Below are 71,755 nucleotides of genomic sequence, written 5' to 3'. Positions count from 1 at the left end.
CGTCCAAGGGCCTGAAAACACATGAATTCACTCTGTTTGCTGCTGCTGGTGTCACGTTTAAAAACAGTTTCAGGATTCAGTTTAAAACAACATCCATACGTTTAAAGGTTCCTGGAGAACAAATCATGTATTGGCGGAGCTCATCAGGGAACCTGTTTAGGTCCTCTGTGTTTGTAATTTAAAGAATACAACAGGAAGTATTTCACCCCCCCCCCCCCCCCCCCCACGCTGTAACTACACCAGCTCATTCCCAACATAAGGCGTGTGAAGAGCGTGTCCCTTTAAGGACATGGCTATGCATTTGTTGTTTCTTGTTTCATTTCACATTTAGTGTCTATTGACTTATTTTGCGCAGAGACGGCAAATCATTATGCACACAAACCTCACAGAGAAAAGAACACGACCAAAGTGCTCGTAGGTTTGTGTAGTGAGGAGGTCGAGGTCGACTTTAACACAGGAGACCAGGATTTTAACTTACATTAACTGACCTCAGTGACAAACACAACTAGTATTAGTGGACTCAGTTTGATCAGGTGCAGTTTCCCCAAAGGATCACGTTGCAGCCATTGCAGCCCGTTTGGTGTTTTGAGGAGATCTACTGGACCAGTTCCAAAAGTTTTTGTACCAGCAGGTAGCCCCGCCTTAAAGCCCCCCCGCCCCTCTTCCTGGTGTATCTTCCTCTAAATGGACCATAATTGACTAAATGAACGTCCTGCTGTGCTGAAGAAGACTGTAAACTAGAGACTGAGAGCAGAAACTGAGCTGATAAATGAGGAGAGAAGTCGGCTCATTTCCTCATTGACTTCCATCCAATTAGACTTATGTTTGGAGCCAGTGGAGTCGCCCCCTGCTGGACATTAGAAAGAATGCAGCTTTAAGGCTCTTCAGCATCACCTTCACTGTGCAGACCCAGAAGCTACGTCCTCTTCTTTATAAAGTCTTATCATTTAAAAACACCAGAGTTGCCCTTTACTAAAGGAGTTCATCAGGGAGCCTGTTTCGGTCCCCTGTGGATGCTGCTTTAACACAGAATCGCTGGCCGCTTCATATCACGTCACTGAGAGTAAACATTTCTCCTTGGTGACCCCTGACCTTTGGTTGTAGCCCTCTCTACACCTGACGGAGACATTGCGTAACGGACTCCGTCATTACTGCCATGGACCATTTTTCATCGTAATCTGATTGGTCGCCCAATAAATGACCAAATAAGAGAACAGATCACCTGAAGGTTCCTGAAGCTCTTTGTCTTTTCAGAGTGTTTGGGGCGTGGGAGGCGGGAAAGGGGAGTAGGGTTGGCTCTTATCTGATCCAGACCACTTTAAGAAGACACCTGAGGTATCTGGGACGATATATTACCACCTAAGTGGCCGTAAACACCCCCCCCCCCCCCCGCTCCTGCTCAGGTTTAGTGTTGGAGGTGGGCAGAGCTGTCAGACAGCTGCAGGCAGGAAGTGAAGACGACAGGCGGGAACGCCTTTTATTTATGGAGCGAGGAGATTTAACGAGGAGGAGCGTCAGGCGGAGACGGTGATCGGGTTCAAAATCGAGAGACGTGAGAGGGAAAGAAAAGCCAACAGGAAGTAAAAACAACTGCTCACATTTACTAAATTTGATTAAGTTTAAGTCTTCCTGCTCAATCAATCACTTAACCTCGAAAAGTACTCAGAGCTTTCTGCTCTGCTGCTCCGCTGGATTCATCCAACATATGAACGCTGGTGGTTTTAGTTTTGTAACATTTTGCCTCTTCACTGATTAAACAATCAAATAAAAACAACAAATGAAGAAGTTTTAACCTTTTAACATTAATATAACTTGCAGAGGATGGACGTTATGTTTGGTTTCCTTTTAAAGAAAAATACTGATGAGATTTTAAAGAAAAGTACAATCATGGTGGTGCTGATTGCTGATTGATCCAGTATTTTGTTTGGCCTCATGGTGCGTTCAGGTGCAGGTCGGCTGTACTTTTCTATGTATCCGACAGACACGTGTCATTTGAAGGAGATCAAATCTAGACATGATTGTGTAAAATATACTGTTGATTGTTTAAGTTCTGATTTTCTGGTGATGAATGAGATGTTTTCAGCTTTTGTTTGGGGTTTGTTTCATCATCATCATCATCATCATCATCATCATCATCATCAGCAGCAGTGTTATTGATTTTCTTAAATTTGTCCACTGGTGTAGTTTTAGGACTGATCCTGTGTAGTTTCAGTGTGATGTCAATGTTAATAGTTTATAATTGGTGTGTTTAAGATCTGATTTTTTTGAAACTATTTTTATGATCTCATTTATGATTTTTATCATATATATTTAGTTACAGCTATTTTTCACTTCTTTTTACTCCTGTGAAGCCCTCCGTGACTCCACCTCACCGCAGCGGATCGGATGATCCAATGATTGTTAGTCAGTTGTTTGCAAACTTGATGTATTTTAAAGTTTCTGAGAAAAGAAAGGCAGCTTCTCACCATTTAAGCTATTTCAACACCTCACTTATTAAGACTTACAGTTATTAAAAACAGACGTCCTAAAGTTAGAATCAGGTTTTTTGCAGAGTATTAAAAGAATTTGCTTCGATGTGTTTGTGCCCAATCAAGAAACATGATTTAAATAAGATATTTAAAATACAGAATATGAGAAAACATTCTTATTATATGTGTTCTTTTTTAAATGGAGGAGCCTGATCAGCAATAGGAGGTCTGATAAAATAAAATGGCATATTGTTTGGTTGGTTTAGTCTCAGGACAGAAGACCCCCCCCCTCCAGAAGCACTGACGGTGTCCGTTGTTTTAAATCTCTCTGATCATCTCCATCACCTGATCTGAGCTCGTTGGTTCTGGCCTGGGAGCTGATCTGAGGTCTGTCCTGTCAGGGGTTCCTCTTTGATCTGCTGCTCTGACCTGCTGGACGAGCTCAGAGGATGTTTATTCCACACCTAAAGTGTTGACAGGTGTCAGGAGGAGGGGGAGGGGCTCAGGTGAGTCTGTGTGTGTGTGTGTGTGTGTGTGTGTGTGTTGGTGATAGACACTCCCTTTGTCTACAGGTGTGTGTGTTGCTGAGGGACACTCATGCATTTCTTCTCATTTATACATCAGTGTGTGTGTGTGTGTGTGTGTGTTGGGGGTATGAGTCCTCCTCTGTGCCCCCGGGCTCTTCCTGTAACAGCATAGGTTTCCACCCCCCCAGACCCCCCCTGCCCCCCCCAGCCTGGGGACTTTCAGGCTTTAACTCAGCAGCTCCCCAGTGAAGACAATTAGCTGCTAAACGCCTCCCTTCTCGCCGCTGTTTGTTTACCCATCAGCCCGCCGTGTCGATGGCGTGTTCGCTCTTTGTCCTCGTCTGTGTTTCACCGTGTAGAGTTTGTGCAGAGTCTCCGACACCACACAGTTTTTATCTGAAGCATCTGAAGCATCTGTGTCAACACTTTTGTTACCACAGTACTTTTTGGGTTTTTTTTTGCCTCAAATGTGCATTTCCTGTTTCCACAATAAAGGTCAGGTTTTTCTCTGCAGATCGATCAAACACTGGACACATATTAATGTTTTTTTTGATCAAATTTATCTCATGGATTTGACACAGTGGTCATTAATGGGAAAACATTTTCACTCACTATCTTTTATTTTATCACATTTTTAGTCTTTTAAGTGTTTTTACTTCCGATGTGCTGATGTGCTTTGGTTTTATTCTTATTTTAACCGTCTTGTCTGGTTTTAAATCCAGATCCAAGCCTCTGTGTAACACCTGGTTTAAAGATTTGAGTCTTTTTAACCAAATTGGAGGGAAATGTATATAAACAAGGTTTTAATCTGACAAGGTGACATCTAATATTTAAAACTAAATGTAAACTAAACGTAACTAAGTTAATAAAATGAGTCCTATAAGAAGGCAGTGAGAAAATGTGGAGTTTTGGAGAACAAAAGAAGGAGAAACATCCTCTCAGGACTCGGACTTCACTCAGTGAGGATGCTCAGACGTCTGTGGGCTTGTCTGCGACGATACCGGCTGCATATTGAAATGTTCATTTTTAGCGCTCAGAGGTGGAGGCCATTTGCACAGAGAGCCGGGTGAAGACCGAGGTCGTGTCGAGACACATGGTCCGCCGGCGTCCCTGTAAACACCCCGCTGAGTGTCTGCGCCGCCTCTGACTGCCGAGGCTTTCACATGAATATATGACTTTATTATCGAGTCATATTTCTGATTTGAGTCCATCTGAGGAGGAGATAAAACCTGCCCGACTCTGCAGAACTTTATGCTCTGGACATGCAGCAGTGGAAAAACTTTAGTGCATCAGAGCAACAAGAGTCAAACAACGACAGAATGGGAGTAAAGGAGTGCTGATCTCTCCCTTTGGGGTACAACGGATCAATACTGTTCCTCCACCTGTAGCTGCTAGTTGTGCTTCTTCCAAGAGACACTCGTCTCCAGCAGCTGACCTTTAGTCGGCCTGTGGGGTTCTGCTCAGGGGGCATTTGTTAATGTGTTCAAGCCAAATTAAATTAAATATTTGAAACATGGGTCCTCTCTGTCCACATCCTGGTGTGTGAGTGACTGGTAGGTAGTAAAAGTGTTGGAACTGGTCCAGTAGATCACCTCAGCCAGCAGCCACCAAACGGGCTGCAATGGCTGCAACGTGATCCTTTGGGACAACTGCACCTGATCACAGTAGGTCCACTAAAAGAGCTTGTTTGATCCACTGACAGGCTCAGAGTGTTATTCTAAGTGTGTGACAGCATCATGGAAAGGATCCCTACAGAGAGAGACCTGGAAGATCCTTTTGGTTTAACCACAAACAGCACACACACCAGACTACATTCACTAAAACAGGGATTTTAGAGACCAGGACACAGGAGCTGCTGCTCTGCTGCTGCCTCCATCAGTCAGTGTGTTTGTGTTATTGTGTGACTTTGGTGTTTTAAAGGGTTAGTTTGGATCAAACACAATAATTGTGTAATGCACAATAACACAAACAAATGAACCAATCAAAGGAGCTGTAGACCAGCAACTCCCACATAAAATCACTATTTTAGTGAATGTAGTCTGGTGTGTGTGCTGTTTGTGGTTAAACCAAAAGGATCTTCCAGGTCTCTCTCTGTAGGGATCCTTTCCATGATGCTGTCACACACTTAGAATAACACTCTGAGCCTGTCGAAGGATCACATTACAGCCTGTTTCATGGCTGCCAGCCGAGGCGATCCACTGGACCAATTCCAACACTTTCACCAAAATGTGCAGAAACAGTGCCCAGGTTTAAAAACACCTCTGACATTTTTTCAAATGAGGACATGAGGGATGAAAAGAGAGAAGGATCGATAAAGGAAATAGGACATTAAAAAGGATAGAGGGATTAAACATAAGGGAAGGACAGGAGTGACAACAGCAGAGAGAAACCTTCAGCTTTTCCTCATAAAAAGGTTTTATTACCACTGACTGACGGTCAGCGCTGTTACTGTCAAACCACACAGCGAAACGCAGTTGGACCACATTCCTGAGACACATGAAGACTTTGTGGTCTTTGACTCTGTCCGCCTGTCTGTCCGTCTGTCTGTCTGTCTGTCTGTCTGTCTGTCTGTCCGTCTGTCTGTCTGTCTGTCTGTCCGTCTGTCTGTCCGCCTGTCTGTCCGTCTGTCTGTACGTCTGTCCGTTTGTCTGTCCGTCTGTCTGTCCGTCTGTCTGTCTGTCTGTCTGTCCGTCTGTCTGTCTGTCCGCCTGTCTGTCTGTCCATCTGTCCGTCTGTCCGTCCGTCGGCTCCTTTGATCTTCAGAGACGTTCTGAGTCGCCTGTCAGGACTCTGAAACAATCGTTGTCGTGCTTCCTGTCACTTTGTCCTGTGAAACAGTGACTGACTCGTGTCTCGTTTGTTATCCGTCACTGTGAGGAAACAGAAGAGAAGTGATGACAGAGCTGAACCTCTGAAGTATTTACTGTCGGTGCAGCAACTACTGCTGAACCCACTGAGCGGATGGTCCGACCTCTAACGGTCTGTACCAGCTCAGAGTGAAGGTGTGTGAGTGGTGGTGAACCAGCCCCCCCCCCTCAGCGTCCATTGGTACCAACCATATCAGCCAGCTGGTCACCTAGGGGGCTAAATAAGGCTCCAGAGTCAGGCTGCATGTCGGGGAGGGAAACACTAGCAGAGCCATTTTCACTTTTTGGTGAAACGATGGTTTAAGTGTAAAATGTAAAACTTCTCCTCATAAAAGTAACACTTTTTGTAATTTTATTACTTAATCATCAAAATTTTAGACTCTTGCTCTTAAAAATTGGACGGCTTCAGTGAACGTATCCTGGAGGGGAATTAGTCTCAGTTAGCACAAACAATTAACTCCAGTTAGCGGAAACATTAGCCTCAGTTAGCACAAACATTAGCCCCAGTTAGCACAAACAATTAACTCCAGTTAGCACAACCATTAGCCCCAGTTAGCACAAACATTAGCCCCAGTTAGCACAAACAATTAACTCCAGTTAGCACAACCATTAGCCCCTATTAGCACAAGCATGAACCTCAGTTAGCACAACCATTAGCCCCAGTTAGCACAACCATTAGCCCAGTTAGCACAACCATTAGCCCAGTTAGCACAACCATTAGCCCCAGTTAGCACAACCATTAGCCCAGTTAGCACAACCATTAGCTCTGGCTCTCCCATCATTGTGTTTACTCACGCGAGTAACGCAAATAAACAAAACTGATCTTGCGATCACAGCAGGGTGAATATTGGCTTCAGAGAGGAAACATCGCTAACAGACGTGAGCAGACAGCTGCTGAAATCCAAAGACTCCCCTCAGTCTGTAATTGGGGGAATTTCTCGTAAATCAAAGCTGCGATTTAAACGAACGGGGACTCCCTTGAATCCCCTGGAGGACCCTGGGGAAGTCTCCGGGCCTCGGATTGAGAGCCGCGGCTGTCAGTCAGCCTGCCGTAGCGCCGGGGGCCTCCAGTCATCTCCTAAACGGTAATTTATGTGCTGTTGTGGAGGACAAATTGCTGCAGGAGCTGCACCATTAGCTAAACTGCATTTCACAGCGGCGTGTTTTCACCTGCCGCACAGCTATGCCAAAAATGTCATAACTCAGAGCGCCGGGACGCCGCCGGCCTGAGACCGGCTTCATGGGGGGGAGGGAGGACGGGGGGGAGGTTTAATGACACACCACACTGTCAGATTAAATATACCCTGCACTGGTTCTTAGACACACACACAGGAACAGGTATTAATGGACGTAAACATACTGAGGACTGCACACACACACACACACACACACACACACACACACACACACACACACACACACACACACACACATATAAATCCAGTGTTTTCAGTGAAATTCTGTAAACTTTCAGCAGCATCATACGTAAAAAAAAACTTAATTCAACAGCCGTTTAACACAAACTGTGACGAAGAAAAACAGCCACAGATATTAATCACAGCACCGATGAAGACAAAAACATGAAGGGAACGAGTCACGGTGTTGCAATAGTGAAGTAATAAATAACTTCATCTCCTTTCTAAAGTAATTACTGTGCACAAGGCGCTACAGATTTATGAGCACACATTAACAGCTTCGTGCTCTGTGACAGTGAGACGCCGATGTGTCGTTGTTTAAGCTAGCGGCCAGAGACCTTCACGTCCTCGTCGTTAGCATTTAAGACTTTAAATGGTTTCATGTTGTGATGTGGATAAACGATGCAGTAGCCATGGTAACTATACTTAACAGCGAGCGGCGAGAGCAGAACAGTCTGTTTCCTGTTGGTCCGTCCTCACCGGGCGCCATTTTCACCTGAACTTTACTTCCTGTTTCCTGTTTCCTTAAAGCTCGTTAATGGAGGAGGAGCAGCTGATCGGTGGAGCTGGATGAGGAGTTAACTGTCCTCATATCCAGAATAACAACCTGCTGCTGTCGGCTGGATCCACAGAAGTGAGTTACATTATGTACGAGGCGTCGCTTTAGTTGTGTTACGTGAAGTAAAGAAGAAGAAGAATGTACAGCGAGCTGGTCGATAATCACGGCTTCATACCAAAGACACCAACAACTTATAAACTGATTTATTGATTTAAAAGTAATTTTACTGATAATAAGCAGAATGACGTAACTGACCAATCAGAATCGAGGATTCAACAAAGCTGTGCGATAAAATAAGTGATTATAAACAGGTACGTCATGTAGGTGTTGTTGTGAAATGGTTGCATCATGTTTATGTATATTTATCATGTTTATGTGTATATTTATCATGTTTATGTGTATTTATCATGTTTATGTGTGTATTTATCATGTTTATGTGTATTTATCGTGTTTATGTGTGTATTTATCGTGTTTATGTGTGTATTTATCATGTTTATGTGTGTATTTATCGTGTTTATGTGTGTATTTATCGTGTTTATGTGTGTATTTATCATGTTTATGTGTATTTATCATGTTTATGTGTGTATTTATCATGTTTATGTATATTTATCATGTTTATGTGTGTATTTATCATGTTTATGTATATTTATCATGTTTATGTGTGTATTTATCATGTTTATGTGTATTTATCATGTTTATGTGTGTATTTATCATGTTTATGTATATTTATCATGTTTATGTGTGTATTTATCATGTTTATGTATATTTATCGTGTTTATGTGTGTATTTATCATGTTTATGTGTGTATTTATCATGTTTATGTGTATTTATCATGTTTATGTATATTTATCGTGTTTATGTGTATTTATCGTGTTTATGTATATTTATCGTGTTTATGTGTGTATTTATCATGTTTATGTGTGTATTTATCATGTTTATGTGTATTTATCATGTTTATGTGTGTATTTATCATGTTTATGTATATTTATCGTGTTTATGTGTATTTATCGTGTTTATGTATATTTATCATGTTTATGTGTATTTATCATGTTTATGTGTGTATTTATCATGTTTATGTATATTTATCATGTTTATGTGTGCATTTATCGTGTTTATGTGTGTATTTATCATGTTTATGTATATTTATCATGTTTATGTGTGTATTTATCGTGTTTATGTGTGTATTTATCATGTTTATGTGTGTATTTATCATGTTTATGTGTGTATGCATCATATTTATTTGTATATTTATCATAGATATATATGTTTACCCTGAAGGATAATATTGAAGTGAGTCAAGTGTAAACGTGAAATCCTGCAAATAGTTTTTTTTATATTTAAAAAATAAAATAAACTTTTATTTTCCATAAACTGTATCGACCTCAGACAGAAACCCTGCAGCTGTTTCATAAACTTTGTTTTTCTTTTAAACTTTATTTTTCTTTCCCAAAAATGAAGCAAAGGACGAAAAACTGCATCAACTCTCTGTACGGATAATTATTATTATTATTATTATTATTATTATTATTATTATTATTATTATATGTTATTATGCTACACTGACACTAAACATGTCACCTTATATTTTATTATTTCTTTCATACTTTTAATTTACTCAAGTCCATCATGGACAACCCCTCTCACCCCCTGCATGAGACTGTGGGGGCCCTCAGCAGCTCCTTCAGCAGCAGGCTGAGGCCCCCACCCTGCAAGAAGGAACGCTACCGCAGGTCATTTCTCCATCAGCCATCAGACTCTTTAACAGCAGCATCACTGGCTGATGTTAACACACTGTTTTTACATCCATGTCTTTCCTTCATTCCTTCATTCCTTCATTCCTTCATACCTGTACATTTACGAACCAAGTGTAAATATCCCATAGTGTTAATATTTATTTCAAATATCCCATTCACAGCCATATATTTATATTTATATTTATTTTGCTATTTTTTCTTCTTTATTGCTATTTTTTCTTCTACTATTGCTTCTTTTCACTCTCCCTGTTCAATTGTTGCTGCTGTAACATGAAAATTTCCCCGTATGGGGGATCAAATAAAGAAAAGTCTAAAGTCTAAGTCTAAGTCTAAGTCTATACTTTATTATATTAATATGTTGTACATGTTTAACTACTTTATATACTGTTATATTTATATATCAACAGAGAAACACGGAGTATCGTGACTTAATCATATTTAAAATTCTTATTATTATTAATAACAATAATTATCATTATTATTATTGTTGATAAAATAATAATAATAATTCAGCACTTTTCAAACACAGATTTAAAAACAGTTCAGGACCAAATCAGATCCTTAAGATAAACAATAGATGAAAATTAAAATAAAGAATAACTAATAGAGATAAGAGCAGAAACACGATAATAATAAAACCAGTAAAACACGTCTTTATCAATCTGAACTTATTTCTGTGTTTTATTTTCTCCTCTACGGATCAATAAAGGAAGATCTGATCTGACGGATCATTAATTGTTTTTTAGTGGATCTCTGTTAGTTTCTTTCAGTTTATGTTGAGGAAATAAAACTATTTATTTCTTCTGGTTTTATCATATTCAGTTCATTAGTTTGTTTAATTACAACCGAATGTTTTTAATATTTTCCAGGAAACTTTTAATAAATTATGAATAAATTACAGGATCAGAGTCTTTTATTTTATTTGTCAGTAACTCTGCTGGTTTGTTTTTCTGCACACGACAAACTAGTTTAGCAGTTTTCTCCTGTGAAACATGGATGAAACATGTGGACGAGCTCCTCCTGCAGCTCATAGCTAATAGCACGGCGTCCTCCGGTGGCCGGACGCTGAATAACACCATCGTTGGTGTCCTTAAATATCAAAGTAAAAGCACTTATTATCAGGAATGGACCCTTCCAAAGTGGAGTTTAAAATGATATTATCAGTTATTATCAGTACATTCCTTAAATACTGTACTTAAATGCTCCTTTGACCCTTTTCTTCACTACATTTATCTGGTTTATGGTTATAAATATGGTTACAAACAAGCTTTTGCTGCATTAACACTTTCAGGGCAGGACTTTTACTTTGTGGTATTAGTACTTTTACTGTGTATTAGTACTTTTACTGTAGCAGGATGTGTTTATTGTACTTTAGGTCATTATTTCTATAATTTTCATTTAATACAAGACAGATTTTTATGCACCTGTGATGTTCTGCCTGTCGTCTCTGGTGTTTTATATTAAGTATTATCGCTATACTGTCCTTCCTATATATATATATATATATATATATATATATATATATGTGTGTGTGTGTGTGTGTGTGTGTCATATAGTCAGAGTGTGTGTGTGTGTGTGTGTGTGTGAAATGTCTGTCAGGTTTGGTTCAGAAGCTTCCAGCAGCAGCAGTGAAGCAGCCAATCAGAGTGTGACAGACGAGCGAGCGTCCGACCATCTGTAGGTGGACTGATGCCGACACAACACACACACACACACACACACACACACACACACACACACACAGACACAACACACACACAACACACACACAGACACACAGACACACACAACACACACACAGACACACAGACACACACAGACACACACACACACACACACACACACACACACACAGACACAACACACACACACACAGACACAACACACACACAACACACACACAGACACACAGACACACACAGACACACACAGACACACACACACACACACACACAAACACACACACACACACACACACACAGACACACAGACACACACAGACACACAGACACACACAGACACACACAGACACACACACACACACACACACACACAGACACACACACACACAGACACAACACACACACACACAGACACAACACACACACAAACACACACACACACACACACAGACACAAACACACACACACACACACAGACACAGACACACACACACACACACACACAGAGACACACACACACACAGACACAACACACACACACACAGACACAACACACACACAAACACACACACACACACACACAGACACAAACACACACACACACACACAGACACACACACACACACACACACACACACACACAGACACACACACAAACACACACACAGACACACACACACACACACACACACACACACACACACACACAGACACACACACACACACACACACACACACACACAGACACACACACACACACACACACACACACACACACACACAGACACACACACACACACACACACACACACACACACACACACTCAGATCCATACACTGTAGATTATAAAAAATGTAGAAGTTACTGTTACATACATTTGGCCATATAATGCACTTTAAAGGGACAGTCCGTATTTATATGTGAAGTGTGGTTGTCCCAGTAGTCTCTAAACAAAGAGCTGCTGTGGACGGGGGCGGCAGGAAAATGGATTTTAGCCTCCTAAAAAAAGACCCACCTAAAAAAACCAACATAAAATAAATAAACAATAATAATAAATACAGTTTATGCTGATTTTAGAATATTTTCACTGCTTTTCACTGATGTCATGCAGACACTTCAGGACCCCTTCAGGAGGCCGTTCTGTCTCTCTTTGCTCTCCTCAGCAAATTTAAACCATTTAACCATCATTTAAACCCACAGAGCAGAGGAGGTTAAAGTTCAGTACAAGTACAAAAGTATTATTATCTAAAGATACTTCACTCTGGAGACTAAAACACTCTGAAAATAAACTGTTTTCACTGACGACAGAATTACTGAATAAAACAAACGCGGCCTTCGACCAGCGAACAGGTGACGCCGCTCATTAAAGGGACGTGAAGAAGTGGCTGATGTTAAATGATCCTAATCAGCAGCACAAAGGAGTCAAACCCGCCTGATGCTGCACACACGTGGGTGAAATCTGTATCCAATCCAACATTAAAAACCCTCCAGATGAGACATTTTGCTTGTTTTCACTCCGTCTGGTCGCTCTGAGTTTCATCAGCCTCCAGTTTATCTTTTATTTTTACTAATTGCTGCATAATACAGCTTTAATCCCCCACATTCATTAACAAAGGCTGAAAATTAAGTGTTGGCGCCACATCTGCTGCCGAGCCCTCAGCGTCTGTAAATACGTGTGAACTCTTTCTTATTACTTTACTATTTCCATTATCTTACATTACTGCTGAGATGAAGCTTCATAATCACCGAGCGGGGAATTAAAGAATTAGCAGCGCTGGAGTGCTGCTGGTGTCTATTTGCGGCAGCTGAGAGGTGTTTTTTTTTTTTTTCTCCACCACAGTCACCTCCAAGAAAAGGTGAAAATTGCACCCTGGGGGGGGGACAGCTTTGAGGGGAGGGGTGCTTTGGAGGAGATTCACCCCAGCGTCTCTTTGTCTCCTTCGTCGTCTTTGGCTCGTCCCCAAAAGTCCACAACTGCACCAGGAGGGCAGGTTTCTGTCTGCTGGGGGGGGTGCACCGGCTGCTCACGATGCCCCCCCCCCCCCCCCCCCTCCCGGTGTGTTCAGACTAACAGTCCACAGGAAGAGGAAAAACAAACTGTTACTTTGAGGGTGAGAAAAGAGCAAACGTGTGTGTGAGAATCTTTGAAAATACCGACGTCTCAGGAAATGTTGTTGGGGGCAGAACATCTGTGCCCCCCCCCCCCGTTGACTGATTGTTAAGGAGACGTCTTTAAATCAGAGGAGACATTTTGACTCGTTTCTCCATCAGAATTTGATTCATTCGGGCCGATAACATTTTTAGTTTACAAGAGCCGCACGATTAAATAATTCAATCAGGGCTAACAGAGCTGCCATTATGAAAACATCGTCTTTCTAAAGCTGAGTTTCCACCAAACAGTTTGGTGACGTCACCTGCTGGTTTATGGACTGGCATTTTGAAGCCTCCACTTTGGCTTTACGGACGTTGCCATCTTGTTTTTTTTGAGCCCTAAAGCCCCCTAAAGAAGACTGTAAACTAGAGACTGAGAGCAGAAACTGTTCACTGAGCTGATAAATCAGGAGAGAAGTCTCCTCATTTCCTCATTGACTTCCATCCAATCAGACTTCTGTTTGGAGCCAGTGGAGTCGCCCCCTGCTGGACACTAGAGAGGAAGCAGCTTTAAGGTCCAGAGGCTACGTCCACTTCTTTATACAGACTGTGTTAAACCTATAAAATCCTGCTGGCAGCTCGAGGCTGTACCAGAATCTGCTTCCCATCACTGTTGGTTTTATACTTTGGTCATTTAAAGGATTCAAACTCAAAAACTCGGTCCACTAGAAGAGCTTGTTTGATCCACTGACAGGCTCAGAGTGTTATTCTCAGTGTGTGACAGCATCATGGAAAGGATCCCTACAGAGAGAGACCTGGAAGATCCTTTTGGTTTAACCACAAACAGCACACACACCAGATTACATTCACTAAAACAGGGATTTTAGAGAACAGAACACGGTAGTTGCTGGTCTGCTGCTGCCTCCATCAGGTAGTTTCTTTGTGTTATTATGCAACTTTGGTGCTTTAAAAGGTGTGTTTGGTGTTTTAGCACATTAGTTTGGAATCAAAGTCACAGCAACTACATCTGCAACTCCTGTGTTCTGTGAGGTAAAATGACTGTTTCTGTCACTGGAGTCTGGTGCCTCGATCACTTCGCTTGTTTGAGATACTTTTCAAAGGAAAAGCAGCAAAACTTTACATCTCATCTCAGTTTGGACTGTTGGTTGAACACAAGTGTAGTGAAGGAGTCACTTTGGGCTCTGGCTCATCTCTAATGAGACTAAACATGGTGGTGGAGAAAACATCACACTGTGGTTTATTACGGTCACCTGACAAAGTGGTGTTCAGACCTGATTAAATGATCACGGACACCATCTCTAACCACACTATAGTACTGAGCCTGTAAATGTAAAGTCAGGTGACCTCTTTGTGTCTAAGTGCAGTGCGTGACGGTGGATAATGGAGGCTGAGAGCCTTGTGAATCTCCTCATTAGCAGATCCACAGTGGCTCATTAGGAGAAGCAGGATGACAGGCTAACCGGCTGTAAACGCCTGCTGTTTGAACCCGCTAATGGCTCTGCTAAGCTCTGATCCATCACTAGGGTACCTGCACACCTTCATTTACCTGCATTCCTCCTGTCAGCGTGCTGGAAGTCACACCGGCAACGGCTGAGCACGTAAATGAGGAGAGAGGAGGCGGTGACAGGTAGAAACACTATGTGTAGAGGTACTGGATACACACATACATAAATATATATATATATATATACACAAACATGTAGGATATTTGTTTATTGCTGTTGTTCACACTGAGGCTGAACAAACCGCAGACGGTAAACAGCATTCACCACCTACAGTTAAGCTTTTGTTGACATTTTTACGTAACTTAAAGAGGATAAATCACTGGTCCAGTAGATCACCTCAGCCAGCAGCCACCAAACCTTTGGGACAACTGCACCTGATCACAGTAGGCCCACTAAAAGAGCTTGTTTGATCCACTGACAGGCTCAGAGTGTTATTCTAAGTGTGTGACAGCATCATGGAAAGGATCCCTACAGAGAGAGACCTGGAAGATCCTTTTGGTTTAACCACAAACAGCACACACACCAGACTACATTCACTAAAACAGGGATTTTAGAGAACAGGACACAGGAGCTGCTGCTCTGCTGCTGCCTCCATCAGTTAGTTTGTTTGTGTTATTGTGTGACTCTGGTGGTTTAGAGGGTGTTTTCAGATGCAAAGTAATGTATTAAAGCACCAAAGTCACAGCAACTAGATCAGAAACTCCTTTGTTCTGTGAGGTAAAATGACCATTTTTGTCAATGGAGTCTGGTGGAGGAGTTACTGACCGAACTTTCCATCCAGTTTCTCCTTTTTCCTCTCGTCTCTGTACATTCATGAATTAGTATCATAAACCCTGCAATAATCACGATAATCACATTTTCAATTCCTGGGGATGTGTCTTTGTGCCAGTTCGCACTGCACCATGTAAAATTCACACCTGCAAACTCGTCATATTGTGTTATTCACATATTTTAGATCTGAACTAAACTCTTTAAAAACACCACAGCCACACTAAAACAAACTGATGGAGGCAGCAGCAGACCAGCAGCTCCTGTGGTCTGTGCAGTAAAATGAGTGTTTCTGTGAATGTAGTCTGGTGTGTGTGCAGAGATATTGATTTAAAGAGACAGACAGACAGACAGACAGACAGACAGACAGACAGACAGACAGACAGACAGACAGACGGACGGACGAGACACGCTAAAGACAAAACGACCTCCGGATGTTTTTTCAGACTCAGATTTATATAAATACTGAATATTGTACAAATACATGGTACCTTTGGGTCTGGAAAGTAAAACAGTATCACACCATGGCCGACACATGTACAGTCAGTCTGAAATCATTGCTCACGGCCCTTTAAAACCGCAGAGCGCCCCCTGGAGGCCGACCAGCACATAACAACAACAACAGAGAAGAAGAGCGTCAGCAGAGACCGAAACAGAACGACGAGCCTGGAATTTATATCCCGACTGAGAAGAACTCAAAGGTTTGGAGATCTGTTTCAAGGGCTTATTGCGCTCATGTGTCGACTCTGAGAGCTGAATTATGGAAGTCTGGGTGCAAGAAGGACGAGATCCCTCACCGGCCTCCCACCAACAAACATACCTGATATTTCTGGAGGTGATTTGGTGGGAACTTTTCACCCCTGAACCATCAGTACGTCCCTTTTTCTAGCTTCTAGCTCGGGAAGTGTGAGCCCTGACTTCTGTCTGAAGGTCTACACCCACAAGAAAACCATACTTTTCTTTAGGAAATTAAAATATTTGAGATTTGCTGCTAATCACAGCTTAAGAGGAGGTGACCTTAAGTTTTTGGAGAACAAGCCATGAAGGTGAGAATCTCACCCTTTGAGTAGAGAGTTAAAAGTGACTACAAACAGCCTTGACCTGGTTATCTGCTCTGGTTTAGTTTAATGTTCACGGTGAATTTCCTCTTCAAGTTCAGCCTGGTTTGGCTCAGTTTGGCTCAGTTTACTTTATAGGACACAGAATTGCATCACAGTCACCCACAAAAAACCACCCAGAGGCTTTTTTCATGATTAAATAACAGTTTTCTTGTAATTATGAGAAAAAAGATACTAATAATTATTAATTACAAAATAAAGCCTCTGTTGTTTCTTGGTGTTTTCTGTGTCTGAGGGACACACTGTAAAAAATAAAGACACACGGCGTATCAGGCCTAAAATACAGATCAATAAATAAAATACAAAGCCGGGGGAGGAGGGTCATATTCTCATATTCTGTTTCTGAGAATAAAGTTGTAAATTAAACAAACATTCTCTGAGATTATAAAGGTTTTTTTTTTTTTTTTTTTGCATCAACTCATCAGAAATGTCATCATCAGGTGTTTCTGGGATAAAAATCTGTTTCTTTCTCGCCAAGGTTAAGTATCGTGACGAGGTCGTCAGTGAAGCCGATCACACCTCTTTAAGTGAAGCCATGAAAAGTTTGTTTTGTAATTTCCTGACTTTCTAATCTCAGAGAATCTTCCAGTTTGTTTCCACTTTAATCTCTTGTAACTTTTCCACTTAAATCTTTGAGTTTATTAACCTGCTCCTGCGGCTGTGTAAGTTATTTCTTTCTTTCTGACCTCTGAAACGCCTTCAGTTTTCCACGTTAGATAAGAAGCTTCGTGGCTTCACTCAAACTTTAAACTGACGTTAGAAGTTATGAAAGTTGGAAAATACTTTAGTTTGTGAACAGTTTTAAAAAATGGATCTTTTCCTCCGACATGGATAAAAAACTAAAGTGTGTTTTGCAGATGGATCTGATGTCTTCGTCCCTCCAGCGTCTCCGCTCTGCTCCTTTTGCACAACCCCAGAGTAAAAAACAAAAAACAGACTTGAGGTCTGCATTCACACCATGCCAGCAGGTACCAGAACGTCCAAAAGGAAAACCAGTTAAAACAGCTCAGGCTTCGTCTCTCCCCGCCGTGAGGTCACACACCGAACAGTCAGGTGAGTTTTCCAGGTCGGCCACACGGGAGCTGAAGGCCTCCGACCTGACGAGGACCTGATTTAAAGTTCAGAGCCGAGCAGTTTGACAGCTGAGAAACGCTCACGGTTTGAATCTGAGCTGATGACGACAGTTTGTGTCCCGTTTCTGAAGAATCAGTGTTCCATATGTCCATTTGTACCGTTTTTCCTGTGTCCCGTCGGCACTACTGCGTCCGTTAAAGAAGAGAAAAGTCTCTCGGTGAGAACTTCGCCCACGACCAGCGCTGCCGTAAAGGATCGGTGCAGTGGTTAAAAGCGTTAAAGGCTCCCGGCGCCCCCGTCCTCTACGCCAGGAGGCACCAGGGCGTCTGGCTCTGGTCGCACTCCAGTTTGGTGTTGATGACGGTGCAGGGGGCGCCGCTGATGGTCAGCTCCTGTCTGGACTCCACCTGGTAGCGGAGGTTACTCAGCCCCCCCTCCGGATCCACCTTAAACTGCTCCTGCAGGGAGGAGGGGACGAGAGCAGGGGGGGGGGCAAACCGTTTTTAAGACGTTAATACTGTCATGTTGTGTAAAACAAAAGAACTGAGGGTCCATCTGGAGTCTGATTTTCTCTCTCCCCCTTCAGGACGACGTGAACAGGACATTTTCTCTCCGACTAATAAACTCTGGACAAAACCAGAGCGACCGATTCACAAGACAAGACACTTGTCAGCGTCTGTAGAGCTTTAAGGTGAAACATCAGGTCTTTATTTCTCCCCCTTAAATATTACCACACAGGCCCTTCAGCTTCTAGCTTCAACACCAAATCCTCCCCCATCGTCATCAGTGGTCCGTACGCTGGTCAGGTGACCGCCAGCAGGCTCAGTGTTTCACCTCCACAGAGTGAACGTGGGCACTGACACGTGAAAACAAACTACACAGCTTTTAGCGCCAGCGTTGATGTTACACATGTAGACTTTTACCCGTCAGGCTCAGTCGGTCCTCCAGCTGTTGTACCAGCTTGTCGACGAATGTTTTCATGCATTTATTGTACTTGTTATTAATTTACTGACAATATACCTTCTTTTATTAAAGGTCCCATATAGTGCAGAACCTTTTACTGTCTCTCCAACATAAATGTGTCTGCAGACTTGCTGTCCACTGTTTTTCCTCACCAACACCAGCTCACGGTGACATAAAGAAGCTGCGAGCGAAGCAGCAGATTGTTTCTGGTCCTCTAAAACGGAGCGTTCAGACAGAGGCTGGACTTGATGTGTTTTTGAACCTTAAACCACGTAAACCTGCTCTTGTAGGACCTCCAGATATCAGTATGAACCAGAGAATGAGCACAACGTGGGGCCTTTAGTATTTGGGGATCTTGAGACACGTCACTTTTTTTTAAATGTAATGTGAAGTGTCATCTCACTGACTTTTTAATCGCGATATTTCATGTTTTTAGTATCATTATGCCGCAGCGGGGTGCTGTAGCGGCACCTCGTGGAGCCGACAGCAGCTCGTCGTGGCCGCTGAGCTCTGACGACCAGACGGAGGCGCAGGCCGGTCGGCCGTCGGCGTCCACGTGACACCGTGTCTGTTACAGTCACACACCTGGACGCCGGCATGTCACCTGAGCGCTGAGGCCGAGCTCATGAAACCTTTTTCTAAAGCTCATTAAATGAAAATACGACTCTTCTCTGAGGAGAGAAGCAGAATCTGGAGATCTGAGAACGATTTAATTCCTTCAGGTTTACAGGACGGGATGCCGTCACGTTGTTATTGTCGTTACTCTTCCTGGTTTATGTCATTTAGACGCCTGCTCCTCTAAACGTTGTGTGTTTCTGAACCTCTCAGTGTAAACGAATGAGTTCCTGTACCTGTTTCTGAGATGCGACCCTCTTCTGGTCCCTCTTCCTCCAGGCCGGGTCGTGGATGTGGAGGAAGGTTTTATATCCTGTAGTGATTCCACTCGGCCTGAAGAGCTGAAACACCCACAGAAACATCCGTCAGGCCGATCCGACAGTAAGAAGCTAAGAACAGGTTTCTGTCTCTCTAACAGGGTTTAAAGCTCCGTTCACTGTTCCCTTGTTTACCTGCAGCTCAGCTTTTCTCAGTCTTCTGTAGAACTCGTCGTCCTCTCTGCCCCAGCCCCAGAACCGGTTCGACATCCCGTTACACTGTTAAAAAACACAAGTGAACCCCTTTAGTGTCCGTGTTCTGTCTGTCTGAGGCACAATCAGTCCTGCACTGACGTTTACAGACTTCTGGCTTGAACACAGGTGACAACAGCGTCACCTGGTGGACGATCTGAGTCACGACCCCCCCGTACAGGGAGAGGACAGATGGGACTGATTCCCAAACACCTTGATTTATTCTGGCTGCTGCAGCTGTAGTTTTATTAAATTACTTAATTTATCCTGATTTTACTGCTGCATAAATAAGCTTTAATTGTTTTAGACTGCAGAGACGTTACACTCTTGATGAAATATCTGACATATTACTGCTTTTTAAATGTCAAAGATGACCCAGGTTTAAACAGACGGGTCTATGCCAACATTTTCTGGTTGGAAGCAGGAGCTCCTCACTCGTCAACCATGATGTTTGTGTTAACGGGGCTTCAGTATTTGCTCTGTGGTGACTCCGGCTCTCCTCTGCGTGTTTGACCGTCGCCAATATCGGCCTGAAGTGCTGCTGTGTGGCTACAGCCGAGTGCTAACAGGAGCCGACGGAGAGAATACAGCATCTGGAAACTAGCTTGTGTCGTGGCTGAACCCTTTAAAGACGAGATAAAATAACCCCGGAGCGAAGCAGATCAGTACCAGGCTGTAATGCTTCTTGGTGAGCAGCAGGATTCCTCCCACGTAGGTCTTGTAGTGGTACAGCGGGTGCAGCTCAGGCGAGGCCACGTGGAAAGGTCCGTCCTCGGGGAAGCCGTAGTCCAGAGCTTCGTTCAGAGGCAGCAGGTCCACGTCGTGCATCGCCAGGTAGTCCGTGTCGTTGCCGCTCTCCAGGTGACCCACATTGATCAGAGACGCTCGGTTAAATCTGAAACAAAAGGGAGGACACGGCGATTTGTTGTCTTGTTTTAAGAATGATCACTGTTAGCTTAAAGCTGAGAAAGAGTCTGTTTAATATGTTTATATTGTTAATATTATATATAATATATAATATATGTTAATATTATTTTTGAAGGATCCGGAGGGGGCAGCAAACATAACACATCAGAAACAGAGAAGGTGTGCATCTTTAGCAGAGCGCTGAGATTTGTGAGAAGCGTGAACTCGAGCGGACGCCATCAGCTCCGGCGGCCACGTCGCAGCCTGACCACAAGGCTCCCGGTGGGATTCAGCCGTGTCACCTGGGGGGCGGATCTCCTCACCTATAGTGATCCACCTGGTTGATGATGATGATCTTGTGGCGGATCTTCTTCTTGTTGAGGAACGTGTGCATGAAGGGAACAAACACCAGCAGCTCCTCGAAGCGCTCTCTGAAGGGGATGATGAGGGCCAGTTTGTGAGGACCCCAGGAGGGGTCGTCCGCCGCGGACGCCTGACTGTCGGCCGGGCAGGGCGGCGGCGGCGGCGGCTGCAGGGAGTAGCGTCTGTCTTCGCTTGTGGTAGCGGACATGTCGCCTGAACAGCTGAGCTGCAGCCAGAGCAGAGAGACGAGCAGCAGCACCATGCAGAGGCCGAACAGCTTGTAGATGGTACATTTACCAGAAAGGAACCTGAAACACAGACGAAAACATCGAGCGGCCACGAGTCAGAACACACGAGAACATCTCCGTCTTTAGTGGAACAACAACCACAACCCAGACTCATCCTGGATTCTAGGGGGATTCCCCAAGTTTGGTTATTCAAGATGTTTAATTAAGAAACTAAATTAATTTCAAATTATTTGAAAAATCCAGAAAAAGTAGCCTGAAAAAGTCATGACTGAAACTGTAATGAGCTTTAATAAATATTTAGGTCACACCTGTGCTCTGGACATAAAATACTTCTGTCGTGATGAAACTAAGAGCAAACACTCATATCTGACGGGCTCTAGAAACAAACCTGAAAACACAGAGGATTGTGGGTGAAATCTTTAAGTCACTAAAATATCATTTAAACGATCCTGAGGTCAGTTTTCTGATTTTCTAACAACGGAGGATTTTTCACGTGGAAGTAAACAAACCAAACATGAAAGCAGAACAAAACACTCCATCGTCACCACTATTAGTGTGTTTTAAAGCAGCGTTCAGTGGTTACACACACACACACACACACACGCACACAGAAACACACACACACACACACACACACACACACACACACACACACACACACACACACACGCACACAGAAACACACACACACACACACTCTTGCACTGTTTGTTTGCTTGTTTGTTAGTTATTACTGACATGCACAAGAATTTCAGTGTACCTGGTTTTAAACTTGTACAAATGGCAATAAACTCTATTCTATTCTTCAGGCAAACTTTACAGCTGTGTTGTGTTTCTGTGTCTTTAGTGTGACGACCAACACTAAGATCTGCAGTGAAAACTCAGTGATTCCTGAGAGACACAAACGGGAAGAACGGGAAAACCATCCTGTTTGGGAGTGTGACCCCGCTGTGTGTCATTTGATCATTTGCAGCCATGTTGGCATCATTTTGTCGACGCTCCCGTTGTTCTGTTTTACCGCTGAGCTCCTCAGAGTTACTGTCCGAACAATGTGACATGAACGCAGCGTGAGAGCGTAGAAACTCTGTTGTTGTTTGATGAAGACAAACCCAAACTGAGAAACAAGCAGTCGACAACAGAAGTTCCCAAACTGTGTCTCAAAGACAGTTTTAGAAATAGAAAGAACAGCTCAGTGTGAACCTCATTACTTAGCTGGTACCAACCAAAATGTTTTTGTAGCACCAAAAGTTTTAGACTGAAACTCCACTGTTTTTAACCCATGATCCTCTGTGTCCTCATCCTGGTGTCTGAGTGACTGGTAGGTAGTAAAAGTGTTGGAACTGGTCCAGTAGATCACCTCAGCCAGCAGACACCAAACGGGCTGCAATGGCTGCAACGTGATCCTTTGGGACAACTGCACCTGATCACAGTAGGTCCACTAAAAGAGCTTGCAACAGCAACTCCTGTTTAAAATGACTGTTTTTGTTAACGATGTCTGGTTTGACAACTTTTTATGTGCAGATTTGAATCAAATAAGATATAGAACAGACTATAATTCTTCCAGGAGACTGATAGTAAAACCTGATATTTGCCATTAAACTTTACAGTTGACACCCGAGCAGCTGAAAATATCTTCACATGAAGTAACAACAGACCAAACTGTGTCAGAAGAGTCTTTCACAGTAGTTTGTCTCAGTTTTATTTCCTGTGAATCAGGAATTGCTCCAAGCCATCAAAAAGAAACGCACGACTTTAGAGCTGCACCATTTATCAGCAGTTATGTTAAAAACCAAACAATCATTTCATTTAACTTTTCAAGCTAAACACCAAACTGATTTCTGCTTCCAGCTCCTTTAATTAGAGGATTTGCTGCTTTTCTCTGTTATGATATTGAAGCAAGTGAACATCTTTTTGGTTTTGAACAAAACGAGACATTTGGAGACATGATTTTGAGATCTGGGAAGCTGAAATTTGTCGTTTTATAGACCAAATGAAACAAATTGGGAATTGACAATAAAAATAATCGTCTTGTGCATCATCTCAGAGAAACCTCTGTAACTTTAGGATCTCCATTAGGACTTAAAATAAGTGGGGAACCCCTTTAAGGACCTCTGGATGTCCCTGCACCACAGTTTGGGAAGCACTGGTTGAAACAGTGAGACATGACATCTACTCACTTCTCCTCTTGACGGGGAACTTTAGACATCTCATTTCTTTAAAGGCCAACAAAGACTGATGAGAAAAGGGTTTCTGTGTGTTTTTATGAGCTCTTATTGTGAACTAACATGTGCAGAGTGAACACAACCAAAGGAAGTTTAAGCTTGACACAAATACCACATTTAAACCAACATTTAAACTTTTTAAAAACAGACAAATCCTTCTCACCTCCTCTCCTCTTTGAAGTAGAGGACTGGCTTTCTCCTGGATGAGTACATCATCTTCACAAGCTGCCTCTTTCCTCTCCAGTTAAATTAAAAACGACGACAGAGGCTCAAACTTCTCAAAAAAGACAGAAACATCCGTGTTGTTCCTCAGAAACCCGTCGGTCTTTCACTCCTCCATCCCTCCTCATGTGTAAGTGTTGACGGAGACCAAACTGGGCTCCATGCTAACTCTCTGTGCTAACTGTCTATGCTAACTCTCTGTGCTAACTGTCTATGCTAACTCCATGCTAACTGTCTATGCTAACTCTCTGTGCTAACTATCTATGCTAACTGTCTTTGCTAACTCTTTGGCCTTCAGCTCGGCACGTTTACACCCTGGAAACATTTGCTCAGTAATTTAAACAGTCTGAATCCATATTTCTAGCCTGCTGTGTGTGTGTGTGTGTGTGTGTGTGTGTGTGTGTGTGTGTGTGTGTGTGTGTGTGTGTGTGTGTGTTAGCTGGCAGCCTCCCTCTCGTTAACCGTTACTGTACACGTAGCATGTAGCGGTTCACTCTCTCCGCCGCTCCGGGTTCAACCCGCTTTTCGCCCCCTTTTCACGTTAATTTATCTGAGACTTCGTCTGCCGCCGGGCGCCCGTTAACCGTTGAAGTTTAGTGAAAAATAAACATTAACGCGACAACAACCGACCGCCGGAATATTTCACCATATTTTCAGGCTGGAAAATACCAAACAGAAGCCGATTGTGCTGCTGTCCGACCCGAATATGAGTCCGATGGGGAACGGCGGAACTTAGTTTTACAGGTTCCTACCATTGTGTGTTTTTTTTTTTTTTAACATTAAAGGGATATTACACACACATATTATGTTTTTAAATACACCCTTAATTTGATTTTCACAGATTGGTAAAAACGGATTACATTTAATTTGGGTTACTTAATCATATTGCAAAATATAAGTAACCAGATGACATATGAAAAAAAATGGGATTATTGTTAAATTATCAAGGATTACTTGGTTGCATCTTTAAAATATGACCACTTTAAAAATAATTAACTAATTAGCTAAGATAAGAAAATAATTAACTACACCTGGAGTTTGTGTCTAGGATACAATAAATTTTATTTCCATTGAAAATGTTTTGATGTTTTGTTTAAAGAGAAAAAAGAAATATTTCTGGCTACGTCCATTTTTTGCTTATGAGGTTCAATATTTTCATTTAAATGTTTGTTTCGCGAAGAATACAAGTATTTAGATTATATTTTCATCTGTAATCCCAAGGATTGTGTAGCTACTTCCAAAATGTCTTTATATTCAGTAACGTCTACATTTCAAAGTAAGTCTATTATTAGCAGTAATATTTTCAGACTGACAGAAATGACTAAAAACCAGTTGTTTCTCAGGAAATGCTGAGATCATTTACTCTGGTGAAAGTAGTAACATCACAGTGTAGAAATACTTTGTTACATGCAAAAGTCGTGCATTTAAACTTCACTCCAGTACAAAAGTATTAGCATTAGCAAAAATACCAGTTACCCTTTAAAAGTGACCTCATGAGAAGAATAAAAGAATAAAAGAAACTCCGTCTCAGTCCTTTAAACCAAATGTGACAAAACTTTATTTCGAGTGCAAGTTTAGACCGATTTCACATGGACAGAATCTCTCTAAAAATAAAATATATTCAAGCTCCCCCTCTCCAGCCTAAACCAACCGATTCTAACCAAGCAAAACATTTCTGAACCCTACCAGCAACAGAAGACTGTTAAACACAAACCACCAGAAAATAAAAAGACGGAATAAAAACAAAGTCTTTACAGCTGAAGTAAGAATAAAACGACGGAGCGTTGCGTCGTCCTCAAAAGCTTCTTTAAGGTCTGACAGCTGCTTTTCATTCCTCAGATTCAGGCTCATTTTTATTTCTCTTCTCGTGTTTTTACTGAACAAACTCGATGTGGAAGCTGAATATTATAAAACTCAACTTTACACGACAGGTTGTTGTTTAATAAGAGTGGAAAACCTTGAGGTAAAGGATCATCTGAGCGGTTTCAGGCGCTGGTGGTGACGCAGCACAGAGGGATTTTTAAACTCAGTGTTTTTCTTCAGCAGATCCTGATTTTTCTTCTGCACAGAGAAGAAGCGCAGAGCAGAAAGTTCTGGTGCAGAAAAACAAACACAGATTAAACAGATCGATGCAGAGGGGCGTCTCTGGCAGCGTCGGAGCAAACTGGCATCTGATTAACAGATAACTTCAGTATTTTTAAATCTTTTGGGCTCTGCGAGGTAAAATTACTGTTTTTGTCAATGGAGTCTGGTGTGTTTAAAGAGGCTGTTGTGGGTACGCTGTGTTGGCCGAGGTGATCTACTGGACCAGTTCCAACACTTTTAGTGCCACCAGGATTTGAACGGAGAGGACTCAGGGTTAGAAACAGTGGAGTTTTCCTTAAATGGACGCCTGAAGATCTAAATCCTCTTTTCTGTCCAGCTCCTAAAAGTCCTCTCTGAACGTTCTGTTTGTGCTTCCATCGAATCTGAAGAGCTGTGATCAAATGATTAGTTGATCAACAGAAAATTAATCTGCAACTATTTGAAAATCGCACCATCAAAATGACGCTCTGGTTCCAGCTCCTCACGCTGTAAACTGATTATCTTTGGGTTTCAGGCGGACGTCTGGACGCGTCACCTCGAGCTCCGGGAAACGTTTTACAGACCAAACCGACAATCGATGAATGCAGGAAATGATCAGCAGATACGCCGACGATGCCTCCACCAGCAAACCAACACCGAGCCAGCATCAGGCTGACGGACACGTACATTCAGTTTGGACACAGTGAAAATGTGGATTCACTCATGTGCAGTAACAAACAGGAAACGCTTGGCTGGAAAAATAAAAGAGGAATCCGACGGGCTCGACAGCCGAGTTTCCACCTGCATGAATATTTTAACCAGCTGAAACTTTTTTTTTTCTTTTAGCATTGCTGCTGAATATTCTGGTGACGTGAAAAAAACCAAACGAGCTGAGAGCTGTAGAGGAGCCAGAAATCAGTGTTCGATATTTAAATAACAGGCGGCGGCGCCGAGAGGAGCTCCGATCCACACTGTGAGGAAGATGCTGCTGCACAGACCCCGTGTGTCTTAGCCTGGTAGCGTTAGCATGGCGTGGGGGGGGGGGCAGAACGAGCAAAGACATAAAGAAGGAACGTTTGGAGAATCTAACGAAGCCGATCGCTTCTCTGCCATCACGTTTTTGTAGCTACGTCCTCGCCGACCTCCCACACGGTGATCTCCCTGCCTGATACTGGGTGAAGACGGTCAGCAGGTTCTTCACGTAAACCAATCAGCTGCTTCTTCATGTACATCATCTCTAGTGGCCAGTAACACATCTTGTACTCATCACAGTGAGTACGGAGGAGGAAAAAGGGCAAATTAATCCAAAACACAAATACAGAGACTCTATGGGCCTGACAGGCAGAGACTGGGGGGGGATCTTAGGACAAGTAATGGAAGTAGGATTGTGTGGTAGAAAACCTGTCTGTGGAATAAATAGTTGTTGCTTTGTCCCTGATAGTCTACTGCAGATGTGAGGGGCTCATTACAAACAGGCTTGGTGAGGAAACTCTTGTAATAATATTAATAATCATAAGAACCATCTACAGATGTCGTTTGAGCCGAATCGTGCAGCTGGATTTCTCTGCATCCCGTCTTCCTCTGACAGCAGCGACCGCCGCCGCCGCAGCTCAGTACTGCATCACTCAGTAGAGATCAAACACACACACACACACACTCTCTCTCTCTCTCACACACACACACACACTCACACACACACACACACACACACACACAGTTACACCAGTTTCTTGGCCTCGAAGAAGCTCTTGAGGTGTCTCATCTGCCAGATGCCGATGGCCACCAGGATGAGGGTCTGAACGATGGACCACCAGAGGACCCGCTGGTTGGTGCTTTCGCTGGTCTGACGGAAACGCTCCTCACGGTACTGAGAGGGGACAGACAGGCAGACAGACAGACAGACAGACAGGCAGACAGACAGACAGACAGACAGGCAGACAGGCAGACAGGCAGACAGACAAGCAGAGTGAATTTACTGTGTTCTTTTGAATTTTAATGTTTAATGTGGCGCTTTCCTGCCAACTTCGATGCTGACGTGTTGGTTTCTTGGTTCTAAAGACAAAGACTGACCCTCTGGTAGTTCTGCTCCTTCTGGATCTGGTCCACCTGCTCCACCAGCTGTCGGACTCTCAGCTGCAGCTCCGTCAGTTTGTCTTTGGCAGCGATCTCGGCGTAGTTGTTGGCGTGTTCGCCCACCTGGATGTCCAGGTGAACCCTCTGCGACACAAGTGAGTGATGAGCCTCAAATGAGTCAAACTAAAGCGCATCAGCTTCAACGTGAGCAAACATACGGCTGAATAACTTGGTGGTTATCTGGTTATGACAAATGTTCCTACTGCCAGTGAACACAGCACCACAAAAAGATCTAACCGCGGCACTAAATGCACCACGAGCGGCGTCTCCTCACCAGCATGCCCCCGGCGAACAGGGAGAACTTGGAGGAGTTGGAGTGCAGACAGATCTGATGCTCTCCAGGTGTGTGTGACGTGAAGGTGAACCGCCCCTCTGAGCCGTACTGCCGAGACAGAATCACCTGCAGAAAACACACAGACCAGGTAAATCGTGCTGCAGCGACAAGCTGATGATGATGATGATGATGATGATGATGATGACGACGTCAGCCTGTTTAAGCTTTCTGTTCACCTTGTCATCAGGATCTTTAACTTCCACAAACATCCCCAGACCCTGAGTGGCCGGCAGGTACTCTTCTTTCTGTTTGTCATACAGCTGAGTCCGATAGTTACCTGAGAGGGGGGAGGGGGAGAGACAGGGGGAGGGAGAGAGAGAGAGAGAGAGAGAGAGAGAGAGAGAGACAGGGAGAGAGAGAGAGAGAGAGAGAGAGAGAGAGAGAGAGAGAGAGAGAGAGAGAGAGAGGGAGGGAGAGAGAGAGAGAGACAGAGAGAGAGAGAGAGAGACAGACAGACAGACAGACAGACAGACAGACGGGTCGTGGTTATTATGTTATCTAATAATGTAAATTGTAGTAATATAGTCTCTCGTGTTGATGTGAAATAAAAACCAGCCTCATTTTTCTTAGATAAGTAAATAGTAAAAATCCTCCTTCAAACCTTTACAGGAGGAAAAGTAGAAAACTAGAAGTGCTCATTCTGCAGAATGACCCATTAAAGAATATTATATTACTGAATTATAATGTTGCAGCTTATTACACTGCTGGGTAGCTTCAGTTTCACTGTGGGATCAATAAAGTTTTATCTTCATCAATAATCTTTTACATGATGATTACATTTTGTATCATTGATCAAAATCTGCAGATTAACTTGTAAATACTGCAGCAGAGTAAAAAGTACGATATAATGAGTGGAGTACACGAGGCTCATACACCTCCCCAACGCCACATTAACTAAATAAGCGCTCGGGTCCTCCAGAGGACATTTCCAGAGCTCTTGTCCACATCTCGTGTTCTTTAAGGGTCACATGATGCCACCAGAGCTGCACCGCTTCTCAAGGTTAAAACGCTCTGAGAAGGAAAGTACGAGGACTTCTGAGCTGAAGTTATTTAGTCACACATGATTTAATGTTGACCAAAGAAACCGGCTCACGTTAGACTGGCTCTTACAGTTCATCAAGAAAAACAGCGGAAGTGTTAAACTGCATTAAGAGTCTCTGTGTTGGTTTGTGTTGTAGGTCTGCATGAATAAACAACAAGACTAAACTCAACTCAAACACCGTGTTTTGTGTTTTGATGCTCAGACAACTTAGCAGCCAACCATTATCAGGTCCCCCCCCCCCGCAGACTTAGAGGAGGTCATCCATGCTTCACTCTTCCAGACTTCACTACTGTGAAGCTCTTTGCTCTGGAATCAGCAGGCTGAATATCCACAGACTGCAGCTTTTAACAGGCACTAAGAGAAGCAGCCACATCACGCTGATCCTCGCTGGCCGTCACTGCTTACCTGAGAGTTTTAGACCCTTACAGTTTTAAGGCCTTGTAAGGTCCTGCTAACTCCCTGTGAGCCCGACTGGAGCCTGAGACCCTCCAGCAGGATCCTACTGATGGTTCCAAGAGCTCCACTCGTCTCTAAAGATGCAAACTGTATCTCCTATTAAATCTGTTCTTAAGATTCATTTTTATCGTTTGGCTTTTTCTTAACTGTTGTGCTTTCATGTGTGTGTACGTCTATATTCTAGCTGTTATATCTTCAGTTTTTCAATCTTCACTTATTGTTATCTGTTAGAACTTGTTTTCTTAAAGGTGCTACGTATATTAAATTATTAATGTTTGTATATTCAAAATATGAATATGTCATATAAAGACTCAATCATCCTCACTAATACAACTAGTGAGGCTGTGATTCTACATTTATGACCGAAGGTGAAAGGAAAAGTTTGCAGGGTCCTTCACAGGTAGGAGGATATAACACACACACACACACACACACACACACACACACACACACACACACACACACACACACTTCCTGTCAGTGTCACCCTCTCTGATTCATCCACGTCTTGCTGTATTTGCACAAGCAGGTGAGCTGTTAGAGGGCAGTCAGGTGCATTAACACCTGGAGTTAAACCACCCTGTTAAATAACTTCAACATGTGAAGCACTAGTTATTAAAGCACTGCTGTGTGTGTGTGTGTGTGTGTGTGTGTGTGTTCATGGGTTTCTTTAATGGCGGGTACATATTACCTTACATTAGTTTAATGGCTGAACGTGTTTCCTGCAGCTAAAACACGACATACGAGAGTCAACATGTAGAAAACGTTACATAAATGTGAACAATGCTGTTGCTTTAAGATTAGATTCAGATTTAACGCTGAAGATAAATGTAAATGTACATTTGGTTGATTATTATCAGAGTGTGTGACTGTGTTTTCTTACTGGCTGTAAATGAACACATCAGCAGCGACGAACCGATTTTCTATGAACACGAAAGACAACTTTAGCTCAGTTAGCCGATTAGCTAACTAGCTAAAGTTGGTGAGCTAGCCGTTAGCATTAGCCGGTGACTTCCTCTCACCGCTGACACTCACCGATGATCATCGTCTCGTCCGGGATCTCCTCTATGAAACATTTCTTCTCCGTCTCTCCGATGTGAAAGTACAAAGAGGAGACGACGCTGTAGAAAACGTTCAGAAGTAAAACTGGCAACACACACGACCGCATCCTGACAGACACCATCTTCCTGCCGGGAGAGAGCTCGACTGGGCATGCGCGGACACAGCAGTGCCACGTAAGCCATCCCACGGCTGTAGCCAATCAGCGTGTCGCAAGAGGCCGCTGGGCCTTGTAGTTCTTATACCTTTGGCCTATTTAGATTAAAGTTATCTCTTTATTTATATTATCTATTTGTATTTCATATTTTTTTGATTTTATTAGCATTTTGTTATATTGACAAAATATTATAGTTTCGCAAAAGTAAATAACTTAACCATTCAGCACTCACAAACACTCTTATTAACTATATAAAACAACTTATTACTATTTTGTTACACCCACTCCCTAAGATGCGGTACTTCACTGCTGTTGTTGTTTGAGGTGGTTCTACTTTTTAAACTACTTCATACACTGCCTGTCATCTTATTTTGAAATAATGCTTCACATACTTTAAAATAGTCACATTAGTCTGTAAGAGTCTCACCTGAAAGACAACCTGGTAACTACACCTGTTAAATAAATGTAGTGCAGCACAGGACTCGAGCAGCTGCAGTAGTAGCAGTAGTACTACTACTACTACTAGTAGTAGTAGAAGTAGTACTAGTAGTAGTAGTAGTACTAGCAGTAGTAGCAGTTTTCTTTGTAATTATTGTATTCAGTGTACATTTTGTTTTTCTGTATATATTATGTTTATTTAATTTTCTATTTCTTTAACTGTGTGCTTTGTCTGTCCCCTTGAGCTGCTGTAACAGCAAACTTTCCCCACTGAGGGATCAATAAACGTTATCTTATCTTATCAGTACTAGTAGTATTGATAATAGTCACAGTAGTAGTACCACATGTCGCCTGGAGGGGGAAACACCTCAACGCGCTCCAGTTGAACTCAGAGACGAAGAAGAGCCACTTCCGCCCAAGCCGTTTCCATGGTAACCAAACATGGCGCCTGGTAAGTCACTTATGCTTTCTGCGGAGAAAAACACTATTCAGGCATTTAATTAGCACAGTTTGTATAATATAGAGTTTCCACAGAGAAATGTGAGTCACAAACATAGAAGAGAACATAGCAACAGGTCCGAACCTCCGCGGCGGCCAGCTAACGCTAATGTTAACGCTGTTAGCCAAATGCTAATGTTAGCTTAGCTTATAGTTAAGATGCCCTCATCAGACATCGACACATGGACTCAACATCATGTTACATGTGCGTTATTTAACAGATTTTAACAACCAAGTCAGCTTTGGCGACCTCTGCACCCCAGCAGCATATTACATGAATATTTAAGTTACTGAGGCAGAGATGATACATCAGATAGTTTCTCACCCCGCACATTATTTTGATGTCATTTCTGTTATTATTGATTTTAATTTTTGTAAATAAGTAGAGCTCAAACCCAAGAGGGCTATGGTGAAATTACTTTCTGAGGAAAACATGTCATTTATTGTGACACCAACCTGCTCCCCTAACTGCTGTGCTTTCTCTTTCTCTCTGCAGGGAGTCAACCAATCGTATCCTTCACAGGAAACTGGTGCAGAGCTGCAGCTGCACATACCTAGTGTGTGTGTGTGTGTGTGTGTGTGTGTGTGTGTGCGTGTGCGTGTGCGTGTGCGTGTGTGTGTGTGTGTGTGTGTGTGTGTCCCTCTATCGTCCTTGACTCTTTCTTCTTCAGCTTTCGTCCACCTCCCTGCAGGTCCTCCTCTACCTGAACTGCTGGTACTTTGCGGCCTTCTACCTGGCAGAGATCCTGATGTTCATCTATAAAGGTGACGTGTTAACAGCTGTTACTCTTTTACAAACCAGAAACCAGCTTCTCCTGGAGAAATGTGGCTGAAAACATGTTTCTCTAATCCCCTACTCATTTTTGATGTTTAAAGGGGCAGTTCACCCCAGAAATCAAAATCACACTTTTCCTCTATTCTGTGGCAGTTTATCGTCTCAGTGGTTTTGGTGTTTTGGAGATATCGGCCGTAGAGATGTCAGACAGCTCATGGAGCTCATGGAATAATATATTTGAACCTCGTTGGGAGCAGTTTCATGTAGGAACTATTTTCTGCCGAACTACACCCGCCAAACCGTCTCACTGCAGATACTCATGGACGCGAAGCTCGTGCTCCTGATGGTGCAGGATAAGAACAGTGATGGTGTCATCATCCCACCTCAGCGGGTTCAGCTCAGTGGACAATAGTTTCTACATGAAACTGATTAGAGGAAAAATATGTGCATTTTACTTTGAGGTGAACTTTGAAGGAATCATTTCTACAGAGAGCTGAATGCAGCCATGTTAGTGTAACAAAGTGAAGTTTCAAACATTAGGAAGTTTTTATTCATTAAAGTGAATAAACAAGGCGCACATGTGAGACAAAGTGCATTCAGTGTACTCAGAGTACGTTCCTACTAATTTTTGGCACATTAGACACGGTGAAGTGTTTTCAGCTCATGATAAAATTACATCTGCAGCACGTACAGCTCCAGATGTCACATCATTTAACATTTCATTCCCTCAAAATCAAACTTTTCTTCTTTGGCGGAGAGATGACTGGCAGCTGAAGGCCGGAGGTCAGAGGTCAGAGGACAGAGGACAGAGGGAGCTCAAAGTGACTTCCTATGTCTTTAACTCACATAAACCTTTTGCACACAATTGTTCTTTGCTCTCGGGTGCAGGGATCCTGCTCCCCTACCCGTCAGATAATCTGGTCCTGGATGTGGTCCTGCTGGTGCTCTTCCTCGGCCTGGAGACTCTCAGGATCTTTTACAGTGAGTGAAATATTCGGCCTGGTAGAAAACACCACACAGAAAGCCGCCTCCCTCCTGTCTAATCAGTAAGCCGAGGATCCACGTTACTGGCACAAATCCACGTGTGATTTGAAGTCAGACGCCGCTTTAGACGGCAGGTTGTTTTTCCGTCGTCCGGTACGTGACGATGAGCTAAGCCGATGTGGCAGCTGCAGCCATCTGACCTCTGTGTGCTCGTGGTTGTTCAGGCTGGAAGGGGAACCTGTGCGAGCGCTCTCTGGCCTCCAGCGCGTCGCTCTTCATCCTGCTCCCCTGTGCGGCGCTGGCCGTTTACTACCTGCTGCTGCAGACCTTCGTCCTGCGGCTGGAGTTCCTCCTCTGCGCCGTCCTGCTCTGCTTCTACGGCTTGGAGTTCCTGCTCGGCCTCCTCTCCATATCGGCCTTCTCCAGGTGACCCGCTCCTGATCCTCTGATGTGGGGGGGGGCTCTCAGTCCAGTTAATATCTTTAATTATTCTTCTACATCAGGAAATATTCACGCTGGTTTTGTTTGTCCCTTTCTGTGTTTGTCCCGTAGGTCCAAAGTGTACTGATGAGATGTCTGTGACGTCACCTGAAACAGAGCAGCAGGACGGATCAACGGGGGCTTCTGACGCCATTTTGTAAATAAAAAAAAAGTCTATTTTCATACATGTGATGTTAAAATGTAAATCAGTTTGACATGAAATGTTTTCTACTGTTGGTTTTATGCTTATTGTTGATGCTCAGAACGTGTCGACTCTGAGATCAGGACATTTTTGTGAATAAATTCTGCTTTATTACTAATGATTATGATGTAAATAAGAAGTTTATTCAAAAAGAAGTGCAGAGAGGCATTGGGGTCTAAAAGGAGTTACAGTCTTACATGGCGTCTAAAGGCACTAATGATGGTGATAAAATGTTCCTGTGTGTGGCTGCAGGCTGTCAGACACATTAAACACGTCTAAACTAACTGCTTTTTTATCTCACAGTAAAAATCATCTTTAAGATGTTCATCTGTCCGTTATCCAGGATCAGGTCACATTCAGCTAATGAATCATATCATGAGGAATTAAGAGTCTAGAATATAACAGTAAGTCATCTCTCCTGGTTTCATAGAGTGTCTCACTTGATCACATTTCGTCGGTCGATTGGTTGCAGGAAAAAAACAAACTCTCCTTTGGAGCTTCTAGTTGTCAAAATTAGGTCAAAGTTTACACGTCTGGATTATGAAATACTGGAGGGCTTTTAATTTGAGACAACAGACACAGGAAGTAACTCAAACCATTTTGTGACGCCCCAGAAAATAGAGATTTAGATTTAAAAGTCAATATCATGAACATGTGATGACTGATCTTTGGTCGGGTGCAGTCTTAAAGTCTTTCACTGGAAACATCCCTGCACAGATGAGCAGCATCGTTTGATGGAGTCTGTCAGATCTCACCGGCCGCTGACACACGACTTCAAAGTCATTTCAGCAAATGAAGACTGATTTTAACTTTCCCCATAAAGACTTCTTCTCCAAACTCATCACTTCTATGGAAGAGCAGGATCCGCCTGAACCTCTCAGAACTGAAGAACGCTGTCGTCTCTGTCAAATACAGGAATAATCTCAAAGATTTATGCTCTGACTCTTCAGATTAGGATTCCCTGAAGCAACAGAGGGAGTCTGATCGGGGGAACATTTAGTTAGTGATGGTGAGATGAAGCTTCATGAAGCATTGAAGCTTTCCATCCAATTGTGTCACACATGGGTCGAAGCTTCATGGTGCTTCATTTGCTCTACTGCGCCATCAAGTGGACAAATAAAGGTAAGACAGCCAGAGTGGTTAAAGTGACACCATGGCTTCACTATGTGAAGCTTCATTCATTCATTCATTCATTCATTCATTCATCTTCTACTGCTTAGTCCCACTGAGGGGTCGCGGGGGGTCATCAACACGAGCCTCGATTCGCGCTTCACAGAAAAAATCTTGGATTACTCGACACGCTCCGAAGCCTCGGCACGGGAGGACACATCACTGCATTTAGTTCTACACACTGGATCAAAGTTTACTATGAGATCCTTCAATTTATGTTCATGAACTACACTTTTAATTCCTCCACAGGACTTATTTTACGCGTATTTGCCTCCAGAATGATTCCCAACAGCTAAAACCTCTGTTGTAAATGTAAAACACACACAGGTACACTTGTTTTGGTCATGTGACTTTGTCGTGTTACCTGTTAAACCAGACTTAAAGCGTCTCCTGCTACCATCAGCATGTGGATACCTTGGCCAATGTTCTGTCTTTTTCTCTGCACTCTATTTTCATCCCGTTCAGTACAATCTAAGCATGTACGTGTAATTCAGTCTTTATATACTGCAGCACTGGTTCTAGTTTTGGGGAGAGAAACTTTTCTCTTCTTTTTCCTTTAAAAACTATCAAACTCAAAACGACATCAGTCATCAATCCAACAGCTGAAGTGTGACGCTGAGAGTTTTGAGGACCACAAGGATGTGATACAGGTCAAACACAAAAACAGAAGAAGAAGAAGAAGAAGAAGAAGAAGAAGAGGAGGAGGAGGAGGAGGAGGATGACATAACGTTACCAGGAGTTGGTGTACCAGGTGATCATGGCCACCACGTAGAGCGATCGGGCCACAGGCCACCAGAAGATCCACATGTTGGTGTTGTGGTTGACCTCATGGAAATGTTGCTCTCTTAACTGAGAGACAGACAGTCAGTCAGTCAGTCAGTCAGACAGACAGACAGACAGACAGACAGACAGACAGACAGACAGACAGACAGACAGACAGACAGACAGACAGACAGACAGATAGACAGACAGACAGACAGACAGACAGACAGACAGACAGCACAGCGTCAACACTCAAACAGTTTATACAACAGTTGTCTTGTTTTAAGTTAGAGACTAGAGATTAGCTAGAAACAGCTGGTTTGAAATGCACATCCCTTTTCCTCAACAGTGAGGGCGACCACAAGATGCTGCTGAAAGGTCCAGAATAAATCTGGTAAGAAAGCCTTGACACACACACACACACACACAGAGACACAGACACACACACACTGACCCTCTGGTAGTCCAGCTCTCTGAGGATCTGTTGGACCTGCTCGGTCAGCTGTCGGACTCTGAGCTGCAGCTCCGTCAGTTTGTCTTCGGCAGCGATCTTTGTGTAGTTGTTGGTGCGTTCGCCCACTCTGATGTCCAGGTGAACTGTCTGCGCAGCAGGAAGGAAAATTATCTTTCTACATCACATTTAATACGTAATAAAAGCATTAAAGAACGACAAAAAAGCAGCAGTCTTGCAGTCGGATGAACAGAAAATGATGTCGTCTCACCAACAGGCCTCCAGGAAACAGGGGGCGCTGTGAGCTGGACCGCAGGCAGATTTGGTATCGACCTGGTACCCATGATCTAAACTCGAAGGTTCCCGCTGAGCCGTACGACCGAGAAAGCACCAACTGGAGGACACACAGAGAGACACTGAAGACAGCAGACACAGCACACACACACATCTGGCTGCTCACTTTAGACCACGTTCACACTAAGCCAGCAGCACCTGAACATGCTGTTTAAACCATCACTTTCTGAGATCCAGCTGTGTATTAAATGAATATACTGTACTCTATTCAGGACAAACCTTATTATCTGGATCTGTAGCAACAACGAATATCCCGAGGTCCTGAGGTGTCGGCAGGTGTTTGTCCCTGTGTTTATCATACAGCTGAATCCGATAGTTACCTGCAAAAACAGAGATGAAAACAGAATGAGACACGTCCAACACATTACTTAAAGGGTAACTCTAGTAATCCTGGCCCTTATTTTTATATATCCTGGTGTCCACCAGACTCAATTAACAAAAACAGTAATTTTACCTCACAGAAAAGGGTCGTTTGAGGTCCACCATTGCCTGGATCGGCTAGTTTGTATGTGTTCTTGTGTGTTATAGAAATATTGTGCTGGATCCAAACTAACCCTTTATAACACCAAAGTCACACAATAACACAAACTAACTGATCAACACCAGCCACTCCCACAGTCTGCGAAACAAAATCAGTGTTTTAGTGAATGTAGTCTGGTGTGTGTGCTGTTTGTGGTTAAACCAAAAGGATCTTCCAGGTCTCTCTCTGTAGGGATCCTTTCCATGATGCTGTCACACACTTAGAATAACACTCTGAGCCTGTCAGTGGATCAAACAAGCTCTTTTAGTGGACCTACTGTGATCAGGTGCAGTTGTCCCACAGGATCACGCTGCAGCCGCTGATCTTGATTTTTCTTCACTGGCTCCTCATTAAATTCAAGGTTCTTGTGATCACTCATATAAGACTCACTTTATATTATTAAATAAACATACTGAGGAAATGAAGTATCATCTAAAGTCAAAGTATAAAAAGTTACAGTAACATATTAACATATAAGCAGTAATTCAACACAAGTTTTGCATCATATTGTTTAAAGCTGATCATATATCTGTTGGCAGAATCTGAATTTGTAAAGACACAAGTGACAAAAGCTGTACCTCAAATTATATTTACAGTACTTGAGTAAATGTACTTAACATCACAGCTTTTCATACTGTTTAGTGGAGTAGAATAAACTAATAGTTCAGTGAGTGAAGGTGATACTGTTAGCTAAAGTTAGCTAAAGTTAAAGCTAATGTTAGCTAAAGCTGCTGGGCTAACCGGAAGTGGTGTTTCGTTAGAAAGCTCACCGGTGAGCTGCGTGTCGTCCGGTATCTCCTCTGTGAAACATTTCCTCTCCGCCGCTCCGATGTTAAAGTACAAACAGGAGACGAAGCTGTAGAAAAAGTTCAGAAATAAAACTGTCAACACGAACGAGTTGGTCCCGACAGGCGCCATCATCAGGCTGCGACTGAGTCTGCGCAGAAGCACAGGCTGCGACTGAGTCTGCGCAGAAGCACAGGCTGCTGGGTGTTGTAGTTCGTAGAGTATTTCAATAATAGGAGGGTTTTTTTGTATTTTTTTGTTATTTATTTTTAAACTTTATTCGGAACAATTCCGTACATTACAGTTTCAGGTAGGAATATTGATTTTACATTATTCAGTCCAACATAAACACATTAAAAACAGCGAGGCTTTACTATGAAGTAAAAAGTAAAGAAGATGCTCAGAAAAATTAAAATAAAATCAGCACACAGACAAAAATAAATGTAACACTCTTTCTGTCCACAGCCAAACATCTATCAGGGGGACGTTTATTTTCTCACTGTGTATAAAGAAGGGTCTGGATCGATGGAGCTCACTTTCTGAACTTCAGGTGAATGTTGAAATCAATATGTTTGATGTAATGCCTTATTTTAGTCAAGATAACAATGATGTTAAAATGTTCTATTCATTATCATTGGAAGAATGCTCAGGAGCCAAGCAGCTTTCCTGCCCTTTACTAATAAATTAGCTTGTGAAAGTGTGGATGCTGTTGACAAAGGATTGTTTTCCCGCTCAAAAGCTCTGGATGACATTCTGCTGATCTGATCTGTAGCGTGTCTGATTTCTCCCGATGGTTTGTGGACCGCCATTTTGAAGCCTCGAGTTTGGCTTTACGGGCGTCAGAAGTGACGTTCACTCCAAGAAGCCCTCCTCTGATTGGTCAGTGAGCAGGTAGCCCCGCCCCCCTCTTCCTGGTGTACCTTCCTCTAAATGGACCATCACTGACTACATGAACGTCCTGCTGTGCCGAAGAAGACAGTAAACTAGAGACTGAGAGCAGAAACTGTTCACTGAGCTGATAAATCAGGAGAGAAGTCTCCTCATTTCCTCATTGACTTCCATCCAATCAGACTCCTGTTTGGAGCCAGTGGAGTCGCCCCCTGCTGGACACTAGAGAGGATGCTTCACTTTTTCCCGCCGAGTAATGAGCGGGACACCGTACAGCGGCGTCCGCCTGTCGGTGTTCGTTTTGCAATAATGACCAGCTTCACGTACATTATCCTGCTCATTCATACTAAAGAAATCAATAATTTGACACAAAATTTTGATTTAAAACTAATTTTATTGCCGTCACGATTTGACCAATTGACCAATCAGAATCAAGTATTCAACAAAACTGTTAAATAAAACTTGACTGACGGTTTAAACTAAACAACTGGATAAACTTTGTGCTGTGAAACTTGTGAGAGTTTCCAACAAAGACAAAGTCACTTCCCCACGTCTTGTTTTTTTTTTTGCATATGTTCAGTTTACATAAAGTGGCAGAGCTCTATCAACTTTGGAGGGAAAACTTTTCTTCCTTAAGCCGCCTCTAATCTCAGATGACTAATTTAACAGTAAGCGAACAGGCAGAATGTGACTGCCGGCGTTGAAAAGAGGATAAAGGAAGTTGAATTCTGCCTCGGCCATCAGTGCCGCTCCTCCTGACCTGCGCGTGTTTGTGCTCGCGGGGCATTTGTTCTGCTTGTCAAAGTCGGCGTCCAATTGGGTGAAGCCCGTATTAAAGAGATCAGTGTATTTGCATGTCTCCACAATGGCTGCCTCGCTCGTTTCTCTTTGTGAATATAAAGTAGACAGAACTTAAAGCTGAGAGGTTTCATTACTGAGTCTATCGCAGCCGTGCAGCTCCTGCCACACAAATTAAATTGTGCCACTTTGTTGAACAGCGACCTCCCTTCATAACCGTAGTTTCATCTCCACACGGCGTCCTCAGCCGTCAGAGGCCTTTCACACAAAAGGCACCACGTCATTTACATTTATTCATATTTCCTTTAGACTTGGATCTTAAAGGCCCCTCAGATGATGCTTCATGTTTCAGGAGCGACAGGAATGAACGAAAATGTGATGAAATCTCCGTTTTATATTAATACTAATCCAAAATAAATAAATAAAACTCTTTGATAACTTCAATTTATCTGCTTTCTCCCTCCAATTAATTTTATTTTTAAGCATTTTGAGCCGTGCTTCTTCCTAGACTAAACTAAAGATCTTAAAACGTTACCATTTTAAGACAATAAGTGTAAAAAAAATAATAAAGTAATTCAGTATTTTTATATTCTGACAATCTGGAGAAGACTTTTAAAGCGTTTAGGAGGTTGTCTGTTGATAATTTAGTCTTTTTTTATTTTACTTTGGTTGTCTGTGCTGAAAGTCTTCCTGAAATCCATCTTTATTCCTAGAAAGACAGCAGCCAGACGACTGTTTGGAGGTTCAGAGAGACAAAACACTAAAAATAAAACACAAAACACTAAAAATAAAACACAAAACACTAAAAATAAAACACAAAATAGTAAAAATAAAACACAAAACACTAAGAATAAAACACAAAACACTAAAAATAAATCACAAAACACTAAGAATAAAATACAAAACACCAAGAATAAAACACAAAACACTAGAAATAAAACACTAAAACACTAAAAATCCAGCGTTGCACTCACTGGATTAGTCAAATTTAATTTATACAGCCCAAAATCACAAACCACAAAGGAGCTTTAAAAGCTGTAAAACATACGAGCACTTCTGTCCTTAAACCCTCAGATTCAGAGCAGGAAAAACTCAGGAAGAGCAACAGAGAACAGACTGAAATATAATCACAGCATATACAGACGACACTGACACACAATGTCCGATACGTGTAGATTATAAAAGAGAAATTCACAGATTGTTCCTTCATGGAAACAAGAACAAAAGAGACAGAGACAGACAGGAATGGTAATTGTCTCCTTATTTTAAGTGTTGTTTTTTTTCCTTTTTACGTCTTAATGACTCTGTGTGTTTTATAAATAGTTGTATGCGTCTGTTTTCACTCATGGTGAAGAATAATTATGATAATAATAATAATTATATAAAGTCTGGTCCGGCTGCAGTTCTGCTTCCAAGCAGCAGGTGTCAGTGAAGCTCCATCTGTTAGCCCTTCAGACTGGAGGAGGAAGAGGAGGACAAGGGGGCCAGAGAGGAAGCTGAGGAGGAGACGGGATGAAGAGGAGGAGGAGGAGGAAGAGGAGGAAGAGGAGGACAAGGGGGCCAGAGAGGAAGCTGAGGAGGAGATGGGATGAAGAGGAGGAGGAGGAGGAAGAGGAGGAGGAGGAAGAAGAGGAGGAAGAGGAGGAGATGGAACACACCACTATTGTTTTGTGAAAAACTAGTATTCATCACTTCCTGTCCTGGTGTAACACACATCGTCTGCTGGTTTCACGTCCACGAACAAGTTGTAAGATGAGCAGAACAAACAAACGTCAGGTTTCCAGTCACCAGAATAAAGAGGAGAAGATGTCATTGTGCCCAGGTAGCTCACCTGTACCACTGAGGCTCAGTCACAGCTGCTGAGCCTGAGCCGCTGCACGTCACCCCCTCTTTCTTCTACTGTCATATCAAATAAAACAAGGCCAACAAATCATTCTTCTTGTTGTGTATTTGTGACAGTTTTACAGATTATTATTGGTCCATACGTTGAGTATTTTCATTTATTTCTTATATTTGGTGTCCGTCCATCATCCAACCATCATCTATCATCATCCATCATCCAACCATCATCTATCATCATCCATCATCCAACCATCATCCATCCATCATCATCCATCCATCATCATCCATCATCATCCATCCATCATCATCCATCATCTATCATCATCCATCATCATCCATCATCCATCATCATCCATCCATCATCATCCATCATCTATCATCCATCATCCATCCATCATCCATCCATCATCCATCATCTATCATCCATCATCCATCATCCATCATCATCCATCATCCATCATCCATCATCCATCCATCATCCATCATCCATCATTCATCATCCATCCATCATCCATCCATCATCCATCCATCATCCATCCATCATCCATCATCATCCATCCATCATCCATCATCTATCATCTATCATCCATCCATCATCCATCATTCATCATCCATCCATCATCCATCATCCATCCATCATCCATCATCATCTATCATCCATCATCATCCATCATCCATCATCATCCATCATCCACCATCATCCATCATCATCCATCATCCATCATCATCCATCATCATCCATCATCATCCATCATCCATCATCATCCATCATCATCCATCATCATCCATCATCCATCATCATCCATCATCCATCATCATCCATCATCCATCCATCATCATCCATCATCCATCATCCATCATCATCCATCATCCATCATCCATCCATCATCCATCCATCATCATCCATCATCCATCATCCATCATCATCCATCATCCATCATCATCCATCATCCATCATCATCCATCATCATCCATCATCATCCATCCATCATCCATCATCATCCATCATCCATCATCCATCCATCATCCATCCATCATCATCCATCATCCATCATCCATCATCATCCATCATCCATCATCCATCCATCATCCATCCATCATCATCCATCATCCATCATCCATCATCATCCATCATTCATCATCCATCCATCATCCATCCATCATCCATCCATCATCCATCCATCATCCATCATCATCCATCCATCATCCATCATCTATCATCTATCATCCATCCATCATCCATCATTCATCATCCATCCATCATCCATCATCCATCCATCATCCATCATCATCCATCATCCATCATCATCCATCATCCATCATCATCCATCATCCACCATCATCCATCATCATCCATCATCCATCATCATCCATCATCATCCATCATCATCCATCCATCATCCATCATCATCCATCATCCATCATCATCCATCATCCATCATCATCCATCATCATCCATCATCATCCATCATCCATCATCATCCATCATCATCCATCATCCATCATCCATCATCCATCATCATCCATCATCATCCATCATCCATCATCATCCATCATCATCCATCATCCATCATCATCCATCATCATCCATCATCATCCACCATCCATCATCATCCATCATCCATCATCTATCATCATCCATCATCCATCATCCATCATCCATCCATCATCATCCATCATCCATCATCATCCATCATCCATCCATCATCATCCATCATCCATCATCATCCATCATCCATCATCCATCATCCATCATCCATCATCATCCATCATCATCCATCATCCATCATCATCCATCATCATCCATCATCCATCATCATCCATCATCATCCATCATCATCCACCATCCATCATCATCCATCATCCATCATCTATCATCATCCATCATCCATCATCCATCATCCATCCATCATCATCCACCATCCATCATCATCCATCATCCATCATCTATCATCATCCATCATCCATCATCCATCATCCATCCATCATCATCCATCATCCATCATCATCCATCATCCATCATCCATCATCATCCATCATCCATCATCCATCATCCATCCATCATCATCCATCATCCATCATCATCCATCATCCATCCATCATCATCCATCATCCATCATCCATCATCATCCATCATCATCCATCATCATCCATCATCATCCATCATCCATCATCATCCATCATCATCCATCATCCATCATCCATCATCATCCATCATCCATCATCCATCATCCATCATCCATCATCATCCATCATCATCCATCATCATCCATCATCATCCATCATCCATCATCATCCATCATCATCCATCATCCATCATCCATCATCATCCATCATCCATCATCCATCATCCATCCATCATCATCCATCATCCATCATCCATCATCCATCATCCATCCATCATCATCCATCATCATCCATCATCATCCATCATCATCCATCATCCATCATCATCCATCATCCATCATCATCCATCATCCATCATCATCCATCATCCATCATCCATCATCATCCATCATCCATCATCCATCATCCATCCATCATCATCCATCATCATCCATCATCATCCATCATCCATCATCATCCATCATCCATCATCATCCATCATCCATCATCCATCATCCATCCATCATCATCCATCATCATCCATCATCATCCATCATCCATCATCATCCATCATCCATCATCCATCATCCATCATCCATCCATCATCATCCATCATCCATCATCCATCATCCATCATCCATCCATCATCATCCATCATCATCCATCATCATCCATCATCCATCATCATCCATCATCCATCATCATCCATCATCCATCATCATCCATCATCCATCATCATCCATCCATCATCATCTATCATCATCCATCATCCATCCATCATCATCCATCATCATCCATCATCATCCATCATCCATCATCATCCATCATCCATCATCATCCATCATCATCTATCATCATCCATCATCATCCATCCATCATCATCTATCATCATCCATCATCATCATCCATCATCATCCATCATCCATCATCCATCATCCATCATCCATCCATCATCATCCATCATCATCCATCATCATCCATCATCCATTATCATCCATCATCATCCATCCATCATCATCCATCATCATCCATCATCATCCATCATCCATCCATCATCCATCATCATCATCCATCATCATCCATCATCATCCATCATCATGTTTCTGTTGTCTGATCTGAATGATCAGGAATCAGGACACAAAGTTCATTCGCTCTCTGCTCTTAATTATTTCTACATGTGGATATTCTTCTGGTTTTGTCAGTAACTTTGCTTTATATAAGAGATAATTTATGTAAATGAGACTAAAGTGGTTAAAAATGGGGTGAATCAAAAAACAAGATATAAAAACAAACGTAATTATTGTTTGTTTTTCTTGTTATTATTATTCTGATTATTATTGTGGATGTCAGGGAGGCTGCGGTGACCACTAATGAGGATCCAAATACAGAACAGAGATATAAAGTAAGAGCAAAAAGAGGAGAGAAGCAGCTGGGAGGAGAGACAGATGGAGAGGAAGAGGAGAGAGATGAAGATATATGAGCAGGGGGGAGGAGGAGGAGGAGGGAGGATGGTAAGAGACAGACGAGGGGGGGGGCAAGATTGGGACAAAAGAAGAGGATGAGGAGGGAGGATGAGTGGGGAAAGAGAGGAAGAGGAAGCTGCAGTAATGTGTAGCTGCTGTCATTTTTTTATTCTTCAATTAAAGACAGAATAATTAAATAGAATCATTAATTGGGGCATTTAATAATCATTTAATAGCTTTTGTAAATCCATCATCAAGACAAACTGAATTAATAGAATTATAAGTCATTTTCAAACTGTATCATATAAGTCAGTCATCTTAATTAATGAGGAAAATTGTCTGTAACACTCGAGCCTGAGCGCTTAACGAGTTCGGAGGCCGAGGCGGCCAATCAGAGATGGGGCTGCCTAACGAGCGGCAGGGGGCGGGGCTTACAGAGACAGATGGATGGATGGGCCTCCCTCCAGTCTGTGAGCTGTGTTGACACAGAGCAGAAAATGATGATTTACTAGGTGAGCTTTTTATTCATGCCTTGTCCCAGATGAATAAAGATCAAATTAGAGGTTTATGAGCTCCGCTGTCTATCCTGACATTTATATGAGCTCTGGGCTCGGCTCGCTGTGATTTATGTTTACAGCAGCGCAGGAAGGAAAATAATAATAATAATAATAAAAAAAAAACAAATGAAGTAGCCTGAAATCATATTCTAATGCTCTGTCAAGTGCAGCTCAGAGACACAGAGGGATGATGGGAGCTGAGAGGTGAGGAGTCACAGGTGAGGAAGATGGATCACGCTCAACACTGATGAAATGTACCGACACGTTTATTTTTTTAATGGAGACAGTGAACGACGGGGCGGGTGTGGAATCGTCCCTTATTCTTAGTTCTGACTGAAATTTGATAGCAACACTGAGAATCAAAAGCTGAAAGTTGGCATCAGATCTCTGGTCAGACTTTTTGTGGATTAGTTCCAAACTTCATTCAAAAACTGGCTAATTTTAGACAAAGTCTTTGAACAGGTGCTTGTTTGTTTATATCTATTATAAAAAGAATAACTTTAAAGTATATAGAACAAATCCTAAGCTGGAGACCTTTTACTTTTACGTACATGTTGCTGATAACACTAGAGAAGGGGGCCAAATGTTGAACCCTGAGGGACGCCACGAGAGACTGGAGGCTGTGATAGATTAACAGGCGTTTGTGGATATGAAATGACGTCTGTTTCAGAGGTGAAATTAGCTCCAACTTGATCATTAAAATGCTGCTTATATGTTGATTAGTCAGAAATAATAATACAATTCTATGAGGTTTGAGGATTATTTCAATGTTATGCTACTTATATTCATATTCACCACTATTTCACTAATTTTCACGAGGAAATTTAAAGGAAATATTGCACTTTTGAATCCATTACTTTTATTTGAGTTTCTTTACGGAAATTTAAAGGAAATATTGCACTTTTGAATCCATTACTTTTATTTGAGTTTCTTTACATATTCAGATTTAACAAACATATGGCTGATTTAGTAAAATATGATGCAGAATTAGTTTTATAATGATACTCCAGTGATATGATTTCACAACTTTAACTGAAATACAAGACATAACACAAACTTTTAAAATATTTTTTACATATAGTAACTGGTTACTTAACAGACTTCACAAATAAAACTTTTATTTTTGATATTTTTTGTGCATTTTACTGCAGTGGAGTATTTTTACATTATTGGCACTGGTACTTTGGTGAAAGTTAAAATATGAACTTTTCATACTTTTACTTTAGATGATAAAACTTAAATGGAGGTAAGACTGTGGACTTTTGGGTGTAATGGTGTATTTTTGTATTTTAGTGTCACTGCAGAGGAGAAGTACAGGATCTGAATACTTATTCCACCACTGCTGCCCTCTGAATAAAAAAATCTACATCCACACAACCTAAGTTTGGTGTTTCTGAAGATACAAACGATGTATCACAGTCAGCCTCACCGTACACATCTGATATCTAATGTGAGGATCTCCACTAGAATCTAGAATAAAGGTGGTTGTGTTTGAACTATAATGGCTGAACAACACGTGCCAGCAAACCTCAGAGGACTCGCAGCACAGCGGGGCTTCGGTGGAGAGTGTGAGCAGCTTTAAAGGAGACATCTTATCCTCATTTTCAGGTTCATTCTGGCGTTTGGGGTCCTGTTCGAATATTTTTACATCTTTCACAGACTGTGCATAAAGCTCAGTTTTAGATCCTGTCTCTTTAAGGCCCCCCTCCTGCTCTGATTGGTCAGTTCCCTAGCAGGCTCCGCCCACAAGGTAACCACGGCGGACAGCAAGGTGGATTCAGGTCGTCGCCGAGCAGGACCCTCAGGAGGTCACATGATCAACTGATCCCCACATGTGACATCACAAGAGGAGCCAAATCTAAAGGGAGCGTTTTTTAAACAAATTCACAAGAAGATGGAGCAGAAACGGTGGGAGGACGATCTGAGGGTCTGAGGGTCTGGGGGACACCAGGGGAAACGTCTTTATGCTGGAAAGACTCTCAAAAGTGCATTTCGCGTCATATGTCCCCTTTAAGTACCTCGGTGTGCAGATTCCCGGGGACTTGAAATGGACCACGCATCAATCAATCAATCAATCTTTATTTATAGAGCACCAATTCACAACATCTCTAGACTCTTTCCATAAAGAGCAGGTCAGACCAAACTGTTTAATTAGAGAGAGACCAACGATTCAGGAATTCAACATTAAGGATTCAAGAATCTCCACATGAGCAGCATCAGATATTATCTGTCGATCTGAATCTTCAGCCTCTTGTCATAAGAAATTACAGAGCTCCTGGAGTGACGTCACTCAGACAGGAAGTAGAAACCCCTCACACAGCATCGACACCAAGGGTAAGACAGCGGCCGCATACTCTAAGGCTTCACAGGAAGTCCTGCCGCCCTTCGTCTCTGCTGCAGAGCGGAGCGTCCTGACCGCGAGCTCACCGGCCCGGTGGGGGAACAGCTCCCCTCGGGCCCTGCAGAGGACTGTGAGACTGCGACGGACCCCCACCACCCTAGAAATGAACTGTTTGCGTGGCCCGATGGCAGCGACACACTGAGACACTGAGGAGGAGCCGTTTCCCCACAGAGCCCAGAGACGTCCAGCTGCCATTTAAACACTGCTACCACCTGATTTTCACTGGATCCACTATTTTGTAGATGTTTAGTTTATTGTGCTTATTTTATATCTTTAGCTGGAGCTCAGCTTTTAGAATCTCCAGCACTTGAGAGCAACATTTCACTATACTATATGTGCTTAATGCTTAATGTGTAAAAATAAAACCTCTTGAATCTTGAGTGCATAAATGTAAAATATGGGACGACATCACTACATTTGGGCTTTTTGGGCCTCGAGCCTGCAGCCACTTGATGGCAGTGAAGCACCGTGATTTGATTAGCGGGAGGAAGCAGAGGGGAAAAAAAAAAACCAAACTACATTTGTCATAAAAGGTGGAGGAGGAGGAGGAGGAGGAGGAGGAAGAGGAGAGGCCCGGAGAGCATCCATAATGTATGTGATCAGTCAGAGAGAAACACTGGAGGAAGATGCATATTTACAGGGGTTATGATACTAATGATGACACAGATGCTGAAGCCCACATGAACCGACAGAGAGATGGAGAGATGGAGAGATGGATGGAGGGAGGGAGGGAGGGAGGGAGGGAGGGAGGGAGGCTTCCTGTCTGTCGCTCAAACAACAAAAAAGAAACCACAGAGAGCTGCTGAAAACCCCCCATCTGAATGCGTCGATCTCACTGAATCCTAAAATCTGATTTTCTTAAAACAAGAGAAGAAGAATCAGCCAATGAGGGGGAGATGTTCCCACCTGACTCTGCTGCTCGAAATTGAATAAAAAAATAAAAAAAAGGTGTCAGGAGTCTGAACAGCAGCTGCACGGCATGTGGCTTTCATCTCAGATAACACGTCCTGGCATCGCTCCTGTGCATCCTACAGGGTGGGGGGGGGGTCAGAGTTGGCGATATATCACAAGTTTGGATGTGGACACAGACTTTAAAAAAGTTAAAAAGGAATAATAAACTGTATGTGCAAAAATATACAGTACAAAAGCAAGTAAGTGCCTTTTAGTGTTTAATTATTAGTGTGAAAACAAACGTAAAGCACTCAAACTGAAAGCCGTCGTTCTGCACAGTAACATTTGTGTTGTATTATTGGATTAATGCATTAATCTATCCGTCGTGATTCATCATCAATCTATTGGCTGATTCTACTTTGGATTCTTAAACTGACTCTGCAAAGTGACCAAAGCTGTCAAAGAACTGCAGAAGTTAACAAGGTTTCCCTCTGAGGTGTGATGAAAAGTAGCAGAAAATGGAAATGATTGTAAAATTGCACAGAACTTTAGTAAATGTACTTTGCACCGCTGCCTCCGCCTTCACAGGGCATCGTGGGAAAAAAGAAGAAGAGAGGTCGAGAGCTGAAAACTGGACAGGACGTGTAGTTTTTACCAGATAACAGATGCAAACAGTCACATGACCTGTTGGTGAAAGTGAACACGTCTACATCTACAGACGGGACCCACAGTGAGTCCTGGGTCCATCTCATGGTCTCCAGAAGCCCCTCAGAAGAAGCAGCCGCTCGTTGATAGAAGCGTTACCTCCTCTCAACAAGCTGTTTTGGTGCCTTAAAGTTAAAATGTCGATTAAATAAAAGCCTTTCTGTTGCAGAATGAGTTACAGGCAGGTTTGCAACCTTTAGAGGCACTTTTTGTTCTATTGGTTTGAATTGTCATAACAGCGATCGATGGATAAATTAGTGATGAACAAGTCATTTCATTCAGAAGTCGTGAACTGACTGGACGGCCTACCGCTGACCTGCTGCATCCATTGCTCAGTTAAAAAGTCTTCCAAAAGACTGAAGCCGGCCAAATTTCTAACACCGGCTCAGTGACAGACTGTGGTGAGCAGCAGGAAGCTCAGACGCCCACTGAGACGGAGAACAAGAGCGAGCTGCTGCTCAGCGACAGACTGTCAAAGCTCAGCCGCTGAGCCCAGAGAGCAGGAGCTAACGCTAAAGCTACAACTCATTTAACGTCACACTTTGTTTCTGATAGAAAAATGTTGTTTCCTATATAAAACACCTTGAATACTCCTGAACCCAATGTGAAGCACAGCTGAATTGAGCTTTTGATGGTAAATCATAGAAAACAGCTAAAATAAAATCCTTAACACTCTGATGTGTGCAAATAAACTGTACAGAAACATTCAGCTTTTATGCACATAGTGTACTAATAAAAATGTATGCAGCCTGGGAAGTGTCAAATTTTAGACAAATTACTCAACTACAAATTAACAGCAGAGGTCAATGCAACCGTTTCTTCCCTTAATTTTGTAATTTATGTCCTCAAATCACTTAATTTATTACCTTAATGAATGATATTCATGCCCTGAAAAAAATAAATTTTGCTTTCAGGCCGAAGGATATTTTCAAACCTGAGGCTTATTTTAAATGTATTTATTTCAAATGACTTGTGGGTACAAAATGATATAACTGATTCCTGTAAAATCCCTGTTTTAGTGAATGTAGTCTGGTGTGTGTGCAGAGAGCGATATAACGGCTGTTTGTGGTTAAACCAAAAGGATCTTCCAGGTCTCTCTCTGTAGGGATCCTTTCCATGATGCTGTCACACACTTAGAATAACACTCTGAGCCTGTCAGTGGATCAAACAAGCTCTTCTAGTGGGAAATATTGCTCTTGTTATATCGCTCTCTGCAAACACACCAGACTCCATTAACAAAAATAGTAATTTTACCTTGCAGAACACAGGAGCTGCTGGTCTGCTGCTGCCTCAGTCAGTCAGTTTGTTTGTGTTAATGTGTGACTTTGGTGTTTTATGGGGTCAGTTTAGATCTGAACAAAAGTCACACTACCAAGCAGTTGAAGTAGCAGTAGACCGACGACGCCTGTGTTCTGTGAGCTAAAATCCCTGTTTTAGTGAATGTAGTCTGGTGTGTGTGCAGAGAGCGATATAACGACCAGTTCCAACACTTTTACTACCTACCAGTCACTCAGACACCAGGATGTGGACACAGAGGACCCTGGGGGAGAAACACTAGAGGTCTCCTTGCACCTCCCTTCTGTCTTGTCTTCTCCACCACAGCTCTACTATTAACTGGAAAACATCCAAACAATCTGCATTAAATGGATGCTGAAATTGACACAGCGTTGTTTAAAATCTGTACACATCCGACATTCTCATGATAATTTGGGGGACATTAGTTTGTGGAGTCTGTCGGTCGGTCGATAAACAAACAGCTTCCACGAGGTGAACATTGGCTTCATCTCTACCTCCCACGGCGAGAAGGACGTCTCTGTGTCAGTCGGTGTGGAGATACTGTGGTGCAACAAAGAGCAGCTGCTAATGGTCTTTTATTCAGAGAGGAGGATTAAAATAAAACACATCGCCGGACAGGACGAGCAGGAGGAGGAGGAGGAGGAGGAGGAGGAGGAGGATGGAGGACGTACAGCCAGAGGAAGAGACTCTGACAGATAAATATTACCTCTTTGATTGTGTTAAAAGCCCGACTTTCAGCAGAGGAAACAGTCTGTGTGTGATTAGACAGCAAACGCTCGTCTATATTTGGTTTTTAGCGCAAAGTCAATGGTTCATTTTGCTCAGACAGAGATGCAGAAAGCCCAATTAAAGGTGGGAAACTCTACACTACATGTTATATGATGTGTTTGGACTCGTACCCTCAACAGCCCAACAGACGTGTTGGGCATCTGACGACATGAGGTAAGATGATTTCCCACATGGGGGAAATTCACTTGTTAAAGCAGCTCAAGAGCCCAAACAGTGTCCTAAATTAGGAGAATCAGTTCAATAAAAAGAAACACGGCTCAGTGTTGTATTGCTCGTGATCCCCAACGCACCAAACTCTGTTCACAATTCTTGATATTTTAGGAGTTTCCTTGCTGAACGCTGGGTGTTAATGACTTTTACGTCTTTTTGACTCATCTGCAGTTCTGCGTTACTCTTGAACTCATGTTTACTGTGTCATATGTTCAGTTAGCAAATCTCTTCGTACTGCAGGATTCGTCACGCGTCGTACCTCAGAAATAGACGGATGGTTTCGGTTTGTTCACTAATTCACATCCGACAGTTAAAACACGAGTCAGCTGTGACTGGTGAGCCTCCACCAACCAAAGCCCACTGACTTTTTGGACAATTTATCGTGCACTCTTCAGCTGTAAAGGTTTACTTTATTTACCTGACAACAGTTTAATGGTTGGCTCATCTATGAGCTTCCTGCTTGTCCTTTGAATTATTATAATCTTTTAAATGTATTTTTAAAGGGCCATTTTGTCTATTTTCAACCTTATCTCCATCTATCAGAGTTAGGGACACGGTGCAGTTGCTGAGAACATCAGCAATCAGCGCTTGTCCGTCACCAGCGTCAAGATGGCTGGGTTAAAATAAGTCTGGAAGTGAAGTCGTTAAAATAATTTAACGTTGACTTTTGGTCCTGCGTCTGACTCGTCCATCCACAACATCACCTGACTTCCTGCTTTCCTCCCGTCACAATTCCTGCAGCTACTAGAGGTCGTCAAAGTAAACGGCGGCCATTTTAACCCCGTCGACGACCCGCTGGTGTCGTTGTCAGTATGCCGGTCAGACCACACAGGAGCAAAAGCTCAGCAGCGACATTTGTATTCAGGCCGTCCAGCTTCACCACTGTAGGAATTAAAGACAAAAAGAAAAAAAGAAGAGTTTCAGAGCTTTGAGGAGGTGGATGTGTGTGATTCTGACTCTCTTTCATCCAGAATCAGACACTCAGAGGAATACTAAAGAGTCAGGAAGCATGAGAGGCTGAGCCGAGACCTGCCTCTGCCTGCAGAACCACACGCTCATCCGACAGGAATCAGGCGGCGTCCTGTCGGCCCGCTGCTACGTCTTACTCTGTGTATCCCAGCTACAAAATCACCATTCACTATGTTCCCTCTCTAAGTCAAGAAGCTCATACAAACAGCTCCTCAGCCTAGAAGCAGGACTGGACGCTCACTGGACACAAAGCTGAGCTCCAACACAATAATTATCAGAATAATTCATCTTCAGCACAGGAAGGTGAAATCAAATGTATCTGTGAGGGTGAACAGAAACACCAGGAAGTGATTCAAACCTCCCGTTCACAACTTTATTCTAATAACGGCTGTAGAATCTGCACTTCCAACCACGAGGAATAATCTTATCTGTTTTTATGAGGAAAATCCTTTGACTTTATTCAGGTAAACATCACCTCCTTGTCTTTAAAAGCATCTTTGTCTTTTCTCGAGTTATTTTTAACTCTGTACAGGAGAAATGTGTGTAAACATCCAAAGCTAGAAAGTTAAAAATGAGTCTTTTTGATAATGTTTCTAGATTTTAAGAGCTAAAACGACTTATTTTATTACATCCTGTTTAGTAGAATTCAGTCGCTGCATGCACAGAGAAATGTTTTAGGGCAACCAAACATGTGAAGAGCTCTTTATTCTGTGACGGTTTCACAAGAACAAAGTTGTTATTTTTCCCGTTTTAACATCAGGTTTCTTTCCAGTGCCTCGGCTTCGTCGTGGTAACTTGCAGAATTATAGATGTTTGAATAAGCCGCCTGTTGCAGCGGCGTCATGGGAGACTGATCGGTTTTTAATCTGTGTTTGCAAGTTTATGAAACTACTGAATCACTGGAGAACTCTTTTAGTTATGATCATTTGTGTTTGAGCTGGAGACGATTTCTTTTTTAGTAGTCGATGTGTGGGGGGGGGGGTTGTCATCCAGGGGGAGCATCCTGTTAGTATTTTATATATCCCAGAAGAAACTGACTGGACTCAGAGGGAAAAAGCACAATTACAAATCTGTCTGCTACTTCAGCACCAACACACACAGAAGAAGTGGACGACGTGACGTCACCTGTTACTTTGTGGACCGCCATTTTGAATCCACAAGTTTGGCTTCACGGGCCTCGCTGTCTTGGTTTTTAGGAGCCAGAAGTGACCTCCTCTGATCGGTTAGTGAGCAGGTAGCCTCGCCCTAAAGCCTCCGCCCCTCTTCCTGGTCTATCTTCCTCTAAATGGACCATAATTTATCACATGAACATCCTGCTGTGCTGTACTGTGCTGACATATTATCAAAAAACAAGACTTTGTACGTTTTTAGTTTTACTTTTGAGGCTTTTTTGCTTCAGTGACTTTTATTTTCTCCCTGATTCTTGCTTTTGTTTGATATTTATGTTATTGACGCAGACAGACAGTCGGACAGACAGCTGTGTGCTAACAGGACGACTCATCCTGCCAAATCTCCCCCGTGTTGAGAACAATCAGAGAAATGCAGCGAGCATGTGTTCATTAGCATATCTGCAGATATTCAGCGCTGGCTCTCCGCCTGCTGATAACACTGGCAGACGAGCCTCAATCAGTTCAATAAACGCTGCAATAAATGCAGGAAGCAGAGCCAGAGAGGGGGGCGTTCAAACACAGAGATAATATTGTCTGACAGCCGTCTGTTTGATATCAGCAAACACAAACCTCGTCACATGTTCACCTCAAAAGTATCAAGTCTGAGTCCAGACCGTCTGAGGTGACCCACACGCCTCTTCCTGCTGCACAACTTCCTGCTGTTTCAGGACTTTACAACCAATGGGCATCAATATTAAGACTCCACAGGAAGAGGAAGTGTTTGCTGCCCTCCCCGTCAAAGTAAAAGTCCTAGAAAAGTGTCACCACCAGAGCTGGGTGTCATACTGACGCTAATAGATACAGTTTCATCACTGGTATTCATAAAAAACCTTTTTAACACCTTGTTTTAGGAATTTTTTTTAAAAATTCTATTTGTTTTTAGAATGCACAAATCATAACATGCAGGACAGAAACAGAAAGTGAGCGTTAAGTTATTTTAACTTATCATTATCATTATTTTTAATGTCCATAACAGCCGTAGTTATTTTAACCCAAACCACATTTTCCTAAACCAGCCAGAGGACACGTCAATCAATCAATCAATCAATCAATCAATCAATCTTTGACCGTGTTGATAACCAGCAGAAACATTTTTGTTGTAACCAAAAAAATCATCCACTGTTTCCAGATATCAAAGCAGCGTACAGAGTACAACAGTGCATTTATTCTGTATTATTTCTATATTTATTCTGTATTTCTGTTTACATTGTGAAATGTGTGGATGTTGCAGATCTTCGTCAGCAGGAAGAGACTCCTCCACCTCTGCTTTTGTGTTTCAGATGTTTCAATAAGAGGCTGCAACTCACATTTTTCATTCGTGAACTTCGTGCTTTAACATTAAATGACGTACTTTAATGAGAATAATTACCTTCAGTAATCATCTATTGTTACATTTTCATTCAAAAGTGAAAATCGTGTCATTTCTCAACAGTTTGCTTCATTTTTCTCCTTCAGGCATCAGAAATCCAAAGTCTCTGGCAAAGACGTATTTATTAATTTATCGTATCCTCGTCTAGTTTGTAAGATTATAATCATATACATTCATATTCCTGTAAGTTTCTTGTTCCCGTTTGTACCACTGTATTCAATAAAGGTGGAAAAAAAACATCTTTGCTGATCAGCTCAGAGGAAGAGGAGGGAAAGAAGGAGAGGAAGCGAAGGAGAAAAGAGGAAGAGGAGGTTTTGAGTTTTCAAACCCTTTTTTTCCACCTGGTTTGCTCGGCAGCGTTTCCCCACAGGACCCTCGGCCCCCCGTTGATCCACGCCGCCTCCTCCGTCACTCACATGTGGACGACGGCGGCTCACAAACCCACCAACGCCTCTCAGCCTCTGCGAGACTTTATCATATTTTCTCCTCACGGACTGAACTCCCCCGGGGGCCTCAGAGGAGAGGAAGGAGCTCTGTGGATGAATCCAGTAAAAAACAAAGTCAGAAAAAAAAAGGTTTTTAAATTTTTCTCCTGTGTGCCTTTAAGACTGCGATTACAAGCTAAACTCAAGAAGACTTATTGAGCAATCAGAGTCCGTCTTCAACCTCAGAAGGAAAACAACAACACATTCAACACATGCAGCAGAACTCAGGTCATAAAATAATGCATATATTTCTCACCTGGAGCTGCTGACACTCATGTGAAGGTTGAAAACAGCACCCTGGGTCCTATCTGTTCATATCCTGGTGTCTCAGTGACTGATCAAAACAACAGAGCATCATCTGCAAATAAGTTGAACTTTTGCTGCAACGTGACATCAACAAAACGCTCTGAAGCGCTGCTCACAACTAAAACTCGGTTCAAACATATGTTTTGTTTGATTGGTTGGGAAAACAGCCGAGCCAATCAAGGTCTTTGCTCAGAGCATGTCTTCTTCCTGCTCAAACACAAAACTATATCTTCCACTGTGGACCGGATGTTTGCAGCTACAGGTTATTTGTATTTTACATTTATTCAACAAACGCTGAAAACTTTTACTGCAGCTTGTTTTAAGGATTTTTAGGATTTATCTTCTAGGTTTAATCTTCTGACACAGCTTTGATAGCATTTCAGTGTCAGTTCTTGGGTGTGTCCTCGAACACACCAGAAAAGTGACTTTGACCAAAGACAAAATGGCGGCTGTGGTGGATTACTGATCTGTGGCACAAACTAATTGTGGAAATCGTCGCTCCACGCTGGCGCTACAACTGGTTTAAGATTTAGTCCACACGTTGTGTCTTTAAATGTTCGACTTAAAAGAACAGAACAGAGAGATTTCTCTGTTATTGCATTCAAGGACACTCCAATAAGTGAAATCTCTGTGCAATATTTGAAAGACTCGCTGTGTGCAACCTTTTATTGTTTTCTTTACACCTTGTTGTTTTATATTCATGTGTCTTCTCGTACATTTTATCATTGCTCGCTTGTCTACAACTTTTTAGCTCATCATTCTCCTCCCAGCCAAAGTATTTGACATGACTGTACTTTCACAACCGAAGCCGCAAGAGATAATTCAGTTCCTGAAGTTCAGCGTCAGTGGAAATGATACACATTAATGTGTGTGAACATGAAGAAATGGCGCTATGGCCCTTTAAAGGAGTAATCAGCCTCTCCAGGTGTCCTCTCAGAAACAAATGTTTCCCAGAGAACACACACACTCACAGCAGTCTCTGTCAATAAGTGACATTTCCCATCACAGCGTTCCTCTTTTAACATTAAGTCATAAAATTCAAATGCGGCTCGATGAATCCGAGCCTCAAAGCAGCGGCTGCTTCTACTTGAGTTTTGCTGACATCTCGCCGAGAGTCTCCGGTTTTAAAGTTTAAACACAGACGTGTGCCTGCCTTGGTTCACTTTCTGAATATTTTAAGGAGGAACTTCACAGGAGACAGATGAAGGTGAGAGGCTGCTGCCACCCAGATTAAACAGAAAGCATTAAAACCGAGTTAACACCGAGTGTCTGCCTCTGCGCTCAGGTGTGATGGTTTTAATCCGAGGGCCGGATTTCCAGATAGCTCTGCCTTTGTCTGTCTTTAAACATCCATGCACCTGTAGTCACAAAGTACGGCAAAAAGAAAGTTTTAATTAGGCCCCAACTGCTAATGCTCCTCCTCTTCTTCGTGAAGGAAACAGGAAGAGACTCGAGATCAAACTTTGCCCAAAGACAATGAGATAAAAAGCAGCGTTTCTCAAAGGCTGCGCCCTTCAAAGCGGCTCCGTTATGATAAATCACCAGATGAGTCTCAGCAGAGAAGTCGGTTTGATGGGGCTCACTGAGCGCGTGCAGAGCGACCACACCACTGTCCAGGGTTATCATCTTCAGCTCCACCGCCGCCGCTGGACAGGAGAGGAGAGGAGAGGAGAGGAGAGGAGAGGAGAGGAGAGGAGAGGGGAGAGGAGAGGAGAGGAGAGGAGAGGACAGGAGAGGAGAAGAGAGGAGAGGAGAGGAGAGGACAGGAGAGGAGAGAGGAGAGGAGAGGACAGGACAGGAGAGGAGAGGACAGGAGGGGAGAGGAGAGGAGAGGAGAGGAGAGGACAGGACAGGAGAGGAGAGGAGAGGAGAGGAGAGGAGAGGAGAGGAGAGGAGAGGAGAGGAGAGGAGAGGACAGGAGAGGAGAGGAGAGGACAGGAGAGGAGAGGAGAGGAGAGGAGAGGACAGGAGAGGAGAGGAGAGGAGAGGACAGGAGAGGACAGGAGAGGAGAGGAGAGGACAGGAGAGGAGAGGAGAGGAGAGGAGAGGAGAGGACAGGAGAGGAGAGGAGAGGAGAGGACAGGAGAGGACAGGAGAGGAGAGGAGAGGACGGGAGAGGAGAGGAGAGGAGAGGAGAGGAGAGGAGAGGAGAGGAGAGGAGAGGAGAGGAGAGGAGAGAGGAGAGGAGAGGAGAGGAGAGGAGAGGAGAGGACGTGATGTTTCCACAAACAACACCAGACAAACAGTCTGTTAACACGTGGGTTCAGTTTACACCTCTGAGTGTTTGTGGTGGAATCAGCTCATTAGGTCGGATGTTATTGTTCTCATTGTTTCCCACCACGAGAACAAACCGTCCTCAGGTCGCTTCTGAAGCAGCTTCCCCTCCTAATGAGTCTGTGTGGTCCTCCTCGGCCTCTCATTAAGACAAACTGGTGGACCGCCGGCCCCGCCCCCTCAGCTCTGATGTCACCTGTCACCTGTCGGCTCAGGCCTCATCAGACCAGCTGCTTTGTGGGTAAAAAGGACTGAGATCAGCTGGTTTAGTTCACTGTCTGTCATCAGAGTAGGACAGTCCAGTGTCTGTGGGTAGTTCACTGTCTGTAATCAGAGTAGGACAGTCCAGTGTCTGTGGGTAGTTCACTGTCTGTAATCAGAGTAGGACAGTCCAGTGTCTGTGGGTAGTTCACTGTCTGTAATCAGAGTAGGACAGTCCAGTGTCTGTGGGTAGTTCACTGTCTGTAATCAGAGTAGGACAGTCCAGTGTCTGTGGGTAGTTCACTGTCTGTAATCAGAGTAGGACAGTCCAGTGTCTGTGGGTAGTTCACTGTCTGTAATCAGAGTAGGACAGTCCAGTGTCTGTGGGTAGTTCACTGTCTGTAATCAGAGTAGGACAGTCCAGTGTCTGTGGGTAGTTCACTGTCTGTAATCAGAGTAGGACAGTCCAGTGTCTGTGGGTAGTTCACTGTCTGTAATCAGAGTAGGACAGTCCAGTGTCTGTGGGTAGTTCACTGTCTGTAGTCAGAGTAGGACAGTCCCCTGTCTGTGGTGAGTTCACTGTCTGTAATAACAGTAGGACAGTCCCCTGTCTGTGGTGAGTTCACTGTCTGTAGTCAGAGTAGGACAGTCCCCTGTCTGTGGTGAGTTCACTGTCTGTAATAACAGTAGGACAGTCCCCTGTCTGTGGTGAGTTCACTGTCTGTAATAACAGTAGGACAGTCCCCTGTCTGTGGTGAGTTCACTGTCTGTAATAACAGTAGGACAGTCCCCTGTCTGTGGTGAGTTCACTGTCTGTAGTCAGAGTAGGACAGTCCCCTGTCTGTGGTGAGTTCACTGTCTGTAATAACAGCAGGACAGTCCCCCGTCTGTGGTGAGTTCACTGTCTGTAATAACAGCAGGACAGTCCCCTGTCTGTGGTGAGTTCACTGTCTGTAATAACAGCAGGACAGTCCCCCGTCTGTGGTGAGTTCACTGTCTGTAATAACAGCAGGACAGTCCCCTGTCTGTGGTGAGTTCACTGTCTGTAATAACAGTAGGACAGTCCCTTGTCTGTGGTGAGTTCACTGTCTGTAATAACAGCAGGACAGTCCCCCGTCTGTGGTGAGTTCACTGTCTGTAATAACAGCAGGACAGTCCCCTGTCTGTGGTGAGTTCACTGTCTGTAATAACAGCAGGACAGTCCCCTGTCTGTGGTGAGTTCACTGTCTGTAATAACAGCAGGACAGTCCCCCGTCTGTGGTGAGTTCACTGTCTGTAATAACAGCAGGACAGTCCCCCGTCTGTGGTGAGTTCACTGTCTGTAATAACAGCAGGACAGTCCCCCGTCTGTGGTGAGTTCACTGTCTGTAATAACAGCAGGACAGTCCCCTGTCTGTGGTGAGTTCACTGTCTGTAATAACAGCAGGACAGTCCCCCGTCTGTGGTGAGTTCACTGTCTGTAATAACAGTAGGACAGTCCCCTGTCTGTGGTGAGTTCACTGTCTGTAATAACAGCAGGACAGTCCCCCGTCTGTGGTGAGTTCACTGTCTGTAATAACAGCAGGACAGTCCCCCGTCTGTGGTGAGTTCACTGTCTGTAATAACAGCAGGACAGTCCCCTGTCTGTGGTGAGTTCACTGTCTGTAATAACAGCAGGACAGTCCCCCGTCTGTGGTGAGTTCACTGTCTGTAATAACAGCAGCCTCCGTTGACTCTGTAATATCCAGACTTGGGCGCTCGCTCGCTCGCCCTGCTCTCCGCTCCCTCTCCCACTCATGAATAATAAAAGTCAGAGCTGAATTATTAATGCAGATTTTTGCACACAATCTGCAGGAGCCATTATCCAGATCCGTGATGGATCTCATTTAACTCTGACAGATTAGATGGATCCACACTTCTGCCTCTATAGAGGGAACCGGACCTGCGGAGGTGATTACACACAGATAATGTGGACTCGTCCTGATTAGCGCCGAGCTGAAAGGTTAGAATAAAATTTTCCATATGAATGAGACTGAGGTTTGTTTTTCTCGGACAGCTCCCCTGATGGATGGATCTATGAGGGGGGGGGTGCAATTTGAGGCCCCGCCCCCCTCCGTCTGGGAAAGGTCGGGGTTCAGGCGCCGCGGCCGAACGAGCGCTCAGATGCCCACTTATCTTTTGAAAGCCCACAAACGAGGTAATCCTCTTATTTGACACCTGGACCAGACGCTCATTACTCGCAGCACTTTCTGCAGCCGGCTGCTCCAAATTTCACGTCAAGACGAGTTTCCTTCTGTTTCATTTATACAAAATATGAAGCCGAGAGCAGGAAAAGGCTCTCGGCGGCAACACCAAACGCCAAACAGCGCCGACTCTTTACATCAAACTCACATTTATATTAACACAATGAGACCGCCTTAAGAAAAGGCTCAGAGTGCCAAGTTTTTAATAAAATACTATTAAAAGCCCAGAAGCAAGACCTTAATTAAAGGGAATCAGAAGAGGTCACAGGTCCTGAAATACCACGATAAATCCACTAAACCTTTTTAAAGCTTAAAGTTATTTTTGTCCTGATGGAAACGTCCAGATGTTTGAGCCTTGGTGTGATTTTTATTTGGAGTTTAGATTCATCTTTAGAACCAAGCTGATATCAACTGAGAAGCCAATCAATTCTAGTACTGTCTGTACTGCAGTATCAGTAGTAACATACCGTCTGTACTGCAGTATCAGTAGTAACAGTACCGTCTGTACTGCAGTATCAGTAGTAACAGTACCGTCTGTACTGCAGTATCAGTAGTAACATACTGTCTGTACTGCAGTATCAGTAGTAACAGTACCGTCTGTACTGCAGTATCAGTAGTAACATACCGTCTGTACTGCAGTATCAGTAGTAACAGTACCGTCTGTACTGCAGTAACAGTAGTAACAGTACCGTCTGTACTGCAGTATCAGTAGTAACATACCGTCTGTACTGCAGTATCAGTAGTAACAGTACCGTCAGTACTGCAGTAACAGTAGTAACAGTACCGTCTGTACTGCAGTATCAGTAGTAACATACCGTCTGTACTGCAGTATCAGTAGTAACATACCGTCTGTACTGCAGTATCAGTAGTAACAGTACCGTCTGTACTGCAGTAACAGTAGTAACAGTACCGTCTGTACTGCAGTATCAGTAGTAACATACCGTCTGTACTGCAGTATCAGTAGTAACAGTACCGTCAGTACTGCAGTAACAGTAGTAACAGTACCGTCTGTACTGCAGTATCAGTAGTAACATACCGTCTGTACTGCAGTATCAGTAGTAACATACCGTCTGTACTGCAGTAACAGTAGTAACAGTACCGTCAGTACTGCAGTAACAGTAGTAACAGTACCGTCAGTACTGCAGTATCAGTAGTAACAGTACCGTCTGTACTGCAGTATCAGTAGTAACAGTACCGTCTGTACTGCAGTAACAGTAGTAACAGTACCGTCAGTACTGCAGTAACAGTAGTAACAGTACCGTCTGTACTGCAGTAACAGTAGTAACAGTACCGTCTGTACTGCAGTATCAGTAGTAACAGTACCGTCTGTACTGCAGTAACAGTAGTAACAGTACCGTCAGTACTGCAGTAACAGTAGTAACAGTACCGTCTGTACTGCAGTAACAGTAGTAACAGTACCGTCTGTACTGCAGTATCAGTAGTAACATACCGTCTGTACTGCAGTATCAGTAGTAACAGTACCGTCTGTACTGCAGTAACAGTAGTAACAGTACCGTCTGTACTGCAGTATCAGTAGTAACAGTACCGTCAGTACTGCAGTAACAGTAGTAACAGTACCGTCTGTACTGCAGTATCAGTAGTAACATACCGTCTGTACTGCAGTATCAGTAGTAACATACCGTCTGTACTGCAGTAACAGTAGTAACAGTACCGTCTGTACTGCAGTAACAGTAGTAACAGTACCGTCTGTACTGCAGTAACAGTAGTAACAGTACCGTCTGTACTGCAGTATCAGTAGTAACAGTACCGTCTGTACTGCAGTAACAGTAGTAACAGTACCGTCAGTACTGCAGTATCAGTAGTAACAGTACCGTCTGTACTGCAGTATCAGTAGTAACAGTACCGTCTGTACTGCAGTAACAGTAGTAACAGTACCGTCAGTACTGCAGTAACAGTAGTAACAGTACCGTCAGTACTGCAGTAACAGTAGTATCAGTACCGTCAGTACTGCAGTAACAGTAGTATCAGTACCGTCTGTACTGCAGTATCAGTAGTAACAGTACCGTCTGTACTGCAGTATCAGTAGTATCAGTACTGTCTGTACTGTACTGTACTAGTTTCAGCAGTATCAGTTGTACTATCAGTAGTATTATCAGTACAGACTAGTTTAGTTTACAGCACTCTCGGTGCAGGGGGCCCAAGCTGTGGGTCGGGGGCCTCCAGAGGGTCGCCTGGTGAATCTGAGGGGTCGACAGACGATTCAGAGGAAAGAAGAAGAAACGGAGCTGTTTTCAGTCTTTTCTCTGATTGTTAGACAAACATCAGGTGAGTTCACCTCTGTGGACGAAAACAAAGACTTCAGAGCAGAAACATGTGAGGAAGTTTAGGGTGGAAGTCTCTGTGGTCACGTGACGCGTGAGGAGGCCTCACTTCCCTTCACCTGACACCTCCACTGCTGAAACAGGAAGTAAAAAGGCCTCCACGAATCAGCCACCGCCCCACACTCCTGATTGTTCTGTGTGTGTGTGTGTGAGTGTGTGAGTGTGTGTGAGAGTGTGTGTGTGTGTGTGTGAGTGTGTGAGTGTGTGTGTGTGTGTGTGTGTGTGTGTGTGAGTGTGAGTGTGTGTGTGTGTGTGTGTGTGTGTGTGTGATCACAGTCGCTGTTAAACTCCCACAGCAAATCAGAGAGGAAGCAACTCCCCAGAGAGCGCAGAGAGAACAGAGGTGCTAAAAAAATGAAAAGCATCAATTAACATGTCAGACGAGACGGGGGAAGTGTGTGTGTGTGTGTGTGTGTGTGTGTGTGGTGTGTGTGTGTGTGTGTGGTGTGTGTGTGTGTGAAATAAAGCAGCTCAAATCTCTGGGTGTGTTTTCTGTGACGACCTCAGGAGATCAGTCAAAGTCTCCTCTGACTGTTTTTGGCGGATTGGCCCTTTATCTTCACCGACCAGCTCCAGAACAACTGACCACATTCTTCCACCTTTTTCATTTAAAATTAATTCTATTATTATATTTTAGAAAAACACCTGTAACTCTTTACTGTAAAGTAAAATTACTTAACCTCCTACAAACTTTTCTACATCCAGTTAAACCATTTTCCACTTTAAAATAAAAAAATATTTTTTTCTTATTCTTCTTCTTCTTCTTTTATTTTTTAATTTATTTTATCATTATATTATCACACACATAATTATTTTATATTATATTATTTTGTATTGTTGTGTTCCACATCCAATTCAACCTTTTTTCCACAATTCTTTATTTTATTTTTTATGTATTATTTTTCATGAATTAATGTGATAATTTTTTTAACTTATCATTTCATTTGAGTCTCTTTATTTTTTCTAATTAATCTCATATTCATATATTTCTATATTGTCTGCCTTTTGAACTTAAAATTATTTTGTAATACTCCTCTTCCCCCCTCACATGTGTACGATAACTCACCTGAGAGTTTTCATGTCTCTTTTTTCTCTGTTTTCTCAAAACCCAAATAATAAAAAAAAAAAAAGGAGAAAAAAACAAATAAAACTCAGTGCTTCAAAAGTTTGATCAGAAAAAAGTGACGCTTCAGAGCCTCGTTAAAGCCTCCGTCGTTTCCGTGGTGACGGTCAAACAGGAAGTAGGCTGAACATTTGATTGGATGTTGATCCGCATCAAGTGATCCGAAGCTACGACGACTGCAGGGGAGAAAACGTTAGTGATGACGCTCAGCGAGTCATTACAGCAAAACAACCGTCCTCTGGATGATGATGTTTTTAAATCTAAACCTCTTTGTTCTTAGAGGCTTTTAATCCCTCGCTGCATGGTGACATCTTATCTTATTTTAATTATGTTTTCACCTTCAGATTATTAATGCTGCTTATTTCCATTGTTTACTTGCTATCTTAGGTCATGTTAGTGTTTTTACAGTTATTCCTTTGTTTCTGTTGTGAAGCATGTTGGTCCCCCTTATGAAGAAACTTTGATTTGATGATTCCTGCATCATCCTGTACGTCGTCCCTCCTGTCGTACAGCGGAGGAGGAGCGAGTCTGAGGAAAAGCTTTAAAACTTCAAACCACTCAGATAAATGATGTGAAAAACACCCAAATAAAATTTGATCCCAGTTTAAGATGAAAATTGTCCGACCTCCAGTTAACCTTCCTCTGCTCTTTATATAACCCCCCCGACACCCTCGACACCCCCCCCCACCGTCATCCGTCTTTTTTAGTCTAATTTATGCACATTCATGATGCATGTGTGATTACCTCAGTGAATACATGTAAATGTGTTACTCAGCGCCAACTTTACTTTCAGGGTTTCATCCGTAAAGTTTCCTACATAATGAATCTGAAAACACAAACATTTAACCCTCCAAGGCACGTGTGGGATTTCATGTTAAACTGGGGGATGGGGTCAGATAGTGGTATTGATCCGATACCAAGTAAATACAGGGCCGGTATCGCCGATATCGATGCATCATTAATGTGAATCAATCTAAATATTAACGAGCGTCGGGGTCGCTGACGGTGGAAGTGACTTCTACTGTTTTTTATTGGTCACCAAGTAACAGAATAAATCAGAGCATGTTATTGAACCCAGTGCCCATCTACCTTATGGTTCTCCCTAAAACACAGTACCCTACCCATCAGTCCTTGCGGCGCGGCCCTGCCGACGCCACAATGTGTTTGTACAGATTTGTTGTATTACCGCTGTATCTTACAGCCTTTTTACAAATCGTACAACTTGCCATTGTTTCATTTTCGGCCTGAAAATACAACCAAACATTCTCCTGCTCTCTGGGCCGCGCACGTCCGCCGCTGGCCGGCCGGGCCGGGCTGTCGGCGCCGCTGAGTCACGTGACGGTACAACATCGAACACAAGCGAGGGGAGGAGGAGCCTCTTTAATCAAACCGCTGCAGTCGTATCGATCTCATTACTTTGGTATCGATCAATATCGACACCAACATTGGTATCGATGTAATCGATATTTGGATCGATCCGCCCACCACTAGTGAGCACGACCACACGGAGGAATTCAAGTGAGGAGAAGAGGAAGGAAACAAAAGGAGAGGAGACAGGAAGTAGGAGGAGGTAAAGAGGAAGTCAGGAAGAAATGAGCGGCCATCTTGTCTCCACATCACTGTCTTCATCCTCTGAAGAAGTTTTATTTTATTTCATCTGTTTTACTCCTCCCGTGTGCACGGTTTTAATCGGTGGAACTATTTATTGAGTTCATGTTTACCAGGGGTCCTCATTTAAAGCGTCACACACGATTTTTAAAGAGACAGACACAGATTTTCCATCCTGAAGTCGGACTAATATTTCACTGTGCTGGTTGTTTTTCACAGGCGTTTATTCTTTTTAGGCATCTGCCTTTCAAAATAAAGCTTTCTGAGAGCCAACGTCCAGTTACACTTTCAAAATAAAGAGAGAAGAGAGACTTTGACTGGACTGGATGTGACAGTTGACCGTGTTGTGTTTGAAGTCCGAGGAGTAGAGGGTGAAGAGCTCTCTGAGAGGAAATGTCTGGTTACACTTTCAAAATAAAACTCTCTGAGAGAAAATATCTGATTATACTTTCAAAATAAAGCTTTCTGAGAAACATTTCAGGTGTCAGTTTTATTCGGTTTAGGCACCAAAGCTACGTGGTTAGGTTGAAGAAAATGTGATGGCTTTTAAACACAACTCTTAAATACATGAAATAAAGTCATGCTCTTTACATGACTTAAGTTATGTCAGTGAGTGTTGGTCTGGTTCGTCTGTTTGGTTTGTTTTTGCACAGGAAATGAACGCTGGTGTCCAAAGTCGACCCATTCATCCACCATGACCACATCCCTACATGGACGTTTGTGTCCTGTGTTCTTGTTCTCTCTGACATTTGCACATAAAATAAGTCTGAAGAGACTCTAATGTCTCTAAGAGGCCGTGTTAGTCTGCTCCTCTGTACTGTCCTGCCGAAAAGTTTGTTTGTACAAACTCAGCTCCCGTTTAGAGGAGCGAACAGAGATCCACCAGAGGAGGAGAGCTGCAGGCCCACGGTAAATATACTAAGCTGTGAGGCGGCGGTATGTTCGTGGGTGTCGCTCCTCAGATCCGTCCTGGATTAAATGTCTGTTCTAAAAGGTTAAATAAAAGCGTGAGCCTGAGCCGGCGTGCAGATGTTCATCTTGACACGAGCCTTAACACGGTGCGATCCCGTCAGAAGATCAGTCAGAAAAGCGAAGCCGAAGCCCGCTCGGCTTTATCAGAGGAAATCATCAACCTTTAATAGTTTTTTAATGAGTTTGTGGAATGCACTCTGGCGACAGTCTAATAAAGGACAAGCTCTGCACAGAGACTCGGGCTGAATAATGTATAAGGGCAGAGGTAGCACTAATGAAAAGATGATGAGAGGCATTCCTGCGAGAGGGAGGAGAGCGGGCGAGAGGAAAGGTGCCAGGAAAAGTTGAAAGAGAGGCTCAATTAATCTTCATGTGCTTAGAGAAGAAATTAAACAAAGGCGGGAAGGAGGACGGAGCAGAGAATGGCAGTTTGAGGAAAAAGCAGCGAAAACCTGCAGAGCTGGAAGAGAGCGTTGAGGCGAACAAAGAGACTCTGAGATCTGTTTTAATGATTCCAGCTAAAGAGGAGAAGGCTGAGAGAGAAGAAAAGAGTCCTAAAGGAAAGTTACGTCAACTTTAGGGAACTTCAGAACGACACCTGTGATGAAAGGAAGCCTGTTTGTGTGTTCTGCTCAGGGAGAGGAGAGGAGGAGGAAGGAGGAGACAGGGTAAAGGAAACATCTGGAGGTAAAAGGAGGCAGGAGAGGAGGAGGAAGGAGGAGACAGGGTAAAGGAAACATCTGGAGGTAAAAGGAGGCAGGAGAGGGGAGGTAGGGATGTAAAGGAAGAGGATGTAGGGAACAGAAAAAGGAGGTATGGATGAACGAGGAGGGAGAAGAAGGAGGAAGGAAAGAGGAAGAGTGCAGAACTAAAGAAAGGAAAAGAAGTCAAGGCAGGGAAGGGAAGGAGAAGAAGAGAGAAATAGGAAGTATGAAGGGATGGTACAGGAGGAGAGGAGGAAGGATTAGAGGAGGCAAGAGAGGAAAGTAAAGGAAGAAGCAGCTCGTCATCACAATGAAAACAATAAAACTTTCTAACTTTGTTTTTTAAACTTTAATAGTGAACTTAATTTACGTCATGAATGTAGAATAACGTCATTATTGTAACTAAATGATGTATTTGAACCCAAACCACCATCTTGTCCTGAACATAACCAAACTGCAACCATTCCACAATGTTAATTTACATGATGTACTTAAATACAACAACTTTTTATATTTTTAATATAATATTTTTGTATAAATATTTTTAAAACTAAGTTAAAAATCTCCCCCTTTTTAATCTTTATCTGTCTGACTTTGCTGATACAGGCCTGAAATTCATTTTTGCACTGAAACTGTATTTTACTTGATTTTATATATCTTATAATAATCTAATATTATAATAACATAATATAATAATATAAATTATTCATTTAATGTTTTATATTTCAATGTTTTTCACGTTTTTATGTTAATTCTAAGTCAGTTTCATGTCAAGAACGAGGTACACGTGATTTCTCTGTTGTAAAGCTTCATGTATGTAAGATTTTATACAAATAAAGTTTAATATTATTTGTTTCAGTGTGAGGACGTGTGGGAAGACAAGGAAAATGTGTGTGTGTGTGTGTGTGTTCTCAGATTTCACAGCTGACTTCTCCCGCTGCATCTTAACACCTCACATTAGTTCAGCTCTCATGGTTTTTATCTTTTCAACGATTATCTCCACTCATTAATTCCTCTCTCTGCTTGTCATCTGTCCGTCTGGACGGCGGCCATGTTTGTGATGTTACATCCAGGTAACCTCATCGTGTACAAACGCAGCAGGAATGCAAACATGCGTGAAGAAAGCGCCGCACGCTGCACCTGAGCCGGCCTGATGAACCGAGGGCAGAAGACGGCGACTGTTTCTGTTTCATTCAAGTGAAGCGAAGCGCGAGCAGAGAGTCGGGATGTGAACCAGCTTCAGACGGGGAGGGGGGAGGGAAGTCAATGATGAAGAGGAGGGGCGCCATGAAGGCTGAGAAATAAATGAGGGAGTAAGGAAAGAAAAAGAGGATTTAGGAAAGGAAATGAGAAGGTGGGGAGGGAAGGGAGGAGGTACAGAGGGAAAGTGATGTTAAGGAAGAGGAGGGAGGGAAGTGAGGAAATAGGAAAGGAGGGGTGTATTTAAAAGGAGGTATAAGATGAGGAAAAGATCAGGAGGAGGTCTAGAGGGAAGAAAGGAGGAGTTAGGAAAGAGAAAAGGAGGAAATATGGAAGGAAAGGAAAGAAAAGAAGGGTGGAGGTATGAAAGTAAAGCAATGGGAGAAGTGGAGAAGGGGGAGAGGTAGGAGAGGAGAGAGGAGGGGGAGGGTTAGGAAGGGAAGGAGAAGCACATGGACATGGATGAAGAGAAAGGATGAGGTGGAGACAGGAGGAGGAGGAGAAAGAAAGGGAATAATAAGGAAAGGAGGAGATTCAGAGAGGAGGGAAAGCTGAGCAAAGGAAGAAGGAGTAGGGAAGGAAACAAGGAGGAAACACGGGGAGGTAGGAAGGAAAGGAGGAGATAGTGAAGGAAGGCAAAAGGCAGGAAAGGTAGAAGAGAAATAAGGATACAAGGAAAGAAAAGGAAGGAGGTAGGAAAGAGGAGGAGGAGGAGGAAGTAGAAGAGTGAAGGAAAGGAGGAGAGGCAGGGGAAATAAAAGGAAAGGAAGGATGAGAGGAGGTGGGGAAAGGAAATGAGGGGGCAGAGAGAGAAATGAAGAAGAGAAGAGATCTAATGAGGAAAAAGTGTGTAGGGAAAGATTCAGAGGAGGCGAGAAAGGAGAGGAAGAGGAGGAACAAGGGAAGGAAGGGAGGAGACAGAGGTGGAGATGAGGAGGTGGGAAAGGAGAGGAAGAGGAGGAACAAGGGAAGGAAGGGAGGAGACAGAGGTAGAGATGAGGAGGTGGGAAAGGAGAGAAGGATAAAAGGTAGCGTCGCTTTGAGGAGCTGCAGCAGGTTTTTAACATCAGTTTGCTTCCTGTCTGTTTTCAGGTGGCGATTAAAGTGTAATAAGTGTCGACCAGGAGGGTGGGGGAGGGCGGGGGGAGGGCGGGGGGAGGTCGGGGGGCCGAGGATTACCGCGGAGGTTATCGCGCCCAGGTGGAAAGATCACCTCTCATTTCCATTAACTGCCACTTACTGCGGCGCCCGCTGCGTTCGGCCCTCTAATACCTGCTCATTTATTCCTCCACATCCAGCCGCCCGGGGTCAGAGGGCGCGGCCCGATAAGTCGCCGTGACCTCAGAGGTGGCGCTCGCTCTGGCTCTCACCGCCCGCCGAACCCAAATTACCGGGAAGGAGGTGGGAAACACAACATGTGATTTAAATTGGCCTGACGCTAAAGCGCTTCATTTACATGATCGTCTTCAGACCAGCTATTCAAGTAAAGTTCACACGATGATTAAATCCAGAAAACCAGGCCGGACGTCTCAAACCACAGTCAGCCAGTTAACTCCTCCATCTTCTTTTACAATATCAGATTCAACCAGTGGTTCTTCTCTGCTGGCCTAAACTCAATCACTGATTTACCTTTTAATATTTTCCCATTAATCTTTTTAGATTATTCCTAATAGTCTCTGCTCTTCATCTCATAGTGTCTCTGTGTCTCTGGGCTGGGGGGCTTCCAGCAGTGTATGTCTATATTAGAGCTTTTATCCAATCATATTTCAGCCATCATGTGTTGCCAGGGTCAAAGAAATCTGCCCTGAGGCCTTCAGGATCTAAAGTGCAGGCGCCCGTAGCTTAAAATACATCACAATGAAACTGTTGCTTTAACCAATCAGATTTCGAGCTGGTGACCCCAGGGCCTTCTAGCAGGTGTACGATGACGTCAGTATTTTCATGTCCTCTGATTGGCTGGTCAGAGAGTTTAGCCAAAGCTAGCGATTCTTATCTGTAGCGACCTGCACGAGCTAAAACTTTATCATCATCCTACACAGAAGATGTTCATTTGGTCACAGATCTACTTAGAAATCCATTTTCAAGGTGGACTTTCCAAGAAAAGCTGGACATTTTGAGGAAATGCCGGCCCACCCCGAAGCTAGCGAGCCTGTCCCAGCCGGGAAAAGGGTTCGTCCGCCACTTTCAGGTCAGCAGCTAGGAGCGGTACCCTCGGCTTACAGGCTCCGAGGAGCAGATTGTGTTGCTGAGAACGTCTGGTGTTGGAAACTGAACGACTCTGTGTTTGGAGCCCAGTCGGTGG

At 43.1% G+C, this 71,755-nt stretch overlaps 4 protein-coding genes across 4 annotated transcripts; 1 reads left to right on the top strand and 3 right to left on the bottom strand.

Moving 5' to 3' along the window:
* Positions 1–16,093: 16,093 nt before the first annotated feature.
* b4galt7 (xylosylprotein beta 1,4-galactosyltransferase, polypeptide 7 (galactosyltransferase I)) lies at positions 16,094–23,956 on the bottom strand. The gene is made up of 6 exons (XM_070837225.1): positions 23,840–23,956; positions 21,167–21,514; positions 20,607–20,832; positions 19,881–19,964; positions 19,665–19,769; positions 16,094–18,308 (listed from the first exon to the last, which is right to left on the bottom strand). Exons 1-6 carry the CDS (start codon positions 23,890–23,892, stop codon positions 18,153–18,155), a joined length of 972 nt encoding a protein of 323 aa, XP_070693326.1. The 5' UTR covers positions 23,893–23,956; the 3' UTR covers positions 16,094–18,152.
* A 1,476-nt stretch (positions 23,957–25,432) lies between these two features.
* On the bottom strand, positions 25,433–31,123 carry LOC139207336 (transmembrane emp24 domain-containing protein 9). Its single transcript, XM_070837022.1, has 5 exons — positions 30,963–31,123; positions 28,606–28,706; positions 28,370–28,495; positions 28,033–28,179; positions 25,433–27,829 (listed from the first exon to the last, which is right to left on the bottom strand). The coding sequence occupies exons 1-5, from the start codon at positions 31,108–31,110 to the stop codon at positions 27,680–27,682; spliced, it is 672 nt and encodes a 223-aa protein (XP_070693123.1). The 5' UTR covers positions 31,111–31,123; the 3' UTR covers positions 25,433–27,679.
* Positions 31,124–32,017: 894 nt separating this feature from the next.
* tmem216 (transmembrane protein 216) lies at positions 32,018–34,607 on the top strand. Its single transcript, XM_070836617.1, has 6 exons — positions 32,018–32,032; positions 32,576–32,589; positions 32,751–32,844; positions 33,743–33,835; positions 34,063–34,264; positions 34,391–34,607. Exons 1-6 carry the CDS (start codon positions 32,023–32,025, stop codon positions 34,404–34,406), a joined length of 429 nt encoding a protein of 142 aa, XP_070692718.1. The 5' UTR covers positions 32,018–32,022; the 3' UTR covers positions 34,407–34,607.
* LOC139206993 (transmembrane emp24 domain-containing protein 9-like) lies at positions 33,377–38,697 on the bottom strand. The gene is made up of 6 exons (XM_070836616.1): positions 38,548–38,697; positions 37,477–37,577; positions 37,175–37,297; positions 36,907–37,053; positions 36,424–36,539; positions 33,377–34,426 (listed from the first exon to the last, which is right to left on the bottom strand). The coding sequence occupies exons 1-6, from the start codon at positions 38,693–38,695 to the stop codon at positions 34,423–34,425; spliced, it is 639 nt and encodes a 212-aa protein (XP_070692717.1). The 5' UTR covers positions 38,696–38,697; the 3' UTR covers positions 33,377–34,422.
* Between the last annotated feature and the right edge of the window lie 33,058 nt (positions 38,698–71,755).

The sequence above is a fragment of the Pempheris klunzingeri genome, chromosome 9, assembly GCF_042242105.1.
Source record: "Pempheris klunzingeri isolate RE-2024b chromosome 9, fPemKlu1.hap1, whole genome shotgun sequence".
Taxonomy (NCBI): Eukaryota; Metazoa; Chordata; class Actinopteri; order Acropomatiformes; family Pempheridae; genus Pempheris; species Pempheris klunzingeri.
Note: the sequence above shows the minus strand (reverse complement) of the source record. Positions and strands in the feature narration are given on the sequence as shown.

Excerpts from the sequence above, each read along its gene's own strand:
- tmem216 (XM_070836617.1), top strand. Across the intron at positions 32,845-33,742 it reads CCTGATGTTCATCTATAAAG|GGATCCTGCTCCCCTACCCG; the intron begins GTGACGTGTTAA and ends TCTCGGGTGCAG. Across the intron at positions 33,836-34,062 it reads GACTCTCAGGATCTTTTACA|GCTGGAAGGGGAACCTGTGC; the intron begins GTGAGTGAAATA and ends GTGGTTGTTCAG.
- LOC139207336 (XM_070837022.1), bottom strand. The coding sequence starts at position 31,110 with ATGGTGTCTGTCAGGATGCGGTCGTGTGTGTTGCCAGTTTTACTTCTG. Across the intron at positions 28,707-30,962 it reads GGACGAGACGATGATCATCG|GTAACTATCGGACTCAGCTG; the intron begins GTGAGTGTCAGC and ends CCCCCCTCTCAG. Across the intron at positions 27,830-28,032 it reads AGGAGCAGAACTACCAGAGG|TACCGTGAGGAGCGTTTCCG; the intron begins GTCAGTCTTTGT and ends GTCCCCTCTCAG.
- b4galt7 (XM_070837225.1), bottom strand. The coding sequence starts at position 23,892 with ATGATGTACTCATCCAGGAGAAAGCCAGTCCTCTACTTCAAAGAGGAG. Across the intron at positions 21,515-23,839 it reads TACTTCAAAGAGGAGAGGAG|GTTCCTTTCTGGTAAATGTA; the intron begins GTGAGAAGGATT and ends TCTGTGTTTCAG. Across the intron at positions 20,833-21,166 it reads AACCAGGTGGATCACTATAG|ATTTAACCGAGCGTCTCTGA; the intron begins GTGAGGAGATCC and ends CTTTTGTTTCAG.
- LOC139206993 (XM_070836616.1), bottom strand. The coding sequence starts at position 38,695 with ATGGCGCCTGTCGGGACCAACTCGTTCGTGTTGACAGTTTTATTTCTG. Across the intron at positions 37,578-38,547 it reads GGACGACACGCAGCTCACCG|GTAACTATCGGATTCAGCTG; the intron begins GTGAGCTTTCTA and ends CTGTTTTTGCAG. Across the intron at positions 36,540-36,906 it reads GAGAGCTGGACTACCAGAGG|TTAAGAGAGCAACATTTCCA; the intron begins GTCAGTGTGTGT and ends TCTGTCTCTCAG.